This window comes from Humulus lupulus, chromosome 8 (assembly GCF_963169125.1).
Source record: "Humulus lupulus chromosome 8, drHumLupu1.1, whole genome shotgun sequence".
Taxonomy (NCBI): Eukaryota; Viridiplantae; Streptophyta; class Magnoliopsida; order Rosales; family Cannabaceae; genus Humulus; species Humulus lupulus.
In genome coordinates, this window is record NC_084800.1 from 78,685,457 (window position 1) to 78,757,545 (window position 72,089).

Consider the following 72,089-nt stretch of genomic DNA (forward strand, 5'->3'; position numbering starts at 1 on the left):
TTTGTAACGATTTGCACAATGACGGTCAATGACATCATACATGGCTCTTTCATTCCCATGTTCAATGATGAATTTATCCTACATAAACACACTAAAAAAATTTATATATTATAGATAGAGAGATGTTATATAGTAGAAGAAATAATATATGAATAAAATAAGTAACCTTAATACGAGTGTGAATCATTGCCTTGTCCTCTTTTGAAACTTTGCTCCACCCTTTCACTCTAAGAGGTGCATGATTTCATACTATGAAACTAACTTCAGATGCGAATCGTGAAGCATTAGCTCCAGTAGGGTGAAGTTCTCCGTCTCTAGCTGATATTGGTAATTTTTTTTTGTGTCAACAACAATTTTGCTCGTGCCTTTACTCCTATTAGGTCCATGAGTTCTTTTATTGGGTTGGGCTATTAAAAAAGAAAAAAAATCTCATAAAAACATTAGATAAATATACTAATGCAAACTATATAAATTTAAATATTAAAAAAAACATACCAACAGATTCTAAATCTTGTTGCTCATTTTCAGTACTTCATCTTGGTTGTGTTGTAGTAGAAGTATTAACTCTTGAAATAGGTAGAGGCAGAGTAGTAGCGGGGATCTCCGATAGTTGTTTATAAGTACCTTGGATTGACAGAGTAGTATTGGGGGTTTCTAATGGAAACCGTTTTGGTGCCATTTTCCTATAAAAATTTAAATAACTAAATTTTAAGTGTTGCTAAAAATTTAAAGTATAAAAAGTTATAAAATAACATAAAATAAATTACTTATGAGCTTTCATCAGTTTCATCTGTATTTGAACATTTTCCATGTTGTAATTCCTCATCAATATCCACTACATCAGTCTCATAATCCCCTACATCATCGTTGTCACTGTTGACGGTGAGAACTCGTCAACGAAGTTAAGTTGGAAAAATTATCGAATTGAAATTGCTAATTCGAAAGCTATGAAAACTTGAACGATGACTCAAGAATAATGGAGTAACAACAATGGAGAATTCAGTATCTCATTCACACTAATGTCTCTGTTACAGTAAAATTTCCAACCCCTTCTCAGGTGGCCTTGGAATTCCATTTATAGTAGGCTCTAACGGCCTTAGGTACATAGTGGTCCAGGGGACCAAGAGGTACAAACGTACTGTACCAGGGAAGTGGCTTCAGAGGTTGTGGCTGTACATCCCGTACAGGAGCAGGTGTCAGGAGGATGTCTCCACTACTTGTCTGTACCCCTTCCTGAGGCGTGGTAGCAGGCGTGTTGGCGCAGGAGGTAGTGGTGTCGGCTCTGACCTATGGCCGTAGACGTACGGACCACGATCCTCACTGGTACTGGCATCCGTACCTGGTACCTGGTCGTACAAACATGTCTCCTTTGACTCACACTAAGCATAGGGACTTTGAAGTGTGAAAAAGGGGATCTTCGGTGTCCGTATTGGCCGTGGCGTTGAATAGGGGTCTTGGGCCCATACACGTTAAGTTATGGGGCGTCGGCCTCCTGAGAAGATTATGGGCTGATGGACCTCCCGGGGCGTGCGCGCGCGGGACCTTGCACGGCCTCGCGCATGGGGCGCCGTAGACGGCCCCGTGGCCCCTATTGGCCTTGCGCATGGGGCGCCTTAGACGGCCTCGCGACCCCCTCTTGGCCTCGCGCATGGGGCGCCGTAGACGGCCTCGCGGCCCCTCATGGCCTCGCGCATGGGACGCCTTAGACGGCCTCGCGACCCCCCTATGGCCTCGCGCATGGGACGCCTTAGACGGCCTCGCGATCCCCTCATGGCCTCGCGCATGGGGCGCCTTAGACGGCCTCGCGACCCCCCCTTGGCCTCGCGCATGGGGCGCCATAGACGGCCTCGCGGCCCCTCATGGCCCCGCACATGGGACACCTTAGACGGCCTCGCGACCCCCTCATGGCCTCGCGCATGGGGCGCCTTAGACGGCCTCGCGACCCCCTCTTGGCCTCGCGCATGGGGCGCCGTAGACGGCCTCGCGGCCCCTCATGGCCTCGCGCATGGGACACCTTAGACAGCCTCGCGACCCCCTCATGGCCTCGCGCATGGGGCGCCTTAGACGGCCTCGCGACCCCCTCTTGGCCTCGCGCATGGGGCGCCGTAGACGGCCTCGCAGCCCCTCATGGCCTCGCGCATGGGGCGCCGTAGACGGCCTCGCGGCCCCTCATGGCCTCGCGCATGGGACACCTTAGACAGCCTCGCGACCCCCTCATGGCCTCGCGCATGGGACACCTTAGACAGCCTCGCGACCCCCTCATGGCCTCGCGCATGGGACACCTTAGACAGCCTCGCGACCCCCTCATGGCCTTGCGCATGGGGCGCCTTAGACGGCCTCGCGACCCCCTCTTGGCCTCGCGCATGGGGCGCCGTAGACGGCCTTATATTTTCTCTTGATGAGATTATGAGCATCAACAGTCACTTTCCATCACATTATTTTCATTCAAAATTTGATCACTATTATTTATTTCGAGATTAATATGTGATGAGTTAATCTTTATCATCTCCGCGTTTTCATGGTGAAGAGGAATTTCAACATTTGTATCATCAAATGTTATTTCAATATCATTTGATCTCTCTTCGTGGTAAGCTTCAGTACAAGTATTAGAATTCTCTTATTGTGCACCTACACTTTCAAGTATTATTTCTGGAATATCCCATAAGGGGCGATGGTTTACCTTATCCACCACCCTCCATTTTCTACCAAATTTATAATCTTGCAAATATAATACTCGATTTGCTTGGTCTGCGAGGATGAAAGGTTCATCCTTATACCATTTCGAGCTCACATTTATGCTTGTGATATAGTATTGTTGGTGTTTTCTTTTCTTTTTGGTATTAGTGTCATACCATTCACACTTAAAAAGTACCACTTTGTGGTCTAATATGTACGATACTTCTAAAATTTGTGTTATGACACCATAAAAATCACATGTACTGCCACCATGTTCACCCTCAACCCAAGCACCATAGTTTTGAGTGATTCATCTAATGTCCCAAATTTCTGTGTGATACCGCACCCCATTAACTATACATCCATTATATGAGAAGATTCGTCGATCTGGCATATTTGCAAGAGCAAACATTGACTCACTAATTTCACGAGGAGATGATTTATATTCTGCAACTATCTGTAAAATTATTTAAGCTATTAGCTTTTAGTAATTTTTATACTTAATTTAACTATGTCTAAAAAATTAAAATAATAAAAAAATACTCACTTTTTCTTTGAACCAAGATGGAAACTCTAATTCTTAAGCTTGAATGATGTCTACTATGCCTTTAGATTGCAATAATTGTCTTTGCTCACTATTAAACAATGACCTAATATAATTATTTATGAAAAATTTCAAAAAAATATATATGTGATGAAAAGAAACCATACTCAATATAAGGTTGCAACTCGACATAATTATTTAAAATGTACCAATGTGCCTTGTTATACTCCATAGGTTGTAACTTGAGTAATTTTTTTTCTACCAAATAGTCTCGTAGGTTGATAAAAAATCGATAATGTTGATTTATTTCGTACTTCATCAAGATCCTAATTACGTTCTAGATGATTAAATCATGTTTCAATCCCATGAAGATGCATTGCACAAAATGTTAAAGCCTCATTAGCAACATATCCTTCGGCAATTGAACCTTCTGGCCGTGTTTTATTCTTGGCTAATTTTTTCAAAAAACCTAAGAACCTGATTATGAAAATTCATTACTTGGAAAATAAATATTAAAATTTAAAATAAGATGCACACTTCAAAATATACTATTTTACCTTTCAATTGGATACATCCAACGTGTATGTACAAGACCGCCCAACTTTGCCTCGGAAGGTAAGTGAACTACTAAGTGGATCATGACATCAAAAAATGTTGGGGGAAAATGGATTCAAGCTTACATAAGCATTTTACAATTCCTTGTTCTAGTGAATCCAAGTCTTAAACATGTAATGTTTTTGCACACAACTTTCGAAAAAATAATGAGAGCTCAGAAATGGCAAGTAGCACATTTTTTTTCACATATGGTCGCAACCCAATTGGAAATAGCCTTTGCAACAAAACATGGAAATCATGACTTCACTTATGTTGACATTCCTTGAAATATTTGCGGCATACCCATCTGGAAATTTGACTGACACTAACCACTTACAGAAGTTTCTTCGGTCAACTAATGGTAACGTGTAACATGCTTGTGGTTTAAACCATTTATCTCCTTGTTTCTTTAAGTGCAATTCTTTGCGTATGTTCATCCTTTGTAAGTCAAGTTGTGCTTTTTCGGTATCTTTTGACTTATTGTCTATGCATGACATTGTCCCATAAACACTTTCACAAATATTCTTCTCGATGAGCATCACAATTAAATTGTGTCTTAACTTTAACTTTGACCAGTACTCTAACTCCCACAAAATGCATTTTCGATTCAAATAGGCTTATTATTTTGTTTTTTTTTTTCCATCATTCACATCACACTTTAATTTTTTTCTCTTGTGCACAACTTCTTCGGATAATTTTCCATTATCTTCTTTTGGTATTTTTCCTGGTATAAATTCATCAACAGTATCTAATTGTTTTAAGATATCATCTTCTAATAATAATTTAGGAGGAGGACGATTCTCAATTTTACCATCATAGTGTTTATCTTTGCACCATGGATGATCCAAAGGCAAAAAACGACAATGCTCCAAATAACTAATCTTACCTAATATTGGAAACGAAGAAGCATCCACATTACAAACAGGACACACCTTGTAGCCTTTTGTGCTCCACCCAGATATTGTACCATAAGCTGGAAAGTCATTTATCATCCATAATATTGCAACACGCATCATAAATTCTTTTTTACTTGATACATCATATGTTTTTACACCTTCTTTCCATAATTATTTTAGCTCATCAATTAAAGGTCGTAAGTAAACATCGATGTCCTTGCCTGGGGATTTGGGACCAGGAATTAATAATGCCATTATAAAATTATTTTCTTTCATACATTTCCATGGTGGCATGTTGTATGGTACTAACACAACAGGCCATATACTATAGCTAGTACTCATATTTCCAAATGGATTGAATCCGTCAGTTGCAAGCCCCAATCTGACATTTCTTGGGTCTATTGCAAACTCTAGATATTGTTTGTCAAAATCTTTCCAAGCTTCTCCATCTGCGGGATGTCTAAGCACACCTTCAGTATTTAGACGTTTTTCTTTGTGCCACCTCATTTCTTCTGAAGTATGTCGTGACATAAAGAATCTTTGTAGACGTGGAGTAATTGGAAAGTAATGCATTTTTTTTACTGGTACATTTTTTCTCCTTTTTCCCTTGAGTTTGTATCTTGAAAATCATCAAATAGGGCATTCAGTAGCATCCTTATGTTCTTTCCAAAATAGAGTGCAATCATTTTCACATACATGAATTGTCTCATAGCCCAATCCAAGTTTGCGTAACATTCGTTTAGCTTCGTAATGAGACCTTGGTATTTTATGGTCAGTTGGAAGAACTTCACAAAATATATTAATTATTATGTCAAAAGCTTTGTTACTTAATTTATTTAGCACCTTGATATGCATCATTTTCACCAAAAATATTAGAGAAATAAACTTCGAACACCCAAGATATAACTCTTTCATTACTTCTTCAAATAGTTCTTTAAATTTTGTCGGTTCATAATGAAATTCTTCCTCTACAATTTCGTCATCTTGATAAGTTTCAAAATTTATTCCACCAGCAAAACCTTGAATTTCCTCTATCATGTCATCATCATCCTCAGAATCTACGCTATCTTCATTTATGTCGGACTCTAATTCATCAACATTGAAGCTAGAACTAGTCTTGTGCTCACCGTGGAATACCCAATTTGTATATGACTTAGAAAATCCATTGACCCATAGGTGTTGTTCTACTGTTTCTAATTTGTAATAATAGAAGTTCACACATTGGGTGCATGGACAACGCGTTTTATTCTCGTCATTCAAGTGACCATGTGAAAGTGTAATAAAATTACTAACCCCATTGGTGTATTCCATGGACAATTTATCATTGGACCATATCCAATTTTTATCCATTGTTATTCCTATACACTACAAAAAAAAAAAAACCCACTATTAAGTGGTCACAAATTGTAATTACCCCTACTAAATATATAATACAAAATGACAATTTCAAGCTAATTGATATAGGATTTTGAGTTTTTTTGTCTTCACATAATAAAATGGGATGTGTTGACCCTTGATTTGGTCAACTGACACGGAGTCAAATACTTGATGTGACAGAAGGTATTGAAACAGATCTAATGGAAAGAACAGTAAACGACATAAAGATATTATAGTGGTTCGGCCCCAAGAATTGGTAATGACCTACGTCCACTTAAGCTATTATTGATATTGAATCTCAAAGGAGTGATCAAAGAACTAGGGTTCTCCGAGTTTCACAGACCTTAGAGAGATGAATAATACAATCGTAAGATAATAGCTCTAATTCTCTTGTAAAGTATATACTCAAATTAGCCTAAAAGAAAGAAGATCCTCTTCTTGAGCTATTTCTCTTTATTTATAGGCTCAAGGAAGATTACATAAATTTGTTACAGGTATTCTTCCCTAATTAATCGGATACTTAGGAATCATGGGAGATAATCTCGGATATGATCATAATTGCACAAGATCTTCTCCAAATATACAGAGTATACGACCAGGCTGGTCGTATATAAAATCCAAATGTTATGCCATGGGAATCCCCCTGGTCGATAGTCGAACAGAACCTCTGCCAGGTGTCAGCCACGTGTTAAAAATGTCTGCCACGTCATCCACGCCTGTTCTTTCGATAACATTCCCCCCAAGTTTACTTATTGCGACCAGCAATAAGTAAACTTAGGAAAAAACCTTTCATATGCCCCACGAAATCTGTCAGAGCCCTCGTGCGTTTTTGGAAATCGTGACCTAATCATGTCTAATCAAGCCTTTTCAGTTTTCAAGAAACCACTCTGACGGCTGATACACTCCCCCATGCTTCGAAAAAGGGAATTCATGATTACTACTTTTTGCCACACCTCGACTTCTATAAGTAACCCTCTCATTTACCTTTTAACCTTTTATTCACCATTTTCTGCCAAGAACTTTCAAGAGCCATATTCCAGAGCCCAGAACTTCAAAATTTTCAGATGCCCTGTCGAGGATCTTTCAAACTCAAAGCTTCCATTTTCTGAATCTCCAACCTTCATCCAGGTAATTTCTTAGTCTTTTAAACTCTTCGAGATACCATGCATATTACTACTGTGCTCTAAATTTTTTTGCGTTTGTAAGTAGAAATTTGTGAGGATTTTGTATAAACCGTTTGATGCTTGATAGGGTAGTGTATTTTTGCTCTACGTAAGTTAGGAATCAGTCCAATAGTCAGGATCATAGGTTTAGGGTGTAAAATCGACGTAAAAATTCAATTTTTAGGCTAGTTGAAAAACTGGGTTTTTCCCGCCCTTTAGGAGTTGAAAAAGCTTCTTTTCAGAAAACTTTTTACTTTCCTTTTTGATCCGTTTTTCAAACTGTTAGCATAAAACTTAGTGTTCAGTTCGAATGCTGCTGGTCGATAGACGCGAGCAACGTTATCCCAACTTTCCACATAAATTCCCAGGCTATGTGTCTTATCTCCTCCTTTGTCTGTTTGCAGTTCATATGCAAGACCCGTGGGGAGGAGAAAAACCCATTGACGATGACCTCCTAGCTCAGCTGCTTGAAGACGAAGAACATCCTTCTACTTTGATACCAGATATTCCTTTCTCTCGAATTAACCTAAACACCTCCTCAATCTCGTCCCATCATATGGCTCGCACCAAAACCAAAGCCAAGAAAAGAAAAACTTCCACCACTTCTCATCAGCCTACTACTGATGCTCCCTCGACCAGTGGTCGAGACAAAAATATTCCTGACCCAAATGGTCAAGGTCATGCCCGCCCTCGACAGGCTATTTAGTCGGACGTTGAGTGGCATGTTGTCTCCGCAAGTAAGGTGACGGTCAGAATGATCGCCAACTACTTGAAAAAATATAATCTGACAGGGGTGACCCTAGTCAAACCTGACCCCGACCAAAGGGCCAACCTGCCTGGAGGTGCTTACAGCGCCTGGTCGCAGTTTCATGTTGAGGCAGGAGCCATTTTTCCTCTTCATGCATTCTTTCAGGGGGTAGCTAACTACTTCGGAGTTGCCCCCTTCCAAATTACCCCAAACAGATATAGAATGTTGGTCGTACTCTATGTCCTGTATAGCCAAAAAAATGGCCTGCGCCATCGCCACACGAGGTCAACTGCCTGTTCGACCTCAAATCTAACCCCAAGCAAGAAGGGACAGGGTTCTTCCATCTCTGTCATCAGGAAACCGGGCGCACTTTCTTGACCGACACCACCCATATCTCCAACGTGGGGAGTGCCTATCAGGAGTACTTCCTTATGCCTGACCTGGTCGCAGACAACTTGGCTTTCACACGAGGAGGTAAAACTTTCACATCGCTGGCTTCTTCACTTAGTGTTTTTTCCACCACAATGTCTTGAACTTTCAATGTGTTTCAGGCCCATGGCTGCAACCGAAACCCAACTCCAGGAATGGAATCAAGGGCGGCACTCTTAGCTAGCATGCCAGATGCTGAGAAGAGTGTCAAAAACTTAGGTACAGAGTCCAACCTTAGGCTAGCTGGTCTCTGGGACCCTCAGCCAACTCCGAGTGGGCCTTCGGCGGAAAATTCTCACGTCGAAGCAAAACCTGAGCAGCAACCCCAAGCGTCTCCTCCGCGGAGGAGACCAACTCGGGTTACGATCAGGGAACTAGCCGACACTCATAGAGCGGAGAGGCCCTTGGCTCCCAAGGGAAAAGGAAAGCAAAAGGCCGACGAGCCTACCGAACTCTCTGACGACCCGTCGGATGATAACGGTAGAGTAATTTCGCTTTTAAACCATTTGCCAATTCCCTGTCATCTATTCAACGGGGATGCAACTTTAAGAATGCTCCCTCCTTAAATTCAGATTTCTTCTAGGCAGTAGGTAGTTCAGTAAATAATGTAGCGACCAATAGTTGTAGCGTGGGTACTTTACTTGTAATCTTTTCACTTTCATTTTTTGGCCCTATGTGATCATCTTGTCTTAATGCCCGTGTTGTTTCCTTTTGTGCAGATATGGACTCTGAGGATGTCTTCGAGCATTACCAGGTTGCTGTTGCCTCTTCTGGCCAAAAGAAGGACGATAAGAGGGCTCGAGGGGAGAGCAGTAAGACTGCCTCGAAGAAGGCCTGAACTGACGATCTTCCAGCCACATCCCCCTCGAAGGAGAACTCACCACCTCCACCGCCCTCCGAGAAGCCAGCCTCAACTCCCACTGACCAGTAGCCTTCTCCTAAGGCTCCTAGCAGCCACACATTGCACACGCTGCCCGAAGGCTCCCTGTCCAGCCTCGTGGTCAGCTCTGCCAGGGAGAAGATCTACAAGCTCTCCAAGCACAAACATAGCCAGGCAGTTATTACTGATCCTGCTTCTATGGAGGCTAATCAAGTCCTCAACAGAGGGCTGAACGAGATAGTTAGCATAAGTCAACTTCTACTGATGTAAAAATTATTTTTGATTCCTTGCCTTTACTTTATCTTTTTCTATCTAATTTTAGGGACTGCTGACCATAACTGCTGGCTGGCACCGTGCTGGGGCGTTAGTGTCTCAGGGCAGGAACTTCGACACCAGGCTTGCTAAAGCTAAGCAAGCACTCGAGGATAAAAACAACGAGCTCGCTAAACATAATGATGAGTTGCTCGGGGAGAAGGTTGCACTGCCCAAGCAGAAGGATGAGCTGCTCGAGGACAAGGCTAACCTGACCAAGGAGCTGCTGGAAACCCAGGATGCCCTGAAGAAAGCCAATGAATCCAGGGAAAAGTTCAGGGAAAGCGCCAAGCTCAACTATCAACAAGCTGTACAGCTCGAGCTTGATCTGATTGCCAGCAGGCAGGAGGCGGAGGAACTCAGCAAACGAGTCCAGCAGCTTAAGGAGGCTGGTGCCAAGAACTTGGAGAGGTACAAGGAAGCCACTCACCTTTGTTTCTACGAGTTCTGGAAGCACAACCGGGAGGCTAACTTTAGCTATCTATCCGAACGCTTGAGGACAACTTTAATGGCGCAGTGTGCCATTCGCCTAGAAGAAGAAGGGAAGGCTGAAGTGCCTGCTTCTCCAGAGATCTCCCTGGTAGCGGGGATAAATGAAGCAGACGCTGAAGCTGGCCCAGCCGTCGACCAAGGCGCTCCTCAAGACCCTCAGGACCCTCCAGCTCCTCCTTAGTTCTTCTTCTTTTTTTTATCTTTCTTTTATCTCAACTACACGACCCACAGGTCGTGTTGTAAAGACAATTTATCTTTTATTGCTGCAAGGGCAGCAATTTTACTTTTATTTGAACAGTTACATCCGAGCAGTACTGCTCGTGGTGTAAAAGAATTCCTTGGATATCATAATATTTTTGCTTTATTATAATATCTTGTTCGCATGACCGAACCTAGCATAGTACTTTGGCTTGATTTTTCAAAATATAAATTTTGAAAAATACTCTAAGTATCGTAGTATGCTTTCACTTATTTTGTTCGTGTGTTTACATACCTCTTGGTATGCTTTGCTATCGATGTACCTTATATACCCCCCAAGTGACTGAGGAGCTTTAGGTCCTTGGTCACTTGCCTTGAGCAAGACCTATACGAACATTACTGCTCGGTATAAAATGTAGAACTTATAATACAGCAAAACAACACACGTAATGAACAAATACTTGTAAAAAATTACAAAGTTTGGCAAGAATGACTGGTTGCGCACAGTCCCTTATAATTCTCGTATTTAAATGGACTAAACATGTCTTTACGAGTGATCTTTGAAAGATCTTACACTTATAAGCGATTAGCCATATAACATGGCTAACCCTTTTTCAGAACTTGTAAAAAGTAAAAATTAATACCAGCCAGTCCTTTAAGAAGGTCTGTTTATTGATAGTACTTGCGCAGGTGTTCTCCATTCCAATAGCGCGGAACGAGATCTCCATTCAAGCGTGCAAGTTTGTAGGTGCCTGGATGAAGGACTTCTTCAATTTGGTAAGGTCCTTCCCAGTTTGGTCCGAGTACTCCAGCAGCTGGGTCACGAGTGTTTAAGAAAACTCGTCGAAGCACTAAGTCTCCAACGTTGAATTTTCTTTCTTTTACTCTAGAGTTAAAGTATCGAGCGACTTTTTACTGGTACGCAGCTACTCGGAGTTGGGCTTTTTCTCATTTCTCCTCGATCAGGTCTCGGGACTCCATCAACAATTGGCTATTTTGGTTTTGGTCATATGTGATTCTTCGATGTGAGGGTGGATCTAACTCGATAGGCAACATAGCTTCATATGCATATGCTAAGGAAAATGGGGTATGACCTGTTGTTGTTCGATGAGAAGTTCTATACGACCAGAGTACTTCAGGCAGTTGTTCTGGCCATGCTCCCTTAGCTTCTTCGAGCCTTTTCTTCAGAGTATCCTTCAATGTCTTATTTACTGCTTCGACTTGCTCGTTTTCTTGCGGATGAGCAACTGAAGAAAAACTCTTGATGATGCCATGCCTCTCGCAGAAGTCTATGAACAGGTCACTATCAAAATGGGTACCATTGTCTGAGACAATCTTTCTTGGCAATCCATATCGACAAACAATGTTCTTGATGACATAATCAAGAAATTTCTTTGTCGTTATGGTTGCGAGTGGTTCAGCCTCGACCCATTTGGTGAAGTAGTCGACCGCCACCACTGCATATTTTACCCCACCTTTTCCTGTAGGCAAGGACCCGATTAAATCGATCCCGTATACTGCGAATGGCCATGGGCTTTGCATTTGCTTTAACTCATTAGGATGTGCCCGTGGGATCTTGGAAAATCTTTGACACTTATCACATTTTCACACAAACTCCATTGAGTCTTCGTTCATTGTTGGCCAGAAATAACCTTGTCTTAGAATCTCCTTTGATAAGCTCTGCCCCCCAGCGTGATCTCCACAGAAGCCTTCATGTACCTCCTTCATCAATTCTTTAGCCTTTTCTGGTGTAACACACCTGAGCAGTGGCATTGAGTATCCCCTTCGGTACAGAATACCATCGACCATTATATACCTAGCAGCCCGTCTTTTAAGGGTCCTGGCTTTGCTTATATCTGCTGGTAGTGTATCGCTCGTGAGATACTCCAGGTACGGTGCCATCCATGTATCTGCTAACCGAACCTCCATATTGGTCTCGTCTGCTCGTACGCTTGGCATGTGTAGCCGCTCGACTGGCACTATATTTAAAGTTTCAGCATCTTTTGCACTCGCGAGCTTGGCTAAGGCATCTGCATTTTAATTCTGATCTCGGGGTATTTGCTGGAGGGTATATTTCTCAAATTGTGCCAACAGATCTTTGGTTTTGTTTAGATAAGCCACCGTTTTCAGACCCCGTGCTTGATACTCCCCTAAGACTTGATTCACTACCAGTTGTGAATCACTGTAGATATCCAGCACTTTTATGCCCATGTCTTTGGCTAACCTTAACCCAGCGAGTAAGGCTTCATACTCAGCTTCGTTGTTTGAAGTGGTGAAATCGAATCTAATTGCGCAGTGAAATCGATGCCCTTCCAGCGTTATCAATATCACTTCTATTCCTGGATGAGATTCGTTGGATGATCCATCTGTGAATAGCTTCCACGAAGGAGCTTCAACTTGAGGCTTAGGCGCACTAGACTGCTCGCTCTGTTCGTTGTCTGGGAGTTCAGTAAATTCAACAATGAAATCAACCAAGACTTGTCCTTTTATTGCTGCTCGTGGTGCGTATGTTATATCAAACTGCCCGAGTTCGACTGCCCATTTCCATAAACGTCCAGCAGCTTCTGGCTTTTGCAAAACTTGCCGAAGGGGCTGATCAGTCAAGACTGTGATTGGATGGGCTTTGAAATAAGGACGTAACTTTCGTGAGGTCAAAATTAGGCAATAGGCTAATCTTTCAATGGGAGGATATCTCAATTCGGCCCTGATTAACCTCTTGCTCACATAATACACTGCCTTTTGTACGCCGTCTTCTTCGCTCACCAGCACCGCACTAGCAACATACTCTGTGATCGCCAGGTAAATGAACAAAGTTTCCCCATCTATAGGCTTTGATAAGACAGGAGGCTGTCCCATGTGGGCTTTTAAGGCTTGAAAAGCCTGTTCGCAGTCTTCAGTCCACTCGAACTTCTTGTTGCCCCTAAGTAGATTAAAGAAAGGGCGCATTTATCCATCGATTTTGAAATAAATCTACTTAGCGCGGCAATTCTTCCAGTCAAACTTTGCACATCTTTGATTTTTGCCGGCGATTTCATATTGATCAGGGCTTTGATCTTTTCGGGGTTGGCTTCAATTCCCTTCGAATTGACAATGAACCCCAAAAATTTCCCTGATCCTACTCCGAAGGAACACTTGAGAGGATTTAGCTTCATTTGATACTTATTCAAAACATTGAAACACTCTTGTAAATCCTTCACATGTCCTTCTGCCTTCTTTGACTTAACCAGCATGTCATCAACATACACCTCCATGTTTATTCCGATCAACTCCTAAACATGTGGTTAACTAGTCGCTGGTAAGTCGCACCAGCATTTTTCAATCCGAAGGGCATTACTTTATAACAATATAACCCTGTATCGGTCTGAAAGCTAGTGTGATCCTCGTCAGGGGGATGCATACTGATCTGATTGTATCCTGAGTATGCATCCATGACAGAGAGGATCTCATGTCCTGCAGTTGCATCGACCAGCTGGTCGATCCTTGGGAGTGGGAAGCAATCTTTAGGGCAGGCTTTATTAAGGTCTGTGAAATCCACACAGGTTCGCCATTTACCATTAGGCTTGGGAACCAGTACTGGATTAGAGACCCACGATGGATAAAATGCCACCCTGATGAACCCATTCTCCTTTAGTTTTTCAACTTCTTCTTTTAAGGCTTTTGATCTGTCTTTATCGAGCAGCCTTCTTTTCTGTTGCACAGGTGGAAAACTTTTGTCGATGTTCAGGACATGGCTGATTACTGCAGGGTCTATCCCAGCCATGTCTTTATGTGACCAGGCGAAAACTTCCTGGTTCTTCCTCAAAAACTACACCAGTGTGTGTTTGGTTGTTGCTTCTAAATTTTTGCCGACCTTTAGAATTCTGGTCAGAAACTCTTTGTCAAGTTGGACCTCCTCAAGGTCCTCGACAGGTCCTACATCTTCCTCAAAATCCCCAAAGCGAGGATCTAAGTCCCTATCCTCCCTTTGGGCAACACCCTATTTGGTGACTTCATCACCTGATTGGGCTTGTATATCAATGGCCATCTGCAACCTTTCTGGGGGAGCGCTCCTCGACAACCCTTTCTTGGCCTTAGTAATTGTGGCATTATAGCACTCCCTTGCTTCCCTCTGATTTCCCAACATGCGTCCTACCCCTGCATCTGTTGGGAATTTCATGGCCAGGTGCCATATTGAGGTGACGGCTCAAAGGTCAACCAATATGGGTCTTCCAATTACAGCATTGTAAGCCGAAGAACAATCGACCACTATGAAAGTAGTGAGTAATGTCCTGGTAGCGGGTGCGGTACCTGCTGTTACTGGAAGCCTGATTGACCCTGTTGGAGCGAGTCCCTCACCGGAGAAACCATAAATTGTTTGGTTGCAGGGCTCCAAGTCCTTAACGGACAACTTCATTCGTTCCAGTGAAGATTTATATAGGATGTTAACTGAACTTCCTGTATCGACCAGCACTCTCTTCACCATCATGTTGGCAATTTGAACATCCACGACTAGTGGATCGGAATGTGGGAACCGGACATGCTGGGCGTCGCTATCAGAGAAGGTTATTGCACCTTCCTTTGTCCGAGCCTTCTTTGATGACTGATCCTCCACAATCATCATCTCGATGTCCTAGTCGTGGGGTAGGGTCCGAGCATATCGTTCCCTTGCCTTTCCACCGTTTCCCGCGAGATGCGGGCCTCCGCATATGGTGAGTAAGGTGCCAGCCACGGGGTCAGGCTATAACAGTGGCGAGCGTTGGTGTGCAGGGCCTTGCTCATTGCCACCTGGAGCCTCTCGTTGGGAAACTCCTAGACCCGTACGTATCTCTTCAAGTGTCCTTGTCTAATAAGGAACTCGATTTCATCCTTCAGCTGATTACACTCGTTCGTATCGTGTCCGTAGTCGTTGTAAAAACGACAGATATTGGTCGTGTCTCTTTTTGACATATCCTTTCGAATGGGAGCGGGTCTTTTGTAAGGCACACTGGAACTTGTGGCCTGATACACCTCTGCTCGAGACTCGACGAGGGCAATGTAGTTAGTGAACCTTGGTTCATAACGGTTGCCCTTAGCGCACTTACTCTCAGAGGTAGAAGGTTCAGTATGGGGCCTCTTTCCCCCGTTCTTGCCATTGTCGTTCCCATTGCCCTTGCCGTTGCCGTTGGGTTTTGACCCGTTGGCGGCTTTGGCAGGATCTTCTTTGGGCCTCTTGTCCTTTGCTGGCAACTTGCCTTCATTGGCAATAGCGTCTTCGAGCTTGATGTAACGATCAGCTCGATCCAAAAATTCTTGGGTAGTTTTAACCCCATGCTTCCTAAGGCTATTCCAGAGAGGCGTATGGTGCCTAACTCCTACAATTAGGGCCATCATTTTTCCTTCATCGCCCACAGTCTTGGCTCTTGCTGCGGCACGCATGAAGCGCTGAACATACTCCTTCAAAGGCTCCCCCTCCTTCTGGCGTATCTTGACCAGTTGGTTTGCCTCAGTTGGGTGCACACGACCCACATAGAATTGTCCTTAAAATTCCTTTACGAACATCTCCCAAGATACAATACTTGCAGGAGGGAACTTAAAGAACCACTCCTGTGCGGCATCAGAAAGTGTTGTAGGGAAGATCCTGCACCGAGCGTCTTCGGACACCTTTTGAATATCCATCTGTATCTCAAACTTGTTGACATGAGATACCAGGTCACCATACCCGTCAAAGTTTGGAAGTGTGGGCATCTTAAACTTACTGGGAGTCTCTGCCACAGCTATTCTCTGAACAAAAGGAGTGCCCCTTCTCTTGTCGTACTCGATGTGAGACGTTCTTCCCCCGACCAGCTGTTGCACTGCTTGGTTCAGGGCATCTATCTGGGCTTGCACGGCTTCAGGAATCGCCGGGGCCTCTGCTGCCGGGGGAATGTACTCGTCGTGCCGTTCCCGACGGTCGTTGATTACATCCCTTAAGTCTTCGTCTCCTCACCGTTGCTCGCTTGCTCCGAGTCGGTTAAAGACATTGTTTTGCCTGGGCTGCCCCCCAACATTACGTCTCGCTTGTTGGTCTTCTCTAGGTGGTGGGCTTCTGCCTCCACCTCTCTCTTCATTTCTCCGACCGGCATTCCCTCTGCCTGAGTCGGCCTCGTTGTAGCCATGGCCATCTCTGAACCTCGATTGGCTATGGTGGGACTGACTGTTCCCTCGGTTGCTTCCTCAGGCTAGAACTTTCCGAGCGTTAGGGGGAGGCTTGCGCTGGTTGGTAGGTCCCTGTGCATTATCATGCCGTGGGGGGCCCCTGACCGCAGAGCTTATCTCTGAGTTCCTTCTGTTGCCAGAAGGACGCTGTCCCCTGCTCGGTGGGTTCGGCTCTTCACCCCCTTAGCGTCTAGGACTGCGGGGCTGCTGCCCGACCCTATTCTTCCTTGGCTGTGGGGGATTGCCTCGACCAGCCTGGGATGGAGGTTGCATCTCAGGATCCCTTGGTAAGACATCATCCTGAGGCATTGGTGGCTGCTCCGGCCTTTGAGGGCTCATTGGCTGGAGGGCTAGGATTAGGACCCCTTTGAGGTGGCCCATTTGAGGGTTGATCAGGCTGTGAAGCAGGTGCAGCCTGATTCCTAGCCAATTGCAGGGCTGCTTCAAGGGCTGCCATGGCCTCCCTTTGACGATGGTCCATCTCCGCCTGTCTTTTACTCAGCTCTTGGCGCTGGTGCTCTATTTATTGCTGCTGTCGCACCATAATCTTCGCAACACTTTCTTGACTGGCCCTCAGGTTGGCCAATTCATCTTGCAATACCCCTAGGGTATTTCTCAGCGTTTCGGAGTCCAGTTCCTCCTCATCAAATTGCAAGTGTGGCTCATTTTCAGCCATGTTCGGAGGAGGAGGTTAAGATGGTGCAGCGCCAGCCGCCTGCCCAGTCTTCTTTGTTGTTTTTTCCATTAGTACTTCAACAACCTTGTCTCAAGCTCTCAATGAAAGCACCAGAATGTTGACCCTCGATTTGGTCAACTGACACGGAGTCAAATACTTTATGTGACAGAAGGTATTGAAACAGATCTAATGGAAAGAACAGTAAACGACATAAAGATATTATAGTGATTCGGCCCCAAGAATTGGTAATGACCTACGTCCACTTAAGCTATTATTGATATTGAATCCCAAAGGAGTGATCAAAGAACTAGGGTTCTCCGAGTTTCACAGACCTTAGAGAGATGAATAATACAATCATAAGATAATTGCTCTAATTCTCTTGTAAAGTATATACTCAAATTAGCCAAAAAGAAAGAAGATCCTCTTCTTGAGCTATTTCTCTTTATTTATAGGCTCAAGGAAGATTACATAAATTTGTTATAGATATTCTTCCCTAATTAATTGGATACTCAGGAATCATGGGAGATAATCTCGGATATGATTATAATTTCACAAGATCTTCTCCAAATATATGGAGTATACGACCAGGCTGGTCGTATATAAAATCCAAATGTTACGCCATGGGAATCCCCCTAGTCGATAGTCGAACAGAACCTCTGCCAGGTGTCAGCCACGTGTTAAAAATGTCTGCCACGTCATCCACGCCTGTTCTTTGGATAACATGATGGTTTGTTATTGTAAGTTAAGCACTTAAAAATCTAAATCTTAGCTAATAAGTATAAGTCATTAAGTTATTAAAAAAATATTACATAAAACAATTAATTAACATTAAAATAATCAAACAAATAATTAAATTATATTTAATAATGACATAAATTATTTCCTGCTAAAACAAAAATTAATTATAAAAAAATACATACCTTAATTTGCTTTCCACTTCAATAATTTGATATATTCAGCAAACTATAAAAAAAAATAACAATATAGCAATATACGGATTGCTAAGTTATATAATTTTACACATATTTTTAAAGATGATAACATGTGAATTTAAATATTAGTCATCTAACCCTTTTTTAATAAAAAATACAACTAAAATAAAATATTACATATATGTTTGGACAAACAAAATATATGAAGTGACAAAATAAATAATAAACAAAAGAAAGAAAAAATAAATTTAAACACATAAATATTTTTTTGTTATAGTTTTTAAAACATAATTAATTTAAATACTTTAATATGAAATTTTAAAATATGTGATGAAAATTAATTATGGCTAATTTATTATTTACTTTATTTAGATAATTTTATTATTATTTTTATTTTTTTAATGTATTGACCTTATTTAGATGATTTCAAAACTAACATTGTTAGAAAACAATAAAAAAAATGTTAAATCTAACGGAAACCAACAATTTTTGCTAAACTCACATTTATAATATATAAATATAGGACAATTCTTCTATAGGGGCTTCACTTTAAGCCCTATCGGTAGAGCTCTCAGTGTTTCTCGACCTGTGAATAGTTTTCGGCGCGACTTTTTTTTATGACTGTGTATATTGTAGCTATTTAGAGCATCTTGCAAATTTTCAGAAAATTTCGAATAGTTTACAATACCGAAAACTAGGTTCAAACATGTTGTTTTCCACTCACATAAAAAAAATTAGTCATGCGTGCAACAACAAGTTTGAACCTAGTTTTCGGTACTGTAAGCTATTCAGAATTTTCTGAAAATTTGCAGGATGCTCTAAATAGCTACAATATACACAGTCATAAAAAAATCGCACCCAAAACTATTCACGGGTTATAAACACTGAGAGCCTTACCAGTAGGGCTTAAAGTGAAACCCCTATAGAAGAATTCCCCTATAAATATATATAATAAAGTAATTATAAATTCATTATGAAAAACACAATTAACTGAAATTAATTATAATAATATGAGACATAATAGATTATACATGTTTTAAATAAAAATAATCTCTCATTAGTTATTAAATCCACAAATCACTCACTATAAAACATAATTTTTTAAAATATCTAACACTAATCAAATAACAATTATTAATTGTAAGAACAATATATATGACTTAATATTTTTTAAGTATATAAAACTTCAATCATTCAATGTATACGCTCAAACGAGTTAAAAAAAATAATAATATAGATTCAAGCACAATAAGATAACGAATCATTCTAAAAACAAATGAGACACTAGTCACTACTACCACAAACATCAATTTTGACCACTAACAAATTTTCAATTTCAAATAGACTTAGGATACCAAATGGTCTCCAATACCAAAATATAAATACATTTATTTAAAGATCTATTTGGAAACAAAAAACAAATGATCAAAAAACCTTTTAGTAATCTAGTAATTTTTTTTTGTATGCACGTTGTTACCCATAAATAGTTTACATATACAGAGAGAAAGAATATACTATCTTGAAGCTTGATATCTAAATTTCAAACTTTTTGACAAATTAATGGAAAGATATTTTGATTTGAAATTAAAAAAAAAGGTGTTATGCTTCCGTATATAGATAATTTAATGATATAATAAATATAAAAGATATACACATGAATACAAATATAGTATTTGGTTATATTAAATTTTAAATAAAAAAACTATATATATAATTGATTGAAAACGTATCAACATATAAATTTGTCAAAATAATAGGTCATTTATACATTTACTTCACTCAAAACAAAAATCAAAATATATAAGGAATATAATCGTATCTTGAAATCGAAATCATTTTATAATTGTATCAAACATTTTGTTTAACAATATAAACATGATATACATATCAAACATAACTAAGTTAGTTTCCAATAAGTTTCCTACTTGAGAAGTTTTCAATCTAAATATTTTCTAACTCATTTAATTCATTTTTTTCTCTGAATATTTAATTCAAATTTACTAGTTACGAATACAAACAAAATAAAAATTAAAAATTGTGTATTTGTATGTTAAGCACTAAAAGACCTAAGAAATGATTGACATCTATGAGCATCAAATTATTAAAAAATTAGTAAACAATGAAATAATCAAACTAATAAATTAATATTAATTTTGCAACAATATTATACAATAAAAAATTATAAAAAGTAACTGTTGATGCCATTTTTCGTCAACTTAAATTGTAGAGTAATTAAACAAATAAACAATGGAGCGAATGAATGATGAAGAGAAACAAGAAGATTTTTACGTGGTTCAGCAGTTAATTCTGCCTAGTCCATGAGTCTATGTTATTAAGACTTGGAGATTTCTGGAAATTCGTCAGAGATGAAATACCCAGAGCTTTCTCTCAAGAAATCAGAAATCGATCATTTACAAGTGGTGTTTCCTTCTCTATTTATAGGGAATGTTACATAGTTCATTCCCACATATTTCGGGAAGATATTTTGTATATCAATTGAAATAATGACTTTAAATGCAGTATCTCCTATATACATGGAAACGTCCCATAAAAATCGAGAGCAGATAACAGACTAAATGGTATCCCTTAAATATTGGGATTACACAACAATAACTATGTTCACACATAATGGGCTATCCCAGGTGACTCATCAGGTCTTTAAGATCAGCAACCAGCATTGTGACTGTCGAGACTTATGGAACTATTACGAACTTGCCACCCAACTTCAGGCCACGCTCGGGATAGGTAAGTACTGTCGAAGCTGTTACGTCCGAGCTTGCACTCCCCAATCTCGGACTGTCTTATCTGAAGACAATCGGTAGAAGATATATCCCAGTTTCGTGCCATTTCGAACTCAAAAAATATCCCAAGGTTACACATCTTCAAGGTCGTTGTTTTACTTCAAAGATTTTACGGCCGGACCATACAATGTTTTCATACATTTCAAGCTCACACTTGACGAGCCCAGCTTTTGGGATCATAACCTCTTATCTCGAAATCTGGGTGTAACATTTTGCCCCATCAAAAGTATCAGTTCGAATCCTATGAGAAGGAAACTTTTGAACTGCTCTTCTTAGGAATTGTACCCTCAAGTACATTCGAGTGTGGACACGCGTCAGCTGGGCATTGACCAAAAGTACTTGAGTGCCTTGGAACCCTACCCACGTTCGTTCATCTGCCAACTTTATGGTACTATCATTTCATTGGTCCCTGACCGTCAAATCTGATACAGAATCTGGCCAATGGCCCAGATTAGTTTGACTTTTAACATTCCCAGGAGTCTATAAATATATCCCCATTCGTCTTCCTCACTTTACTTTCACGTTCAAGCTTTTAGAGAGAGAAAAGAAGAAAAAACCAGAAATTTCTTTGCCCAACTCTTGCATGTTCTCCAAGCCAAGAAGACAAAGCAACGTTGGCCTCTTTGACTTCGTGGAATCGTCTTTGCAACCGCTCATTCGATCATCGATCTATCTATTTTCTCCGCCTACATTGTGTAAGTTTCTGTTCATGGCTTCGTATGCCCATGTATATACATTGTTTTCATGCACGTTTATATTGTTGCACTGTTGATTCACTTACTAGTTTTGCACACTAGAGTGTTTCAGCTGATAAATATTAGTCTTAAGTTCTAATATCATGGGTTCCAAACCCAGATTTTGTGTAAAAGACCCAAATACGGTTCTTTTACTGAGTTTTTGAATTTCGGATGACATATCTTGTACACCAAGATATTGGGTACAAAATTAGGGTTTTTAAATTGCACGTTTCCCAAAAATATCATTTTTTGAGTGACCGCCAACTTTTTTCCCTGAAATATCGGGATCTTAAAAAATAAATCCACCTTCTTTTCTTGCCGTGGAATACACGCTCCGAAACTGGCCTCATCCTTTGGATCGAGTTTGCCCCGTAGCCTCGATCATTCGAGCTTAAGTCATCCTAATATTCATTCTTGATTTCTTGTCTGCCTGGCCCTCACCCTTTTGCTCTTTTGCTAGATGTTGCAGAACTTGGAGAAGCGGTGGGGGTCAAGGCTCGCAATTCCTTACTCACCGAAAACTTCGAGCCTGGAGTCACCTTTCACCCAGAATCAACGCTTCATTCGGGAGCACCAACTAAGGCGTGAGCAAGAAGATACCCGAGATCACTTTCGACGTCAAATCGACGAGGTCGAGGAGAGGAAAAGGAAGAGACTTAGGGTTTCCATCTACCCAGATCCAGACCTCAAGCCTAGACCAATCCCCATCGATCCCACTCTTAGAGTAACAATCGCCTTCAAGCCGGGGGACCTTCAATTTTCTCTGATGGGAGAACCATCAAACCTCCAATCTACCTCGCAATCAACCTCCATTCCCACCTCGAGGGAAGAATTCTTCAAGGCTGAGCACTACTGGAGCTCGGTTTCTTCACTAGGGCAGATCTCGGGGATTTTGTCCCTCCACGGGATTGGATTGTCAGGCTCGCTGAAGTGTCGAGCCCCGACCTCCCACAAGCGAAGTTGTTGCGCTCTGGGAGATGGGAACCCCGACAACAAGCTGAAATACGCGGCCTGGAGCTAGGAGCACATGAAGGCAGGTGCTTTATTTCCCCTAAAATCCTTTTTCAAGGACTTTTTAGACTTTGTTGGGCTCGCCCCTTTCCAGCTCAACACCAATTTGTACAGGGTTTTGTTTGCCCTGAGGTCATTTTACCACAAGCTAAAGTGGGAAGGACCTTCACCAAAGGAGATCATGTATCACTTTTGCTTGAAAAGCAATCCCTCCCGAGCTTGGGGAGGGGACGACTTCTACTACCTTTTGAGCTATCCCAAGGAGAAGAAAATATTTGAGGATCTACCCAACCATCCCCCAGATTTCAAGAAGGCTTTCTTTTGGACGGATGGCCTAGCTCCTTCCAGACACTACTCGTTCAGGCGAATCCGTAAGTACATAAAAGATTTCTTCTTTTGGGCTCGAGTTTTTGTTTAGGCTCGCACTAGTCATAATATGTTCATTTTTCCAGCCAACTACTGTCGACCCACTCCCACCAAGGAGATGAAAGAGCATAAGGAGGCTTTGCTCCAACTTCCTACGGCAGGCACTCCCTTTCCTATCTTCTTCATGAAGATATGCTTCAAGCCTGCGACCTCCTGGAGAAGGATCAGTCCACGTTCGACTGGTCCATCAAAAATTATACCAAGTGGGAGTTCGTGCCTCTCCCAACTGGCAGCCTTCCTCCGAGGCGAAATGCTAAGCCACAATCCCCAGCTCGACGTCGCAGGAGTCCGCAATCGGGGAACGAGGCCAATGACGAGGCCTCGAGCTCGAGCGACAGAGGTATGGTAATTCTTAGCTCGGACTTATGGTCTCCCTTGCTACTTAAGCATTAGCCCGACATATTATTCTTGTGTAGGGATGATAGGGACCATTTTTATGTATGGTCCTGGGTAGATGAGATGGTTCATAGGTTCGATAGTTGGCTCAGGAATTATGACACTATGTATAGTCTGAACGAGGTATGGAACGGAATAGCCGTTCAATACGAGACAAATGACTATAGAGAACTTTCGAAGTTGACCTCCACGTATAGGGAAGGTACTCCCCCCGCTTCCTCTGAAGATGGGGGAATTACGTGGTCCCCGAGTACGAGCTCGGGGGAGAGTTCCAGTTAGGTTTCTCTCTACTTGTCCTTTTGTTCCTTGCCTGTCTACATCATGCTAACTTTTTGTCTTGGAATATCTTATAATGCGGTGTAATTGTGCAGGTACTATGGACTCCGACCTTGACACCGTGCTCGCCAGTGGCGAGGGGGCCCAGAGGAGTAAGCTCCTAAGGGGCTCGCGAAAATCAGACCGACCCGCCAAGGTCCTTAAGAGGACTGAGAAGACTCCTCCTCCACCAGCTCCCACTGTTATGAGCCCAGCTGTGGATCCAACTCCTCAGGTCGAAGCGTCCACTATGGTCGTTCCTCCCTTGCCCCCTCTGATCATGGTTCACTCAATGCTCGGCCCACCTCCGAAAAAGCCCTTGGCCTCCAAAACACGCATGTTGTCGATTTCTACTCACGTCGATGAGTATGTAATTGACAATGCTGCCGGGCCCCATGGGGGCTACACTTGGCTCCGACATTCTGTCCTGAGTAGGCCAGAGCTTTGGTGGCTTCGACGCCCCTCGGTGGCAGTTTTTGAACAATGCTCGGGATTGCAATACACTTTACGATAAGAGTATCGAGCTCACTGCTGCGGTACCTTCTCTCATATATTTTTTTTAGTTGTACTTGTGCTTAGTGTATGCCTTAACTCAATTTTTTTGTGTTAGGCTCTTGCTGTCTCTGCTCAACTTAATTATAAGTTGAACAATGAGGTCCATTCGAGCATGTCCTATGCCCAGGAGTCGAAGGATCTCCAACATAAGCTTACTGACGAGCTCAGGGCCGCAAAGGCAAAGATGGAGGCTAAAGCTGAACAAATGAAGGCCAAGACAGGCGACCTCGAGAAGGTGAATGCCCGGCTCGCTGAGCTTGAGAGGATCAATGCCAAGCTTGAGGAGGAGAAAGCGGCCACTTTCGAGATAATGGAGGGTGAAAAGGCTCGTCTCCTTGCAGATTTTAAGGAGAAGAAGGATCGGGCAGTCCACCTGGCCATGTATAGGATCTGGCTAGTAATGCCGATCTCGATACCAGCTTCCTAGGCTCTTTCGAGACAGAACTCATGGCCAAATGGCAGGCTTGGCTCGACGCAGAGGACGCTGCTCGAGACGAGGCAGAGCGAGCCAAGGAGGATGCTGAGAAGGCTAAGGAGGATGCTCCTCCCTCCTAAATCTCGACCCAGGGCTGCGTCCCTTTGACTCTTTTGTAATAGCTTTTATCCTCTGTTTTTTATGCCTCTAGGGTCGAAACTATTTATGGCTTGTGTAAGAGCTATTTTTTCTTTTATTCACGATATTTATGCCACCGTTTCTGACTTTACTTTAATATTGCTTTACATTTCCTAAGATGAAACATTTCAAGAAATTTATATTAAAGAGTCCTTATGTCTGTTTATTCATACAAACATGTGGTGGATTTTAAGTTCGAGCGTCAATGCATTCATGCACAGTTTGTTCGATTTATTCGTATTCGATCTCGTTATTTGTCAAGGTCAAAATTTACTTTTACCATGCACCCGAAAGTGCTTATATGGCATGTAACGTAGGTGGTTTAGTTATATCTTGATTTTTTAGTTACTTTTCCTCATCCTCAGGTAGCTCCCCAAGGTTATGAGGTCAAAACTATATTTTTGCAAGATATTCCAGCCTCGATCTCGACTCAATTTGCAGTAGGTTTATTTATGTTCTAACTTACTATCAATTAGTTTTAGTTGGTTTGTTCCAAACCTATTCAGGTCATGTTTTTGGTTTGTAGTCCATACACTTTCATTTTTGATCTAGTTATGTCTTAGATTACACATTTGGTTTTATCCAAATTACTTTGCCTCGCGCATTTGCTTATATCCAAATACTTTTATTTTTAATAATTTGGTTATGTCCAAACTATCTTAGCGCGCGCATCTGGTTATATCCAAATACTTTTATGTTTAATAATTTGGTTATGTCCAAACTATCTTAGCTCGCGCATCTGGTTATATCCAAACACTTCTATTTTTTCGTATATGCTATTTTATTTTTTCAAGCTGATGGTATATATACCACTAATGCCCCCTTAATATCCTATGAGTTTGACCATAGGTTATTACATCAAGAGAGTTTGCAAAAAATACAGCATATTGAAATGAAAACGAAGTTTATTCAAAATTGAATGATTTATTAATAGGAACATAGCAAAGATAAACAAGTATGGTTACAGGTGTCATTGTTCATACATTATTGATAGTAAGGTCGCAGATGTTCGCCATTCCATGCTCGTGGTACCAAATTTCCATTCAATCTTGCCAATTTGTAGACGCCAAGTCAGATAACTAATTCAATCTGATAAGGTCCTTCCCAATTAGGACTGAGCATGTCAGCAGCTGGGTCCCGTGTAGCCAAGAACACATGCCTCAGCACCAAATCGCCCACACCGAATTTTCTATGTCGAAACCTCTTATTGAAATACCGGGTAGCTCACTGTTGGTATACAACATTTTTTAGCTGAGCCTCATCCCTTCTTTCTTCAATCAGGTCCAGACTTACTTTGAGCTGGTATTGGTTCGAGGCTTGGTCATAAGCATTGGTTCGGATGGTGGGTATTTCGACCTCGATTGGCAGCATAGCCTCGTATCCATATGCCAGAGAGAAAGGGGTATGTCCTGTTGAAGTACGGGCTGTGGTTCGATATGCCCACAAAATTTGGGGAAACTCTTTGGGCCATTTCCCTTTAACTTCTTCCAACTTCTTCTTCAGAGAACTCTTCAGCGTTTTATTCACAGCCTCGACTCAGCCATTCACTTGGGGATGGGCCACGGAGGAGAAGCTTTTTATCATCCCATTTTTCTCACAAAAGATGGTAAACAAGTCGCTATCAAATTGAGTACCGTTATCGGACACTATCTTCCTTGGCATCCCATATCGGTAGATGATGTTCTTTACCACGAAGTCCAAGACTTTTTTCGAGGTAATTGTCGCCAGAGGTTCGACCTTGGTCCACTTCATAAAGTAGTCTACTGCGTACTTGACTTCGCCTTTTCCAGTTGGCAACGAGCCTATGAGGTCGATTCCCCAGACGGAAAATGGCTATGGGGAGGTCATCATAGTCAGCTCGGCAGGTGGAGCTTGAGGGATTGTGGCGAACCGTTGACACTTATCGCATTTCTTGACGTAATCAAATGAATTTACTTTGATGGTAGGCCAGAAGTACCCTTGGCGTATGATTTTCTTGGATAGGCTATGCCCCCCAGTGTGGTCTCCACAGAATCCTTCATGAATCTCTTCTATGATCTTCTTAGCCTCGGGTGGAGTCACACATTAGAGTAATGGCATAGAGTATCCTCTCTATATAGCCTTCCATCCACAATGGTGTACCTGGGAATTTGATACATCAATGTCGAGCCTTGGTCCGTTCTTCTGGGAGAATGTCGGTTTCAAGGTACTCAATTATCGGGGTCATCCAGGTTGACTCGGAGTTAATCATGCAGACATCTTCCTGTTCAGGCTCGCTTATACTAGGTGTCAATAGATGTTCGATTGGTATGACATTCAGCTCATCGACCTCGGTGGATGTGGCGAGCCTGGCTAAGGTGTCTGCATTCGAATTTTGCTCTCGGGGAACCTGTTCTATCGTCTAAAATTCGAAATGCTCGAGTGCTGCCTTTGCTTTTTCTAAATATGCAGCCATTCTCATCCCACGAGCCTGGTATTCCCCTAAGATTTGGTTGACCACCAACTGGGATTCACTGTAGCAATATATCGCCTTAGCCTTGAGTTCCTTGGCTATTTGAAGTTCTGCCAGTAGAGCTTTGTATTCAGCCTCGTTATTTGATGCTTCGAAGTCAAATCTCAAAGCGGAGTGCAACCGACTTCCTATTAGGGTGATCAGTATTATTCCTGCCCCTGACCCATTTTCATTGGAAGACCCATCAACAGAAAGTTTCCACAGCTCACGGGCTGGGATTATAACTTCATCGTTAGTCATTCCAGTGCATTCCATTATGAAGTCGGCCAGGGCCTGTCCCCTTATGGTTGTTCTCGGATGGTAGGTGATCTTGAATTGTTCGAGTTCAACGGCCCATTTTAGTAATCGACCTGAGGCTTCTGGCTTGGATAAGACTTGTCGTAGTGGTTGATCGGTCAGCACATGGATGGAGTGCGCCTGGAAGCAAGGTCGGAGATTTCGAGATGACTGGATTAGGCTGAGAGCCAACTTCTCCATTAGGGGGTATCTCGATTCTTCCCCCATTAACCTTTTGCTGACATAGTATACTAGCTTTTGCACCTTCTGTTCTTCTCGGATGAGCACGGTGCTAATGGTGTGCTTGGTCGTAGCGAGATATACGTACAAAATCTTGGGGACTGTCGAGATCAGGTCTTCGAGATCAGCAATCGGCATTGTGACTGTCGAGACTTATGGAACTGTTACGAACTTGCCACCCATCTTCAAGCCGCGCTTGGGATAGGTAAGTATTGTCAAAGTTGTTACATCCGAGCTTGCACTCCCCAATCTCGGATTGTCTGATCTGAAGACAATCGGTAGAAGATATATCCCAGTGTCGTGCCATTTCGAACCCAGAAAATATCCCGAGGTTACACATCTTCGAGGTCGTTGTTTTACTTTAAAGATTTTATGGCCGGACCATACAATGTTTTCATATATTTCGAGCTCACACTTGACGAGCCCAGCTTTCGGGGTCATAACCTCTTATCTCGAAATCTGGGTGTAACAGTAACCTTTGATAATAATAAATAAATAATTATATTAAGAACAACATACCTTCACCTCCTCTTTAACTGATATATACGATCTGTAATGTTTTTTTTATTAAAGATTAGTTGGATTTTTGACATATTTTTCTATAATCCATATAGAACAATTGTTTTTTCTTTTGAAAAACAACATACTATTGCAACAAAAGAGTGTGAAAATAATTAAATTACTTACGTGAATCAGTCATCAAATTACTAAGGTTTGAATGAGCAAAGAAACTTCAAGATATGAAAAGCATCAATTGATAAAAAAGAGAAACTTTGAAATGTGAGAAGAAGATATAGAAAAATAAATTTTAATGAGATATCAAAAATGCTATATAGGAAAACATTAAGTAGTATTTTTAAATTTTAATTTAAAATATACTTTTTATAAGATAATATACATTTGAATTCAAATTACTTATTTTTTATAATTAATTTTCTAATTGGTTTGAATGTTGTTATCTTTAATTTATGTATTTAATTATTTATTTTTGAAAGATATGCCATCTGGTATAATTGTGTTTGCTTCCTCTTGATGCTTACATTATTATTAATCTAATATTTAGCTTGGAAAAAATTACAATTTGTGGCAATGAATTCAGAATTTTTTTTTTTATATTAAATCTTAGCTTTTTTTAGTGACTAAATAACTAGTTGGTGAATGTGAACTATCTATAATTATAAATTCTTAACGTTTTCTCCCACTAAATTATTAGTTGGTAAAAATTATTTAACTTTTGGTGACTAGTTGTTAGTCGTACATACACATTCTTTGCTAAGTAATTTTAGTCACCAAAACAAATGATTACCGCCAAAACAACAATTTGGCACCAAAGTTTCATTGACTAACATAAAATTTAGTCACTAAACAAATTAAACAATGACTAAAAATTTAGTCGCTAGTTGTTTTGGTACAATTAAACCCTTATCTTACAACTAAATCTTTCCACGACTAAATATTAGTCGCAAAAACTAACTTTTAGTGACTAACTCAATTTAGTTGTTGAAAACTTGGTCACTGAAAGTGAAGTTTTTTTGTAGTTGGACTTTTTTTTATTTGGTCTTTTTTTTCTAATGTGTCCATTAACTGACACTTCAATGGCGAACTGACGCTAATAATTTTTTTGGGTCTTTTTAAAAAAAAATATATAATAACTACTGTTATCCCCAAAAATTGGAGATTGATGACGTGGCAATAGAGGTGACAAGTGGCAGTAAAAGACACATTAATAGTCAATAAATACATTGACTCCTCAAAGTTGTGATAAAGTGACCCGGTAGACTGACGAAGAGTTTTGACTGCTTGAGAGGTGTCATGTCCAAGCAAGTGCCCAAGTGCACCCGAGGAGACCCCAAGGGTGTGGTCCGAGGAGACCCCAAGAATTTGGTCCGAGGAGACCCCAAGGGTGTGGTCCGAGGAGACTCCAAGAATTTGGTCCGAGGAGAGTCCAAAAGGTCTGGTCCTTATGCATATGTCCAGCAAGTGCATGGTTGTCCAAAGAGAGAAATGGCATGCTAGAGGAGAGTGCCATGTTAGAGGAGAGACATGGCATGCTAGAGGAGAGTGCCATGTTAGACGAGAGGAGTGCATGTCCTACCACCATGCACATATCCGACCAGCAAATGCATGTCCTACTAGCAAGTGCATGTCCTACCAGCAAGTGCATGTCCTACCAGCAAGTGCATGTCCTACCAGCACTTGCATATGTCCAGCATGCATGTGTCCGACCAGTACTTGCATGAATGGTCAGTAGGAGATATGGGTCGACCAGATAGAGGAGGACTAAGTCAAGATTCCCAGAAACGGCTTCAACAAGAACCGGTCTTGGCACACGCGAGAATCTCTCATTCTTCCCACAAATTGGGGGGTTTTGTTACATTTTGAATGTTTTTTGTAATTTAAATATAATAAATATAATGAAATATCCCGATTCTAGGGGATATCAGATGTATGATCCTAAGCCTATAAATATATGGCTTATGGGATCAGAAAGGGGCTTCTTCTTTGGAGACTTTTGGGAAATTTTGGGTCTGAGTTTTCTAGAGAGAGAAAGTGCTGGTATCATAAAGAATTCTTGTATTTTTGCAATCTATACTGAAGAAACTCAGTTGGCTGAGTCCATCTGATCTTAAGTACAGATCTATAATCACAACTCTAAGTGGATTAGGCTATTACCAACATATTGGGGCTGAACCACTATAAAAATTGCTGTGTTATTTACTTTCTGTTCAAAAATCGTCTGTGTCATTTTATTTCTCTTGAAGGTTTGTCATTTTTTACGTTCTCACGTCGTTGGCCAAAAACGCGGTCAACAACTACATTAGCGTCACTTCATAGCCAACGCTATTGATATCAAAATCATTGTGATTGATATCAACAACGTTAGTTTAGAACTGCCGCAATTGATATCAGAAGCGTCGGTTCTAAACCGACACTAATGGTCTTTACTAACAGTGGCGGCTAGTGTACTGACGCAATTAACAAAAATTAGTGTCAGTTTAAAACCAACGCTATTGAGCTAATTTGATCAATTGCGACAGTAAGTGCAAAGCCAACGCAAAAAAAAATGACACTAAAAGACATTTTGTTGTAGTGAATGTAAATCACAAAAGTCGGTGAATACGAACAATCAAACACTCATAGTAATTAAAAAGAGCAGTTTGTATTGCTAATTAAGTTAATTAGTTTACAAATACTAAGCACCATTCAGTAATTCATCACTTTTATTTAAAAAAAAATAACAAAGATTAATGTGACAACATACACTCCCAATCTATCCATATATATAGCCTACCTTTAGAAATGGATTTGTTTTAAGTTTCTTTAAAAAAAAAAGAAACGACAATCGGGTCGGATCATGATGGTAAGAAGTGAACCTACACTTTTATTGTCTATTCAAGGATCGATTCTTACATGTGTTGTTGTGAGATTAAAATTCGGGGTGTGCACGGTGTGGTTTGGGCGGTTTGAACACTTTTTAATACATCACGCCACAAGTGCGATGTAGTAGCTAGAACACACCGTGTGATGTGATTTCGTTGCACCAAACCGACCAAACCAAACCATTTTTTGCGATGTGGTGTGTTAAAAATTGTGTGAGATAGAGATGGTGATAGGGAGGAGGCGCAAATGAGATGAGAGAGAAAGAAGTTGTTGTTGTGTATGATGTGTTAGATAATAAGGTTATACCTTAATTTAAGTGGGCTCTTAGTTTCATATTGGGTTACTAAAAAATGGTATACATGTAAAGTTTAATTTTTTTTAACATATTTGTAAGTATACGGTGCGGTGTGGTGCAAACCAAAATTTTACACCGCCAAACCGCGCACCGCACCGCGCGGTTTAGCTAAAATACAAACCATACCGAACCATTTCACTTTTGACACTGCGATTTGCGGTGTAGTGTGGTGCAGTGCGGTGCGGTGCAGTCGGTCGCTGCGGTTTGCCGGTTTAGATGCTCATCCCTAATTAAAATATTACATCTTCAGGTGGGCCTTATGTTTTGAAGTTGATGAACTTCTGGTGTTAGTATACTCCTTCAATAGTCATAAAAAAAACGTTCATAGATAATGTTTTTATCACCATTAATCTCCTTTTTTATCACCACATCCACGTATCTAAAACTTTTGAAGACATGCACTTACGTACAGAATCACCCCATCTCATACATGCATCTCATACAAATAATAATAACCATTATTATTTGTTCCAATGGTAACCATAAGTATTTGCCATTAATTCTTTGACTAGTTGACTGCAAAGCACGTTGTCTGCAAGAACATCAAATCTAATTAATATTCAAATCATCAAATTCTAACCACAAGGAAAAAAACATAAAAAAATTAAATCCTCATTCTACACCAATTTTATTGAAATACGTGATTAATTTTTGTATTTTGTCAAATGATATTTTAGATTTTGTATTTTTTAAAACACATCAAAATAATATTGTCATAACCCAATTTTTTTTCTTTTTATTTATATTATTTATATGAATAAATTTGTTGTAAATGTATTAAAATAATATCAATAATATTAATATTATTTTAATAAATATTAGACATGGTGATCGTTTAGAATTAGAAATAGTATTAATAATTAAATAAAGATTATTTAATTAATTAGAATAAAGTTATAGGTTATTTAAAATAGCTTTAGAACATGGCCTATAGATTTTTTATCACGTTATTAGTAATTATATGTGACTATATTTAACTATTATTTTGAGATATAATAAAATCCAATAAGACCGTGAACATAGTTGGCCACATAAGTAAGAGTTGTGGTAAATGATTTGATTATTTATTCTTATTGTTGATGAAAAAATAACTAAAGAAGTGAGGTCGCACTTAGAGATTGGTCAAGGATTATTAGATGATAGAGTTATTAGAATTTAAGCATTAGCACGTCTTTTAATGATGATAAAGGATATGTGGGGGATAGATATTTGTTAAGATAGAGCCTATATATATAAAAAAGAGACCACTAGATAAATATCTATTTGTAAATCTATATAAGGAATTTACTCATTTGGTACCCTATGTTTTTGCAAAGTATCATTTTAGTACCATCTGTTTTCAATAATATTCATATGGTATCCTGTATTTTAAAATCGTACATATTTGGTACCCTAAACTCAGATTTGATAGATAAAATTTTGTCAATATGATCAAACTATCATCAATTATATGTAATTAAGTAATTAAATTTAAATTTGGAACTTACATAATTGATAGCAGTTTAATTAAATTGGTAGAATTTTATTAATTAAATTTGAATTTGGGGTAAATATGTACGATTTTAAAATACAGGGTACCATATGAGCATTATTGAAAACAGAGGGTACCAAAATGATACTTTGCAAAAACACAAGGTACCAAATGGTTACCTACCCATCTATATATATTCTAAACATTCTCTATTATTTTTATATTTTTCTCTAGTCTAATTTTGTTTTCTCTTCTTCTCTCTAAATTCTTTCAATTTCAATTTTCAATGAATTCCAATTCATATCTCAAAATTTGATTGATTTACATGTTAATGATAAAACAATCATCTCAGATATTTATTCAATTATTAATGTTTGTTAATCTTTAAAGTTTGTGTAATTATTCAATTATTAATATTTGTTAATTTTTAAAGTTTTTATTTTAAATTATTGATCTTGATATTCTAACATCTTCATCTTATTTTTCTATCATGTTTTAGATGTTATCGGATGTTTATGTTGTGTGGGTGATATTGAGTTTATTTATTTTTATTATCAATAAAATAATATAAATCATTTTTTGACTTAGTCAATCACTTTGCTTACATGTTTTATTTTCATGATTATTTGTTTAACATAAACTTTTATTAAATCCCGAGCATATAACTAATCATATTTATAGTGACGTAATCACAGTGGAATAGAAATATGATTATATGTTCAAAATAAGTTAGTCCTAAGATTAGTCAGAGGCACATGATTTACACTGACTTGCTAATCTACGATATGATCTACATACACATTGTAGTGTTATGTTCTTTCCAGAATATTAGCAAAGTTGATAAGATTTGATGTAGTTGTTATATCGGACTGGACCGATATTGACAGTAAATAGAATAAGTAAACATATTGTTATTATCTATTCTAGTCATCTCATATAGTTGACCACAGATCAATTCAATCTCAAGTTTGAGTGGTTAGTATTCTAACTGATTGTATTATTTGAGTTTTTTGACTTGTTCGTTACCAGCTTACCTTGTAGACTAGCCCATATTTACATCTTGGGAACTCGATAATATAATTGAGTGGGAGTGTTAATCATAGATATGAACATCTATAACTTCTAATGAAGAAGTGAAACGATGGTTTCCTTTTAATTTGGTTCAAGGTGCTAAATGATGGAGATCTCATTTCAATAATTAACATTAGTTTACTGAAATATTATTTACAAGGAACTAAGTGTTTTAAGGATAAAATACAATGAGGGGTAAAATTGTATTTTAGTCTCATCTCATTGTAGACCATTTATAGAGGATTGAGTGACAATTATGGTTGTAACAATGAATAATTAATAATGTATCTATATTTGTTATAGAGCGTTCTATGAATTTAAGAGTGCAATTCTGAGTATTTAGTGGAGTCACGATGAATTAATAAGTTAGTAAATTTATTTGTTAAATTTATGATAATTTATTTGAGCTTTATTTCATAGGTCCATGGTCTCCACTGCACCTTTGGATAAAATCATCTAGATAGACTCAATTAATTTATTTAATTATCAATTAGAATTATCAAAGTTGACCAAGTCAATTTTGGATAGTTTCACAGAGATATACAATTTAGAAAAAAAAAAGAAATGAGGGCAAATTTATTAATTAAGATTAATTTGTTTCTAAATTAATAAATAAGTTTAAATCAAGGTTCAAATTATAAATAATTAATTTGATAAAGAATTTAAATAATTATTTAATTAATTAAATCAATAGAAAATAATACAAGCCTTGATTTTAAGTCCAATGGGCTTATAATTAAATGAGAAATTTCACGGGCCTAAAGCCCATGATAATTTCGACCTAGGTCTGATTTTATCTATTATTTTATTTATTTTTTTAATTAAATTAAATGTCCTAATTGAGTCTATAAAAGGAATGCTTAGTAAGAGTTGAAAACACTTGACAAACTTATTTATGAGAAGATCAGAAGATCTAGTAGGTTTTAGATTCTTTCTACTGCATAAGTCCTTTTCTAAGCCTCAATTTTTCTCTTTTATTCTTATTCTCTCTATATCTATCTCATGTATTGAGAATTGCTCATCTGAGTCTAGGTAATTCTAAGGATACTTTGGAAGGTTGTGAAAAAAATTGAAGAACAGTTCAGTTTCTTGGTAATACTCTGCGACAGAAAGGATACAAGGGTTAGAGAAGCTGAAAGAAGGACTTTATCATTCCGCTGCGTATAATGTAAGTGTTCCTATCATTATTTCTATTTGAATTCAATTTTAGAAACATTTTGTAGGTTTTCTTATATTAATTTGTTTAATATAAGATCTACATGAAAATAAACAAAATTATGTGTAAGTTTTCCCAACAGATTTCTAGTTCTTAAAAGATAGTTGTATCTCCATTGCTTTCACAATGAGATGCTAGCTGTTTATTATAGTCTGAAAATATTTCAAGAATGTCAAAAAACTTAACTAAATCAAATATCCTTTTTAACTGCTCGTAGCTATTATATCGGCTTTTGTGGTGAAACATATAAATTTGAAATGTCTAACACATTTCTAGATTAATGTGTTTCCTCCACAGTTATGGAATCTAATTCTGATATCAATCTTGAAGATTTAATATTAGATCATTCATTGAGATTTTAGGTCTCTACCTAGATGCATGTACTTATAAACTCTATTATATTTAAGATACTAAAAAACTAAGTCCTTATAATTATTCAATGACTCAATCCATAATGGATTGATAACTGCTGACTATTACCATCGTTTAACAAATGTCAATTTGAAAATATAACATTCGATACATTAAACATTCTATCACTGAGTTGTAGGAATGATTGTCTCATGTCCTCTTTTCTAGTAAAAGAATAAATAGATATTATTTATTTAGATAATACATCCTCCTTACCTGGAAGGCAAAAAGACTTTCTTGGATTTTGTAAAATAAAGTATTTAAGCTTCTTATCTATATAAGTTACTTGAGACAAAGCCTAAGGATTGTTCTTTCAATCTCTATAGATTTGAATGTACAAAACATTCTAGGCTTTTCGAAATCCAATATTTAGAAATGTTCAGCAAACCATTTCTTTTCTACTGATGATTTCTCTACATCATTCCTAATGATTAGAACATTGTCAATATCAAGAATAAAAATCACAACAGAATCTTTCTGGTTGAGATCTTCAAATGATTTTGTCATGTCAGCCATTCCAGTAAAGACTAGTTAGACATTCATTTAAATTAATCTCATAATCCATGCATAAAGTAGTGGACAAGAGTATGTAAACAAATTCAGTTTTGGTTACAGTAGAAGACATTTATTCAAGTAATAAATTATTCTTTCTGTTCATAGCCATTAGCTATTAACCTAACTTTGAAAAGTTTGTACTTTCCTCTGTGCTCTCTTCATCTTGAATATCCTGTTTCAAACTGAACTTCAATGAACTTTAGTTGGATGTTCAAGAGTCTAAATGCCATAGAATTAAAAATTCTATTTCTTGATTCATGGTGTTTTAACCATTGTTATCTATAAAAACAATCGGCTTCAAATATTTCTTAGTTTTTATTGATTCCTATTAAAAGGGATTAATTTGAGTAAACATTTCATTTTCATTTCATATACTAGTATGTTGAAAATGAAGTATAGTGTGTTATACACAATTTAACTATCTTTACATTTGTAATGGAGTAGTTACTAACTAACGCTCCCACTACAACTATGCTTTACATAATTTTTTTATATTATTTGGTTTTATCATTGTTAATTATCAGTAACTCACTTACTTGACTTGTAGTCATTATTTCTAGTACAACTTAACTATAAAATATAGTGATTATAATAATCATGCTTCATTAAAGTAACATTTAAAAAGATACAAACTCTTTTGTAATCTTTTATGATTATTAAACTGCTTCACTAAATGACTTCATGGAAAATATGAGATTGAACTCTTGATAATTATAGACATATATTTATTGAGTACTTTATTAAGAATAAAGTATCCATTGATATTGTTGCCGCCGTTTTTTGTCAACTTAAATATGAAGAGCACTAACACAGAATTAAGAAAATAAAGAAGAACAATCAAAATTTTACGTGGTTCAGTAGTTAAAATCTGCCTAGTCCACGAGTCAGTGTTATTGATCGGTGATCTTCTCTTAGATCTTTTACAAAGCAATTTAGTAGAGTATTCTCAGTACCAAATTGTGCGTATCCACAAATGAAATTCTTCAGTCTATTTACAGACTAGTTAACAAAATATCTTCCCTTTTATTTCGGGAAGTTAACATTTAAATTTGAAATAAATACAAATAAATGCATTTATTACATAATATCCCATGACAATCGGGATTTATTATCAGATTACAACAAATCCCCGAGGAATATGGATTTTAAAACAGCACCCGCGTTTAAACTGGATTACCGACCTCGAACATACAACATACATCTGTTTGTGAGAATATCTTCACTGGTTTTTACCGTTTTTTTAAGGCCTTATTGTTGCACTAAGCAAGTTTTCTGATTTGAGTAATTTTGGCATGTTTTGAACCAAGGTTTAGAAAGAAAAATTTAGGGTAGAAATGTGTTAAAATGGAGATTTTTCTGGTAATGGGGGTTTCGTGTATCTTAAGAAATAGGGGTTTTTGGTTTAGGGTTTTAAACGCACGAATCCCAAAAATACCACCTTTTTGGGTAAATTCTAACTTTTTCCCTGAAAATCTGGGATTCTTTTAAACTGGTATTAACCTCCCCACTCTCACATGGGTGCATCCTCGATGCCCGAACTTTACAATAGTTTGGGAATGACATCTGAGTTAATCTCTCCCTTTCGAGCCTTCAGTCTCGATTGAGGCAATCTTGTTATCTCGAGCTCGAGTTATCAAAATTATAATTTCCTTATGATTTCCTATATGATGGGCCCTCACCTTGTTCTTCCTTGTTCGATTTCGCAGTACTCTGAGAATCGGTGGGGGCCCGAGTTCGCTATCCCTTACCGCCCATCAACATCCAATCCTGAGTCACCTTTTACCTAAAATCAACAACTGATCCGTGAGTACAAAGAAAGGTGTGAGCAAGAAGATATAAAAGACCACTTTCGACGTCAAATAGACGAGGTCGAAGAGAAAAAGAGGAAGTGACTCCAAGTGGCGGCTTATCCTGATCCAGACCCTGAGATCAGGCCTATCCCCTTAGATCCCAAACTCAAAGTCATCGTCCCCTTTGCACCTGGAGCACTTTCGTTCTCCCTAATGGAATACTCTTCAACACGTCCTTCCACTTCCCAAGCTCTCTCAGTTCCCACCTCAAAGGATGAGTTTTTCGAGGTTGAGTGTAACGCCTTAAACTCTAGGGACCGTTACGGTGTGCCTTTTAAAAAGTGCTAAACTCGCTAATCGAGTCATTTGGCCATAATCGTGTAACTAGGTATGATTAGCAGTTTAGGAATTAAAAATTTTGGTTAAGATATAATGTTTCACTACAACATTTACTGTATACATTGGGATCCCAAAAATATAATTTAAAGATTTATTACAACAAAAGATTTACAACCAGCCATCCTAAGCGGAAAAATAGTTTTTAACCCTAGTTCCTCTTTAAACCCTCGGCCATGGCGGTCGAACAACTGCATATGTACACATCATCACCTAAGCTCTCCAACTCAAGGATGGTCCAAATTTCTTTTGCCTTTACCTGCACCACATAGCACCCGTGAGCCGAAGCCTAGCAAAAAAACTCAATATGCTCATGAACAAGTAATAACGTGTTACTATGTCATAAGAGGCATGCCTAGAAGTAATAACCCTACTCATGCATGCAAGCAGGTACAAATTATTAATTGCGAAGTCCTGCGCTCTGAGTAAATGACTAATAAGTAATTCTTTGAACAGTTGACTAATAAGTCACTCTCTAAATAGATGACTGATAAGTCTATCTTGGTCAGATGACTGGGAAGTCTGTCTCGGTCAGATGACTGATAAGTCTATCTCGGTCATATGACTGATAAGTCTATCTCAGTCATATGACTTATAAGTCCATCTCAGTCAGATGACTGATAAGTCTATCTTAGTTAGATGACTGATAAGTCTATCTAAGTCAGATGACTGATAAGTCTATCTCGGTCAGATGACTGATAAGTCTATCTCGGTCAGATGACTAGTAAGTCTATCTCGGTCAAATGACTAATGAGTCTATCTCAGTCAAATGACTAATAAGTCTATCTTAGTTAGATGACTGATAAGTCTATCTCGATTAGATGACTAATAAGTCTATCTCGATTAGATGACTGATAAGTCCATCTCGGTCAGATGACTGATAAGTCTATCTCGGAGGTCCCATACCCTTCTAGCCATGTGATGTGTAGGTCACCTTAGCCTTTTTAGCTCTGGCTCTAAATAACTAGCCTTTAGACTATCAAGTGCTTTTAGTTTTCATCGAACTCGAGGTCGTTTCGGCATTAATGCTCATGATGAGTCATTCAATGTTGATGTCGATTAGATCTAATCTTTATCGGCTTGTTTTAAACATGCCAAAACCATCCTTGACTCTTAAGTCAATGCCATACGACCAGTGCTCGGTACCACTGCCAAACTTGACTAGTAAGTCACAGCTTCACAGTTAATACCGACACCATTGTCGATTCTGACTAATAAGTTAGTGCCATTCACAAGTGAGCAAGATTTGCTTAGCATTTGATATGCAATCAATGCCCACATTTAAACACTCACATGCCTCAATAATAACCATGCATGTCACATATGGGGTGTAGTTTTCTTACCTCTGATTCGAGCGAGAAATACGTTACGAACGACCCTTGAGAATGATCAATCCTTTGATTCTTTAACGGTCACCTAGTCATAACCAAATACAATCTCCGATTAATGAAAATCAACAATAAAAAGGTATTGACCTAAACCTCACTCCTGGGACCCCGAATTGTACCCAAACGGTGAGTAGATTTGATCCCGAGCCTTAGGAATTGAAACCCCGTGCCAAGAACCCTCAAAAGTACCCCAAATATGCATCAGAGAAAATAGGGTAACGCTACAACGTTGGCCCCCTAGCACCCTAGCGCTACAACCATGGGAATTTTTCCATGGCTAGTGCTGTAGCGCCACCCTTTGGGAGTTGTAGTGCTAGGACCAAGCAGATTCACCCTGGTTTTAGCCTCCTTCGAATCCTCCATTTCAAACCTAAAAAACAAGCTTCCAAACCCCCAAATGAACCCAAAAATCATCTACACATGACCTAGGCATCACAACCCAAGTAACCCTAGCCAAAAAATCCATTGAATTCTCAACTTTCCAACTCAAGAACCAAACTGAAAACCAAATGAAAACAGAGCAAGAACTAAGGTTTTAATGGCCAGAAACTCACATCAATCTCAGTTTAGCACCCTCTTCAATGGTGGAACACAACCCTAGCTTATCAAAGATTCCCTAGCATGGCTCCTCAAAAGAAGCTTCAAAATTCAAGAAGAAAAGAAGAAGAAATGATGAACGGGAGAAGGTGAAGGAGTGCTCTATTTTCTACAGTCTTATAAGCTTTAATGGCTAATATATCCTTAGGTAAAATGAAAATATTGCCTCTTGGTCATTTAAAATCCCCTTAAGGCTACCGAGGATAAAATCGTCATTTCCTACCTATTTCGTTAGTCATAATTAACGCCCTCCAATTCCCGTTATTCTCAAATGCTAATAATTCACATCCCATTACCCTTTAATTCCTGGTAATGAACTAATCCTCAAATCACCCTGAGATTCACCCCGAGCCCCGAAATTAATCCCGTTATGACCAGACCGATAACTTGCATTCAAAGATTGCCTCATGCCAAATGGCTGGAAAAAATCCACATTATAATGTGGTCTTATTCAAAATTCACCAACATGCATGAAAATACACAATTGTGCCCTAAACGGGCCAAATTACCAAAATGCTCTTATAATAAAATGTGGACCCATATGCATGCATTTATCATCATATAATAATATAATTCACATAAACATGCATATAATCATTTAATAACACAATAAATTAACTATGGCCCCCCCGGCCTCCTAATCAAGGTCCTAAACCTTATTAGGGATTTTGGGGCATTACATTGAGCACTACTGGAGCTCAGTCACTTCCACCGGCCATATATCCGAGTTGTTGGCTTATCATGGCCTTAAGCTTTTCGGTACACTAATGTGTCGATCGACAACTTCGAATGAAAGAAGCTGCTACGCCCCGGGAGATGGCAATCCCGACTGTAAGATCAAGCTCGATGCATTGAGCCGCGAGCATATGAGGATTAGGGCTCTGCTACCCCTAGAGACATACTTCAAGGATTTCTGGGACTTTTTCGGGCTCGCCCCCTTCCAGCTCTAGACCAACTCCTACAGGGTCTTGTCAGCCCTCACGTCGTTGTACCACGAGATGAAGTGGGAAGGGCCTTTAGCACAAGAGATATTATATCTCTTCTGTCTTAAAAGCAACCTTTCTCGAACGCGTGGAGGAGACGACTTCTATTATTTATCGAGCTATCCGAAGGAGAAATTACTTTTCGAAGATATGCCAAACCATCCCCTGAACTTCAAGACCGCATTCTTTTGGATTGATGGTCTTGCTCCTTCTAGATTTTATTCCTTCCAATGCATCTGTAAGTATTTCAACGCACTTATCCATTTTTCATTAAATAGTTAGGCTCAAAATTCACATTTGTTCTTGCCTGCAGCCAACTACCACCGCCCCACTCCATCAGAAGCGATGATGGAACACAGGGCAGCCCTTTTCCGGCTCCCTTATGGTCGAAGGTCCCTGACCTACCTTCTCCATGAAGACAAGCTTCGAGCTTGTGGCTTTTTAGGCAAAGGAGAATCCACCGATGACTCGAGGATTTGAAAATACCAGAGTTGGGAAGATGTGCCACTCCCCACAGCCAAACTTACCCCCAGAAGGAGACTTTCTGGCTCACGATTCATGCCACTGCCTCCCGCCTACACAAGCGATCAGTCTCGGGCAACGAACCCATGATGAGGCCTCACTGAGCTCGGCTGATGGAGGTAAAGTTGTGTTAGACCACTCCATGTGGTCTCCGTCAATGCTTAAACACAAGTCTGACATGATAGTCGTGTGTGAAGACCCTAAAAATAACTTCTTAGCATGGTCAAGGGTGGACCTTAGAGTCTGTAGGTTCGATAGCTGGTGAGGGCAGTACCAGACCATGTATAGTTTAAATGAAGTATAGGATTGGGTAGCCATTCAATACAGGACCAATGATTTCAGAGACCTTTAGAGGCTATCTCCCACTTATAGAGAGGGGACTCCCCTAGAGTCGTCTGAAGATAGGGGAATTTCTTTGTCTCCAAGCTCAAGCTCGGTCGAGAGTACCAGTTAGGTTTACATTATCCTTGAGTCTTGTTTCTTTTAATAACTCTTGTCCGATTACTAAAATACAACCTTTATACTTTTCAGGTGAAATGGACTCAGATTTGGACAACGTGCTCAACAAACCTATGGCCTTGAAGGTGAGTAAGCATCGAAGGGCCTCATAAAAAGGAGGTCGCCCCTCCAAGATGCCCAAAAAGACTGAGGTGGCCCCTCTGGCCTCAGTTCCCCTAGATTCGAGTCAAGCTGTCGAATCCACCTCTGAGGTCGAATCAAGGACAATTAACAAGCTTGCGGCACCTCCAACCATTATGCCTCTTGCTACTACCCAACCAATCCAGAAGGTTCCTGCAGGCCTAGCGAGAAAAGGCTAGACTCCTGTGTGGGAGCACTTCCTGTCGATCTCGACTCATGTACCTGAGTTTGTGGTCAATAGTCCAGCTGGATCTCACGAAGTCAACCTAGGCTCTGACTCCTTGACTCGCGTTGGTCAAAGTCTCAGCCACCTCGGGGCCCCTTAGTGTGAGTTTTTAACCTCCTGCCAAGATGCCAACACTATCTTTGACAAGGATGGCAAGCTTCTCTCCTCGGTTAGTTACTTTTGCCTTGACCTTTTTATTCTGTAGTAACTTAGGTTGTGCTTTGCTAACTTGTATTTTTTTTTTGTAGGCACTTGCATCCTTCGTTCAGCATAACTTCATGCTGAATAACAAGGTGACCGCGAGCAGGGTGCTTGCATAGGAGGCTAAAGACGCCTAGTAAAGACTTGAGGATGAACTAAAAGCAGCGAAGCTGGAGGTGGCAGCAAGGGATGCGGCCATTTAGAAGGTTTCTGAGTTCGATTTGTAGAGTCCAAGAACTTTACTTAGCTAGTTAGATTGTAGTATTATAGTAATTATAGTATTATCTTTATGACTGTGGATTTTTGGTTCAAACCAGGATTTATTTGGACACTCATAGTAGTACTTGTAGATTTTCTAAGTTTAACCTACAGTTTAAGAATATTAATTTTAACCTAAGGTTTGATTAATATGACTGATATTGAGGATAATATTTGTTATACTATAAGGTTTAGATAAGAACCAATAGGATTTTAGCACATGTTATGTATGGGTTATTAATGATTAAGTATTTTGAGGATTAAATTTATTAAGGGTAAAATTTGAATGCTCTAAGGTCAGTCAGCAGCTTTGAAAACGTTTAAGGGCTTAGTCAAGGCTGTTTACTCAATTCAAATTAAGCTAAAAATGTGTGATTTCGTGTTTAAATAATCAACGTATGCCGATATATCACAGCTATAGGGGCGATATATCGCAGTACGAGGATACGAAAAACCCGAAACGATGCACGTTTGCCTCGGGTATACTGGCCCAGGCGATATATCGCCTACAGGGGGCGATATATCGCCCCTCTCAGCATATTTTGAAACTTTTTGAAATCATTTCCCATTCAAACCTTCAACCTCTTGATAAGTCCAGCATCTTTTTGAACGAGTCTTCAGCCTCTGCTGAACGTTAATTCAAATTATTTTCACTTAAAAAGCCATTATTTTTATTCAAGTTAAATTAAGATCCTTTCATTCCTAAACTCTATAAATAGGACCTAGTACCCAGCCATTATTCATCTTTTACTCTAAGTTCAGAGGCTGCAAGTTGCTAGGTGAGTGTGAGAGTGTAAACACTTGGGTTGGGAATCATAAGCTTGATCATCATAAGCTTATCAAAACACTTGGGAAGTAAGATTTTATAGCCTTTCAGTTCAAGGTTTAGATTGGTCTTACAAGTCTTCAAGGTATTTCCACACCTTAGTTCATTGGTATTATTTTATTTTAAGTTCTCATAGTCTTCTACTCAGCCTTCTAACCTTAATCTTTATTTTGGTTAGGAAATCTAAGAACTTGCACATAAGTTTTTGGTAAGTATTTTCTCAATGGTTTAGTCCTTCCATTCTCTTTCATCTCTTTATCTTCAATAGACTCACCCTTTCATAAATGGTTTTTAGGAGTGTTCCAAAGTCCCAACTCCGTCCTCATATCCCGGTAACTTTGGTAAGGAAAATATGATAGAATTCATATGTTATATGTTTTATATGTTATCTTATGCTTTTATGTTATGAAATGTGTTATGTTATGTATGTATGTAGGCTTGGGCATATGACCCATATGACTAACAAGCCCCAAATAGATTATGGTCATATGACCTGCTTAGCTAGTAGGACCCCACTAATCTAATGGGCATATGACTTGTTTAGTCTATGGGACCCCAAGTAATAATGGCCATTATAGTATGTGTATGATATAAGTGTTATGTTATGTTTTCTTTATGTTTCTTATGAAATTTATGAATATGAACTATGTGTTAGATTTTCCTTGCTGGGCATTAGGCTCATTCCTTTTTGTTTATATGTGCAGGAAAATAGTCTTAGTGGCGGGAAAGGTTCTTGGAAGCTTGGAGAATGTGTATTGAGGAGGAATGGATTCAAGAGCCGAGCGTTTCGATTCGAGGATGTAGTTTTGTTTTTATGGTTTTACATGTATTTTTCCGCACTTGTTATGTAATCCCTTTTTATTTTAAATTATGTTTTGTTCTGTTTTTAAAACAATGGGATCCCATATCCTAACCTAAATTTTATGGAAGTTTAACTCTTATTTTTACAAGTTTCTTAATAAAGTTATGGTATTTTCACTTGTAAGTTTTGTTAAGGATTAGTATGGATAGTTTTCGTTAATGGTCCAAAAGTCTAGAGTAGTTGGGTCATTACACGATTCAAGGCTGGAGGTTGCTTTGAAAGAGGCCCAGAAGGTCCCCTACCTTGAATTGACACTGGAGGTGACCTTGAAGGAGGTCGAGGCCAAGAATTTTGAGATCAAGGAGATTTGGGAACTCAATGCCAAGCTGGAAGAGGAAAAGAAGATGACCTTCGACATCATCGAAGGTGAGAAGGCTCATCTTCTAGAGAAGTTCAAAACCAAAAAAGATCGCGTCGTAGACATGGCGATGTATCGGATTTGGGTGAACAACCTCGACCTCGACACCAACTTCCTGGCCAACCTGGAGACCAAATTCATCACCAAATGGTAGGCTCGACTTGAGGAGGAGGAGGAGGAAAGGCTCGAGGCTGAGGAGGCAGCATAAGCTTCAGGGGCTGTGGGTGAAGAGCCATCTAAGTCTTGAGGCCAAGGTTATGGGCTGCGACCCATTGTAATAATTTTTGTAATTATTCTTTTTTTATTTTTATGCCCTCGGGGAAATGACAATTCACAGCTCAATTTTAAGCTATTTAATTATCTCATGAATTTATACAAATAGCAACTTTTATGCTCACAATTTCTAGCCCGAAAATCTTTATGCATTTGGTTTAACCTTTAGATTTCTGCCTTAATATTATGCCCTACATTTCTATATCGAAATATTTCGAGCACGCCATTATTAAGTACCTACTTTTATACTTGTTCATTCGTACAAATATATATTCAATTTAGGTTCGAATTTCAATGCATTCATGCATAGTTTATTCAAAATATCCGTTGTTCAACTTTGTTATTGTCAAGGTCAAACTTTACTTTTACCATGTACTTGAAAAGTACTCAATTTGTATGTAACCTTAGTAGTCTAGTTATATTTTTCTTTTCCAGCTACTTTTCCTCATCCTCGAGTATGGCCTTGAGGTTGTGAGGTTGAAACTTGTTTGTAAAAGTTTCCAGCCATAGTGTTGACTTAGTTTACAGTTGGTTTATCTAGAATTCCAACTTTTTACAGTCGGTTAGGTATTGCTGGTTTGTTCCAGGCTTATTTAGCTTACGTGTTTTGTTCGTGATCCATACACTTGATAATTTTTCATGTCAGGTTAATAATCCAGACATTTTTAGTTCGCGTGTTTGGTTAATGATCCATACACTTATTAATTTTTCATGTCGGGTTAATAATCCAGACACTTTTAGTTAAGTTACTTTTTATTTATGTTATATTTTTTCGAACCTATGGTATGATTGTATACCACTTATGCCCCCTTAATATCCTATGATTGCGATCTTAGGTTATTAAACTTTGAGGGTTTGCAAAAAAAAGTATAACAATAAAAAATACAGCTTTTGAACAAAGTTTAGTACTTTAAAAAAAATAAAAATTCAAGTACGTGCTTGCTTAAAATGAAAGCATCAATCCTATATTCCTGATAATAAGGTCATAGATGTCCACCATTCCAAGCTCGCGGAACCAATTCTCCATTTAACCTCGCTAGTTTATACACTCCACTCCAGGTTGAATAATGGACTCAATCTAATAGGGTCCCTCCCAATTAGGCCCAAGTACCCCAGCAAATGGGTCTCGTGTGGCCAAATCACGCGCCTTAGCACCAGTTCTCCCAATCCGAATTTTCTGTCTCAGATCTTCTTGTTAAAATATCTAGTAGCCCGTTCTGGTATGCAACATTTTTCAATTGGGCTTCGTCTCGTCTTTCTTCGATGAAGTCCAGACTTTCTTGAGCTGGGAATGGTTTGAGGCCTGATCGTATGCATCACGCCTTATTGTTGGGATTTCAACCTCGATAGGCAACACAACCTTGCATCCATAAGCCAGGGAGAAGGGGTTATGCCCCGTTGAAGTTCGTGTTGTGGTTCTATAAGCCCATAAGACTCAAGGCAGCTCCTCTTTGCTTCTTCTAACCTTTTCTTCATGGAGCTCTTTAAGGTTTTATTGACTGCTTCGACCTGGTAGTTTGACTAGGGATGGGCAACAGAGGAAAAACTTTTTATTATCCCATTTTTTTCTCAGATGTGTAAATAAATCATTGTTGAATTAGGTCCCATTATCTAATACTATCTTCCTGGGCATCCCATATCTACAGATGATATTTTTTACTACGAAATCTAGGACTTTCTTCGAGGTAATAGTGGCCAAAGGTTCAACTTTGGTCCATTTTGTGAAATAATCTACTGCGACCACATCGTACCTTACTCCACCTTTTCCAGTCGGCAAGGAGCCTATGAGGTCAATTCCTCATATTGAGAATGGCCATGGGGAGCTCATCATGGTGAGCTCGGTGGGTGGAGCTCGTGGTATTGAGGCAAACCGTTGACATTTATCATAGCGTTTTACGTACTCAAACGAGTCTACCTTGACTGTGGGCAGAAGTACCCATGCCTAATCACCTTTTTTGACAAGCTAGTTCACACTTATCCGACCACTCAAACTTTTTGCCCCCTCTTAAAAGATTAAAGAAGGGAAGGCACCAGTCTGTAGATTTCGAGACAAACCTACTTAAGGTCGCCATTCGTCCAGTTAAGCTCTGGACATCTTTATGTTTTCGAGGTGAAGGCATGTCAGGATTAACCTCTATACCTCGAGCATTTACTATGAATCCAAGGAACTTACCCAAAGATACTCTGAATGAGCATTTTTGTGGGTTAAGTTTCATGTTGTATTTTTGAAGTACAGCGAAACACTCAGTGAGATCGTCCACATGGTTGTTGTTATGTTTAGATTTGACTAACATGTCTTCCATATAAAATTCCATGTTATTCCTTATCTGCTCAACAAACTTCCTATTTACCAGCCTTTGGTATGTGGCTCCAGCATTTTTGAGCCCGAGTGGCATGACGTTGTAGCAATACAATCCCTTATCGGTTACAAAGCTCGTATGTTCTTGGTCAAGCGCATGCATGGCAATCTGGTTATATCCAGAATAAGCATCCATGAATGACATGATGTCGTGGCTTGCAGTGGCATCTACAAGCTGTTCTATTCGAGGCAACGAAAAATGGTATTTGGGGCATGCCTTGTTAAGGTTCAGTTTGCCATTTGACATTGGGTTTTGGCACCAGCACCGGATTGGCGATCCAATCGGGATAAAAAGCATCTCGAATAAACCAATTTTCTTTTAACCTTTCGATTTCCTCTTTTAGGGCTTTCTTTCTGTCATCGTCCAGGAGCCTCCACTTTTGCTGCTTTGAGGGGAAGCTTTTATAAATGTTGAGTGCATGGCTTATGACATTTGGACTAATCCCTACCATATCCGAGCATGACCATGCAAATACGTCCTGGTTTTCTTTCAAAAAGCAAGTTAATTGCTATCGTGCATTTTCATAGAGATTTTTTCTTATTTTTACCACCCTCGTGGTATCTTTCTCATCGAGCTCAACCTCTTCGAGCTCCTCCAGTGGTTAAAGATTGGTCATTTCCTCGACTCTAGGGTCGATCTCTTCATCTATCTCGAAGACGGATCCGTCCATCTCCTGAATGATCACAAGTGTCTGAGAACTTGTTTGGTTTTTCCCTCTCATGGAAATGTTGTAACATTCCCTTCCAATGAGTTGGTCTCCCTTCAGCGTCCCGATGCCACTAGACATCGGGAACTTGATGGCCAAGTGCCTAACAGATGACCTTGCCCCCAGCCCAATCAGGGCTGGTCTCCCGAGCACTACGTTGTAGACCGATAATGCATCCACCATCACAAACTCCATCATCTTGGTTACCAAGACTAGATCATGGGGAGTTCAATGGACCCCGTACATGCAATCCCTTCTCCTAAAAATCCATACAACGTAGTTGCACAAGCTTTCAAATCTCGAAGTGTGAGTTTCATCTTTTCTAGAGTGGCCTTGCAAAGGATATTCACAGAGCTTCGTTGTCAATCAAGACCCTGCATACCCTCCTGTTCGCAAGCTAAAGCGTGATGACCAGGGGGTCATTGTGAGGAAACTGAACGTGGGACGCATCCTCTTCTGTAAATGTGATGGGTTGAGTTTCAACCCTCTGCTGCTTCAGAGCTCGTGGTTCAGGTTCGTAGGTATAACCATCCCTAGTATTTAGCTCATTAATGTATCTATTTTGGGCATTTTTACTTGATCCTGCAAGATGTGGTCCCCCAGAGATGGTTACCACACCCTCCCCATCTATTGGGGGAGGTCGATCATCCTCCCGTGCTTGGAAGTTGTTCTGTTGGGCAGGTTGCTCAGTCAATGCCCTATGTCTTGTCGAGGCTTGATTGGGATTCTAATTTTTCACATACTGTCTAAAATATCCCCTCGAGATCAAGCCTTCGATCTCGTCCTTCAGTTGTCGGCACTCATCAGTGGTATGTCTACGTCCCTATGGAATTTGCAGTATTTGTTAGAGTCTCTCTTTGCCTTTTGATAACGCATTGGGTTAGGTCATCTAAATGAGACCTGGTTCTCATTGGCAAGAAATATATTCTCTCGAGTCTCATTAAGCTAGGTATATACTGTGTAAATGGAGAAATACTTGTCTCCCTTCTTCTTTTTCCCCCCGTCAGCCTCGGGGTTATTCCCTTCATTTGTCTTTCTTTTTGAAGAGTTATCCCAAGAGGGTCTTGACGTTGATTGGGCTGCCGAGGTCAAGGCTGAGTTAACGTTGGTCATTGTACTTACAGGCTAAGAGGTTAGATTTAATGCTGACCTCGCCTCTTCTACATTGACAAATCTCTGGGCCCTTCTGTTGAACTCGGTTAATGATCTTATGGGTTTTCTTTGTAAATCCACCCAAAAGGGACTCCCTGGTAATATACCAACTCTTACAACCATCAGGTGGACACTATCATTGACGTTGAGGGCTAGAGCTACTTCTATGTTAAACCTTGTAAGGTAACTCTTCAGCGACTATCCATGTTGTTGTTTGACGTTGGTCAAGGCCGAGGCTTCAGGCTTGATGCCTACCATGGCTTTGAACTACTTCATAAACTCCCTTGCTAGTTGATCCTATGATAAGATTGAATGTATTCTAAACTTCTCGAACCAGTTTCTTGCTAGTCTTGTCAGAGTAGCTGGGAACAACATAGATTGGAGCTCATAACCAACATTGTTGGCTCGCATGATGGTATTGAATGTGCTCAGATGACTGTGTGGGTTTGATTTCCCATCAAATGGTGCTGCATGGCGTATCCTAAACCCATGTGGAAATGGAGTGTTGGATATATGTGGGGAAAAAGGCTCGAGCTCCTCATCGGAGTCCCCATCCTTATTGTTGAAGCTGTTTTTTGTAAACTTAAATCGTAGAGCAATTAAACAACGTTTACTATGAGGCGAATGAATAATGAAGAAAGACAAGAGGGTTTTTATGTGGTTCAGCAGTTAACTCTGCCTAGTCCACGAGTCTGTATTATTAAGGCCTAAATATTTCTGGAAATTCTTCATAGATGAATTACCCTGAGCTTATTCTCCAGCCCAAAGAAATCGATCCTTTACAAGTGATCCTTCCTCCTCTATTTATAGGGGAGGTTACAGAGTTCATTCCCACATATTTCGGGAAGATATTCTATATATCAATTTAAATAATGACATTAAATACAATATCTCCTACATATATGGAAACGTCCCATAAGAATTGGGAACAGATAACAGACTAAATAGTATCCCTTCAATGTTGGGATTATACAACAATAAATATGTTCATACATAACAGGCTATCCCAGATGCCTAATCGCATCTTCGAGATCAGCGATCGACCCTGTGGCTGTTGAGACTTATGGTATTGCTACGAGCCTGCCATCCTACTTCAGGACATGCTCGGAGTAGATTGACACTATCGAAGCCATCATACTCGAGCCTGCACTTCCCAAGCTCGGACTGTTTAATGCGAAGGCAATCGATAACGGATGTGTCCCAATGTCATGTCATTTCAAACTTAGAAAGAATCCCGAGGTTACACATCTTCAAGGTCATTATTTTCCTTCAGAGATCTTACAGCTGGACCATACAATGTTTTCATACATTTCGAGCTCACACCTGATGAGTCCTGTTTTCGAGGTCATAACCTCTGGTCTCGAAATCTGGGTGTAACAGTTTGCCCCCTCAAAAGTATTAGTTTGAATCCTATGAGAAGGAAACTTTTGAACTGCTCCTTTTGGAAACTGTGCCATAAAAAACACTTGAGTGTGGACATGCGTCAACCGGGTATTGATCAATAAAAGTACTTGAGTACCTTGGAAACCTGCCCACGTCCATCCGCCTGCCATTCTTTATGTTACTATCAACTCATAGGTCCCTAGCCGTTAGATCTGATACGGAATCTGACCAATGGCCCAAATTAATTCGGCCTTTTACACTCCTATGGGTTTATAAATATGTCCATTCGTCATCCCCATTTTTATTTTCACGATCAAGCCTTTGTAGAGAGAAAAGAAGAAAAAACCAGAGAATATCACCCAGTTCTTGCATGTTCTCCAAGCCATGAAAACAGAACAACGTGCACCTCTTCGACTCTGTGAGATTGTTTTTGCAACCACTTATTCAATCATCAATCTCTCTGTTTCCGCCGATCGCATTGTGTAAGTTTTCTGTTCATAGCTTCATATGCCCGTATATTTTTCATGCATGTTTATATTGCTGCGCTATTTGTTCCCTTGCTAGTTTTGCACATTAGAATGTTTCAGTACATACTAGTCTTAAGTTCTGATATTCACAGTTCCAAGCCTAGTTCATGCGTAGAAGACCCAGATATGGCTTTTTTACTGAATTTTTTGAAATTTGAATGGCATATCTTATACACCAAGATATCGGGTATAAAAATTAGGGTTTTATAAAATGCACGTTTCCCAAAAATTCCACTCTTTGGGTAACCGCCAAATTTTTCCCTGAAATATCGGGATCTTCAAAATTAAATCCACCTTCCTTTCTTTCGGTAGAATACACGCTCCGAGAGACTGGCCTCATCCTTTGGATCAGTTTGCCTTGTAGCCTCGATCATTCGAGCTTAGGTTTTCATTATTTCTTGTTCGCTTGGCCCTCACCCTTTTGCTCTCTTGCTAGATGCCGCATAACTCGTGATAGTGGGGGGGGGGGGGTCAAAGCTCATGATTCCTTATTCACCAGTAACTCCAAGCCCGAAGTCCACTTTTACTCGGAACCAGCGCTTGATTTGGGAGCACGAACTGAGGTGTGAGAAAAAAGACATCCGAGCTCACTTTCGACGTCAGATAGACGAGGTTGAAGAAGGAAAAAGGAAAAAACTAAGGGTTGCCATTTACCCAGATTCAGACCTCGAGCCTAGACCGATTCCCCTCGACTCTACGCCCAAAGTGACAGTAGCCTATAGGCCAGGTGATATCCAATTCTTACTGATGGGGGAACCTTCGACCTCACAACCAACCTCCGCCCCCACCTTGAAGAGGGAATTTTTCGAGGCCGAGCATTATTGGAGCTCGATCTCTTCATTAGGGCAGATCTCTGACATTCTGGCCCTCCACAATATCAGACTGTTGGGCTCACTGAGGTGTCGAGCTCCAGCCTCCCACGAGCGAAGTTGCCATGCCTCGGGAGATGGGAATCCTGACAGCAAGCTAAGATACGCAGCTTGGAGCCAGGAACATATGAAGGCAGGGGCTGTATTTCCCTTGAAGTCCTTTTTCAAAAACTTCACTATAACACCCTAAGCTCCAAGGACTGTTATGGTGTGCCTTGTAAACAGTGCTAAACTCGCTAATCGAGTCATTTGGCCAAAATCGTGTAACTAAGTATGATTAGCGGTTTAGGGATTAAAATTTTTGGTTAAGATATAACGTCTCATTAGAACATTTACTGTATACATTGGGATCCCAAAAATATAATTTAAATGTCTATTACAAGAAAATATTTACAACCAGCCGATCTAAGCGGCAAAACAAGGTTTAACCCTAGTTCCTCTCTGCTGCATATATACACATCGTCACCTAAGCTCTCCAGCTTAAGAATGGTCCAGCTTTCTTTTGCCTTTACCTGCACCACATAGCACCCATGAGCCAAAACCCAGCAAGAAAACTCAATATGCTCATGAACAATCATATCATGATATCAAATCATATCTGGCATGCCTAGCAAACACAACTCTATTCAAGCATGCAAGTAAATTCAAATAATGCTGGGGAATCTAGGATAAGAAATCCTGCCTTCCTGATTGGATGACTATCAAGTCAATCCTAATCATATGAGTAATTTAACACTTGAGGTTCTGGTAAACCATACTGAGTGACTGACAAGCAAGTCACTACGGGGCTTAGTACCCAAAGCCATGCAAATGATGATCAAAATGATCATACAGAGCTTATAGCCTTGAATAGATGAGTGAATATCACCTTGAGGTTCTGTTAAACCATAATGAGTGACTGACAAGCAGGTCACTATGGGGGCTCGGTGCCTATAGCCGTGTAACTAAACCGTTACCTGGGCTTTCCTGCAATGGCTCTAATCAGATGAATGACTGATAGGAAGCCACTAGCTTAAACAAATGAGTGACTGATGGGTGGTCACTAGCTTATACAAATGAGTGACTGATGGGTAGTCACTAGCTTAAACAGATGAGTGACTGATGGGTAGTCACTAGCTTAAACATATGAGTGACTGATGGGTAGTCACTAGCTTTAACAGATGAGTGACTGATGGGTAGTCACTAGCTTAAACAGATGAGTGACTGATGGGTAAGTCACACAAACACTTTTTGTTTTCATTGAACTTGAGGTCGGTCCGGCATTAATGCTCTTGTTGAGTCATCTAATGCAGATGTCGATTAGATCTAATCTTTATTGGCTTGTGGTGAACACGCTATAAGGCCGTTCCTGACTTATGATTCAGCACTATGTGACCAGTGCCCAGTACCACTGCCGGACTTGACAAATAAGTCACAGCTTCACAATTTATATTGACACCTTTGCCAATTCTGACTAATGAGTCAGTGCCACGCATAAGTAAGCAATGCTACCAAACATGTATCGTATGTCAAATATCCAAATACAGGGCATTCAACATGCTTATTTAACAACTGCTAGCATAACTGAAATCATGCATAAACACAGAGACTTAAGCTCTAAACAGTCTCATATTCAATATTCATGGCATGCCCTAATCACGTGTTTCTCGTGCATCACATGCATCACACTTAAACGTCCAACATGCCTCAATAATAACCATATACAAAGTGAGCAAGACTGCTAAGCATTCAATATGCTATCAATATTCACATTTAAACATCTAACTTGCATCAAGAATAACCATGCATGTCACATATGGGGTGCAGTTTTCTTACCTTTGGTCCAAGCACAGGTTACCAATAAACGAGCCACAACCACGTTCCTAATTCTAAGCCTCTAGTGACAACCTAGTCACAACCATAAACGGTGATCCAATGAGTTCAAGTTCTAAAACCAATCCCGGAACCAAGACCTAGGCTCCAAGACATCAAACCCCACTAATCCAAGTAGTAGAAATTATCATGAGGCCTAAAACCAAGTTCCTGAGATCAAAACACTCAAACGGCCACCAAACCCTGCTTGAGCCACGGCCCTAGCACCTTGAGATGCGGCCCCCATCCACACTAGGAGAAAGGGCCGCGACGCCCACTACCTAGGGTCGCGGCGCCCAGCACGCCCAAAACCACTACATCAGCTTCTTCGAGCTTGGGCCGCGGCACCCAAGAACAGGGCTGCAGCCCCCACCCAGAAACCATCCATAACCTTAATTTTCTTCATTCCAAACCTTCCAAAAACATACCTAAACACTTCCAAATCCAAAAATCAAAGTTCCCAAACATCCCCATGATCCAAAACCCAAGTCTCAAATCTAACAAAAACTCATCAAAACACAAAGTCCAATTCAAGCTTAAAAACTTTAAAAACTTAAAACTTGAATTACCTTCGATTGAGTTGTTTCCAACTAAATCCTTTAGATAATAAGCTTCTAATCTTTCCTAGGATCGCTATGCCTCGATCCTCGCTTGAATCTGAGTCCTAGAACTCAAGTTACGTTCGAAAATGCGATCGGGAGACGAAAATGGAACTTTGAGGGAGAGAGAACGTACAGAACGTTCTTTTTATTTCTTAAAAGGTTACTTCAAGCTTAAGTAGCCTCAAACAAATCCTAACGCTTGGGGTCCCGAAAACACTCCCCGGGGGAAAAATAGTCAAAACCTCCAAAGTTTCCCTCTAGTCTTACTAACTCCCAATTTATCACCAAATATTAATTCCCATTACCCAATAACCTGGTAATGCTCTAAATACCCCTTGACTCACTCCGAGTCAAGAACAAATCCCGTTGTGACTTTCCCACTAGCTTTCCTCCTAGGATCATATTGTGCTGAGTAACCCTAGCATAACAAAATAATAATAAAGCACCACACACATATCACATATATGCCAAATATGCCCAAAATGGCCAAAATATGAAAATCACCCAATTACTCAGAAATGGGTTCACATGCATATTTAATACACCTAAACATGCATATTATCATTTAATAGCATAATAAATCAATTATGGCACTCTTGGCCTCCTAATCAATGTCCTAAACTTTATTAGGAAATTTGGGGCATTACATTCACGGACTTCGTTGGGCTTGCCCCTTTCCAGCTCAACACCAACTCGTACAAGGTTTTGTCCGCCCTGAGGTCGCTTTACCACGAGTTGAAGTGGGAAGGACCTTCGCCAAAAGAGATCCTGTATCTCTTTTTTCTGAAAAGCAATCCCTCCCGAGCTCGGGGAGGGGACGGCTTCTATTACCTCTCAAGCTATCCCAAGGAGAAGAAGATCTTCGAGGATCTTCCCAACCATCCTCCAGATTTCAAGAAGGCTTTCTTCTGGACAGATGGCCTAGCTCCCTCCAGATACTATTCGTTCAGACGAATTCGTAAGTCCCCAACTAATTCCTTCTTTTTGTGCTCGAGTTTTGTTTGAGCTCGCGCTTAATCACAATATGTTCAATTTTTCAACTAACTACTGTCGTCCCACTCCCACCAAGGAGATGAAAGAGCACAAGGAGGCTCTACTCCAACTCCCCTACAACAAGGTGTCCCTCTCCTATCTCCTGCATGAAGATAACCTCTGAGCTTGCGGCCTCCTGGAGAAGGATCAGTCCACATTTGACTAGTCCAACAAAAAATATACCCAGTGGGAGCTTGTGCCTCTCCCATCTGGAAACCTTCCTCCGAGGCGAAAGGCTAGGCCACCATCCCCAGCTCGACATCGCTGGAGCCCACAATCGGGGAACGAGGCCAATGATGAAGCCTCGAGCTCGAGCTCAAGTGACAGAGGTACAGTCATCCTTAGCTCGGATTTGTGGTCTCCCTCACTTCTTAAGCATAAGCTCAACAGATTAGTGTTTTGTAAGGATGATAGGGACCATTTTTATTTTTGGTCATAGGTAGATGAGAGAGTACATAGGTTTGATAGCTAGCTCGGGAAGTATAACACCATGTATATTCTGAACGAGGGATGGAACGGAATAGCCGTTCAATATGGGAAAAACGACTATAGAGACCTTTCGAGGTTGACTTCCACTTATAGGGAAGGCACTCCCCCCGCTTCCTCTAAAGATGAGGGAATCACGTGGTTGCCGAGCACGAGCTTGGGGGAGAGTTTCAGTTAGGTTTCTTTCTACTTGTCTTTTTATTCTTTTCCTGTCTGCATCATGCTAACTTGTTTTGTCTTGGACTATCTCATGATGCGATGTAAATGTGCAGGTGATATCAATTCCGACCTCGACATTGTGTTCGCTAGTGGCGAGGGAGCCCAAAGGAGCAAGCGCCCGAGGGGGTCGCAAAAATCAGACTGACCAGCTAAGGTCCTTAAGAGGACCGAGAAGACACCTCCTCCACCAACTCCAGCTGTTACGAGCCCAGCCATGGATTTGGCTTCTCAAGTCGAAGTGTCCTCTTTGGTCGTTCGTCTCGTGCCTTCTTCAATCCCAGCCCACTCCACGCTTGGTCTCCAAAACATATCTGCTGTTGATTTCTACTCACGTCGATGAGTATGTAATCGACAATGCTGCTGGGTCCCATGGGGCTACGCTTGGCTCAGACATTCTATCTCGAGTGGGCCAGAGCTTTGGTGGCTTTGATGCCTCTCATTGGTAGTTCTTGAACAATGCTCGAGACTGCAACACACTTTACGAGAAGAGTATCGAGCTCAATGTTGTGGTAACTTCCCTCATCTTATTATTAGTTGTTCTTGTACAATGAGGTAACTTCCCTCATGTTCTAACTTGATTTCTTTATGTGTCAGACTCTTGCTATCTCTGCTCAACTTAATTATAAGTTAAACAATGAGGTCCATTTGAGCATGTCTTATACTCAGGAGTCAAAGGATCTCCAACTTAATATTAGTGATGAGCTCAAGGCCACAAAGGCAAAGATGGAGGCTGAAGTTGAATAACTAAAGGCCAAGACAGCCAAGCTTGAGAAGGTGAATGCCTGGCTCGCGGAGCTTGAGAAGGTGAACACCCGAGTCGCGGAGCTTGAGAAGATCAATGCCAAGCTTAAGGAGGAGAAGGCTGCCACTTTCGAGATTATGGAGGGAGAAAAGGCTTGCCTCCTTGCAGAGTTTAAGGAAAAGAAGGATCAGCCAGTCGACCTGGCCATGTATAGGATCTGGGCCAGTAATTCCGACCTCGATACCAGCTTCTTAGGCTCTTTCGAGGCAAAACTAGTGGCCAACTGGCAAGCTCGGCTCGATGAGGAGGCAGAGAGAGCTAAGGAGGATGCCGAGAAGGCTAAGGAGGATGCTCCTCCCTCCTAAGTCTCTACCTGGGGCTGCGTCCCTTCAACTTTTTTGTAATAGATTTTTATTTTCTGCTTTTTTTACGCCCCTGGAGCTAAGACAATTCATAGCTCGTGAAAGAGAAATTTTCTTATGATATTTATGTTACCATATTTGACTTTACTTTAATATATTTGCTTTATATTTCTTAGGTCGAAATATTTCACGCAATTTATATTAAAGTGTCCTTATGTCTGTTTATTCATACAAACATGCGGTGGATTTTTAGGTTCGAGCTTCAATGAATTCATGCATAGTTTGCACAATATATCCGTATCCGATCTCGTTATTTCTCAAGGCCGAAAAATACTTTTACCATGCACTCAAAAGTACTTCTATGGCATGTAACGTAAGTGGTTTAGTTATATCTTGGTTTTTTTAGTTACTTTTCCTCATCCTTGGGTAGCTCCCCCAGGTTATGAGGTTGAAACTACCCTTTCGCAGGATATTCCAGCCTCGATCTCAACTTAGTTTGAAGTCGGTTGTGTTCCCACTTACTGTCGATTATTTTTAGCTGGTTCATTCCAAACCTATTCAGGTCATGTTTGGTTTGTAATCCATACACTTATATTCCCGTATTTGGTTACATCCAAACACTTTTATTCTTCCATAATTTGGTTATATCCAAGCGTTTTATTTTTAATAGTTTGGTTGTATCCAAAACATCTTAGCTCGCTTTTTTGGTTGTATCCAAAACATCTTAGCTCGCGTGTTTGGTTATATCCAAACACTTTATTTTTAATAATTTAGTTGTCTCCAAACTATCTTATCTCGCGTATTTGGTTATATCCAAATGCTTTATTTTTAATAATTTGGTTCTCTCCAAACTATCTTAGCTCGTGTATTTGATTATATCAAAATACTTTATTTTTAATAATTTGGTATATGCTATTTCATTTTTTCAAGCTGATGGTATATGTACAACTAATGCCCCCTTAATATCCTATGAGTGTGACCATAGGTTATTAAATTAAGAGAGTTTGCAAAAAATACAGCATATTGAAACGAAATCGAACTTTATTTGAATAATTTATTTATAGGAACACAGTACAGATAAACAAGTATGGTTACATGTGACATCATTCCTACACTACTGATAGTAAGGTCGTAGATGTTCGCCATTCCATGCTCGTGATACCAAACTCCCATTCAATCTAGCCAACTTGTAGCGCCAGGTCGGATGACTGATTCGATCTGATAAGGTCCTTCCCAATTTGGCCCGAGCACGCCAGCAGCTGGATCCCGTGTTGCCAAGAACACACACCTCAGCACCAAATCTCCCACACCGAATTTTTTTATCTCAAACTCTTTTATTGAAATACTGGGTAGCTCGCTGTTGGTATGCAACATTTTTTAGCTATGCCTCGTCTCTTCTTTCTTCAATCAGGTCCAGGCTTACTTCGAGCTGGGATTGGTTCGAGGCTTGGTCATAAGAGTGGGCACGAATTGTGGGTATTTCGAATTCAATTGGGAGCATAGCCTTGCATCCATATGCCAGAGAAAATGGGGTATGCCCTGTTGAAGTACGAGTTGTGGTTTGATATGCCCACAAAACTTGGGGCAATTCTTCGGGCCTTTTCCCTTTTTCTTCTTCCAACTTTTTCTTCAGAGAACTCTTTAGGGTTTTGTTTATAGCTTCGACTTGGCCATTCACTTGGGGATGGGCCACGGAGGAGAAGCTCTTTATTATCCCATTTTTCTCGCAAAAGTTGGTAAACAAATCACTATCGAATTGAGTACCATTATTGGACACAATCTTCCTTGGCATCCCGTATCAGCATATAATGTTCTTTACCACGAAGTCCAAGACTTTTTTCGAGGTAATTGTCGCTAGAGGCTTGACCTCGGTCCACTTCGTAAAGTAATCTACTGCGACTACTGCGTATTTGACTCCGCCTTTGCTAGTTGGCAGCAAGCCTATGAGGTCGATTCCCCAGACTGCAAATGGCCATGGGGAGGTCATCATAGTTAGCTCAAAAGGTGGAGCTCGAGGAATTGTGGTGAATCGTTGACACATGTCACATTTTTTGACGTAATTAAACGAATCTGCTTTAATAGTAGGCTAGAGGTATCCTTGGCGTATGATTTTCTTGGATAGGCTATGCCCCCCAGTGTGGTCTCCACAGAATCCTTCATGAATTTCTTCCATGATATTCTTAGCCTCGGGTGGATTCACACATCGGAGTAATGGCATAGAGTATCCTCTTCTATATAGCCTTCCCTCCACAACGGTGTACCTGGGGATCTGATACATTTTTTGAGCCTTGGTCCGTTCTTCTGGGAGAATGTCAGTGTCAAGGTACCTAATTATCGGGGTCATCCAGGTCGGCTTGGAGTTTATCATGCACACATCTTCCTGTTCAGGCTCAGTTATACTGGGTGTCGATAGATGTTCGATTGGTACGACATTCAGTTCATCGACCTCGGTGGACGTGGCGAGCCTGGCTAAGGCGTCTGCATTCAAATTTTGCTCTCGAGGAACCTGTTCTATCGTGTAAAATTTGAATTGCTCAAGGGTTGCCTTCGCTTTTTCTAAATATGCAGCCATTCTTGTCCCGCGAGCCTGGTATTCCCTAAGATTTTGGTTGACCACCAACTGGGAGTCACTGTAGCAATGTACCGCCTTAGCCTTGAGTTCCTTGGCTATTCGAAGTCCTGCTAGTAGAGCTTCATATTCTGCCTCGTTGTTTGACGCTTTGAAGTAAAATCTCAAAGCAGAGTGAAATCGACTTCCTGCTGGGGTGATCAGTATTATTCCTGCCCCGACTCGTTTTCGTTGGAAGACCCATCAACATAAAGTTTCCACAATTCGTGGACTGGGGTTTTAACTTCATCGTTGGTCACTCCAGTGCATTCCACTATGAAGTCTGCCAGGGCCTGTCCTCTTATGGTTGTCCTCGAATGATAGGTGATCTCGAATTGTCTAAGTTCAACGGCCCATTTCAGTAATCGGCCTGAGGCTTCTGGCTTGGACAAGACTTGTCTTAGTGGTTGATTGGTCAGCACATGAATGGGATGCGCCTGGAAATAGGGTCGGTGATTTCGAGATGAGTGAATTAGGCTGAGAGCCAGCTTCTCCATTAAGGGGTATCTCGATTCTTCCCCTAGTAACCTTTTGCTGACATAGTGGACAGGCTTCTGCACCTTCTATTCTTCTCGGACGAGCACAACGCTAATGGTGTGCTCGGTCGTAGCTAGATATAGGTACAAAATTTCCCCCATTATGGGTTTCGACGAGATGGGAGGCTTCGTGAGATGCTTCTTGAGCTCCTGAAATACTAACTCGCATTCTTCTGTCCACTCGAATTTTTTGCCTCCCCTCAAAAGGTTGAAAAATGGAAGAAAACGGTCTGTAGATTTCGAGATAAACCTATTTAGTACCGCCATCCGCCCAGTCAAACTTAGGACATTCTTATGTTTTCGAGGTAAGGGCATATCAATTAAATCCTGGATCTTGTCCAGATTAGCTTCTGCTCCCCGTGCGTTTACAATGAAGCCTAGGAACTTTCTTGACGACACTCCGAAAGAGCACTTCTGGGGGTTGAGTTTCATGTCATACTTCCGTAACACGGCAAAGCACTCTTCAAGGTCGTCCACATGGTTACTATTATGTTTAGATTTGACCAACATATCATCAACATAAACTTCCATGTTATTTCCTATCTGCTCGGAGAACATCATGTTTACGAGCGGTTGGTAAGTGGCTCCAACATTCTTTAGTCTGAACAACATGACATTGTAGCAATATAGTCCTTTGTCTGTCACAAAACTCATATGCTCTTGGTCTGGGGCATGCATGGTAATCTGGTTATGTCCAGAATAAGCGTCCATAAATGACATAAGTCCATGCCTAGCTGTGGCATCTACGAGCTGGTCGATTCGAGGTAGGGGAAGTAGTCCTTTGGACAAGCCTTATTGAGGTTTGAGTAATCAATACAGGTCCGCCATGTCCCGTTAGGTTTCAGGAGCAGCACCGGGTTAGCGACCCAATTAGGGTAGAAGGCATCTCGAATGAATCGGTTTGCCTTCAACCTGTCGACCTCTTCTTTTAGGGCCTTCTTCCTGTCGTCATCCAGGAGTTTTCGCTTTTGCTGCTTCGGGGGAAAGCTTTTGTCAATATTTAGAGTGTGGCTTACTACATTCGGATTTATCCCTTCCATATCTGAATGTGACCATGCAAAAACATCCTGGTTCTTTTTCAAAAAGCCAATTAATTGCTATTTTGTTTCTTCTGGAAGGTTTTTCCCTACCTTCACTAATTTCGGGGGGTCTACTTCTTCGAGCCTGACCTCTTCGAGCTCTTCTAATGGCTCGAGGTCTGCTCTTTCCTCTATTCTTAGATCAATTTCTTCGTCTATCTCGAAGACTATTCCGTCCTTATTCTGAATTATGACAAGTGTCTGTGCGCTTGTCTGTTTCTTTCCTTTAATGGAAATGCTATAGCATTCCCTTCCCGTGAGCTGGTCTCCTTTCAATGTCCCGATGCCACTAGAATTGGGGAACTTGATGGCCAAATGCCTTACAGACGAAACTTCCCCCAGCCCTACTAGGGCAGGTCTCTCGAGCATTACATTGTAGGTCGATGGTAGATCTACTACAACGAATTCCATCATCTTGGTTACCGAGAACGAGTAGTCTCCCAAGGTTATAGGGAGTTCAATAGATCCCATGCAGGCAATCCCTTCTCCTAAAATGCCATACAATGTCGTTGCATAGGCCTTTAGGTCACGAAGCGTGAGTCCCATCTTTTCTAAGGTGGCCTTATAGAGCATATTCACTAAGCTCCCGTTATCAACCAGGACTGAGTGAACCCTCTTATTTGCGAGCTGAAGGGTGATGACTAGTAGGTCATTATGATGAAACTACACATGAGATGCGTTGTCCTCAGTAAAAGTTATAGGATGAGATTCAACCCTCTGGTGTTTCGGAGCCATGGGTTCGGGTTCGTAAGGGGACCCGTCACTAGTTTTCAACTAATTCACATATCTTTTTTGGGCGTTCCTGCTCGATCCTGCGAGATGAGGTCCCCCCGAGATGGTTACAACATCTTCTCCATCAATCGGAGGGAGTCTCTCGTCTTCCCTTGCTCGGGAGTTATTGTTTTGGGCCGGCGGTGGTGCAACTGCCCTCTGACTGGTAGGAGCTTGATTGGGATTTTTGTTTCTTACATATTGCCTGAAATATCCTCTCGAGATCAGGCCTTCCATTTCATCTTTTAGCTACCTGCATTTATCGGTTGTATGTCTGATATCTCTATGGAGTCTGCAGTATTTACTAGAATCTCTCTTTGCTTTCTGGTTCCTCATGGGGTCTGGACGCCTGAAAGGAACCTGGTTTTCATTAGCCAGGTAGATATTCTCTCGAGACTCATTCAACTTGGTATACACTTTGTACACGGAGAGATATATTTCCCCTTTATTCTTTTTTCCCCTTTCTACCTCAGGGTTACTCCCTTCAGTCTTCTTTCTTTTGGATGGGTTGTTCGTAGAGGGCTTCGAGGCCGATGGGTCCGCCGAGGTCAAGGCAAAGTTTATGTTTGTCGTTGTAGTTATGGGTTGAGAAGCCATATTCAGTGCTGACCTTGCCTCCTCTACATTGACAAACCTCTGAGCTCGTCGATTAAACTCGGTTAAGGACCTCACAGGCTTTCTCTGCATATCTTCCAAGAGAGGGCTTCCAGGCATTACCCTAGCTCAGACAGACATCAGATAACCACTGTCATCTACGTCACAAGCTCGGGCAACTTCCAAATTGAACCTTGTAAGGTAACTTTTTAATGTTTCATTCGGTTGCTGTCGGACATTGGTCAAGGCAGACACCTCGGGCCTTATTCCAATCATGGCTCTGAATTGCTTCTTGAAATCTCTAGATAATTGATCCCAAGAAGCAATTGAATGCCTCTTATATTTTTCAACCCATTTTTTTGCTGGTCTTGTGAATGAGGTTGGAAACAGCATGCATCTGAGCTCATAGCCCACGTTACTCGCTCTCATAATGGTATTGAATGTACTTAAGTGACTGTATGGATCATAATTCCCATCAAATGGTGGGACATGAGGAATTCAGAATCCTTGAGGAAATGGGGTGCTAGAAATATGAGGGGCGAAGGGTTCGAGTTCCTCGTCGAACTCTTCGTCCTGATCCTGACCTCGTTCGTTTTGTAAGAGCCTGAATGCTCTTTCCAGTTTTTCGATCCTTTCCTGGACTGGATCCATGGGAGGCCTGACTCGAAACTAGTTATCGTTGATTGAAATTCCAACTTCGTGCCTCCGCACAGGATTCTTGTGTCAATTGAGGTGATCCCTCAAGTCTGGGTTTGAAGGGTTACCATTGCCCTGATTCTAGTTCAGGTGTTCCCGTAAATCTGGGCAATCCCTTCGATTCCCAGTTTTTCTGCGTCCCTGGTCATACATACTGACTGATATAGTATCTTCTGAGCCTTCACTGATATGGCTCGTCATGTGGTTGTTTCGAGATGGGTTCCTTTCTGATTGTCTTGTTTCGATAGTGTGAGACCGAGACATTTGGCTTCTCGTGGGTTGGGTACCTCTATGCTCCCTAGCGGTCTCCCCATTCCCATGTTTTCGCCCCGCTCGCCTTTCCCTATCACCCTGAGTCGGTTGCATGTTTCTCAGAGTTGGTGAGGAGTATCTTATCAGCGATGGTGGGTGCTTATGGGTGATGGTGGCTGCCATCCATTATGGGGCCTAAAAGGTCCCGAGTTAGCCTGTGCTGGTTCAGGAACATTCTGCGTGTTACCAGGATTTTGGGTCCAAGCCACCGCGGGGGCTTGGTTATTCCTAGTCTCGGCTGGTACCTCAACCGTTGAGTTGGCAGGAGCTCCAGCCCGGGTACTTCTCCGGGGCCTTAAGGGAGCAGGTTATTCTGCAGGTGGCGGAGGTTGCTATGTTCTTCGTGTGGCAGTATTTTTGCGAGGTCCCCACAAGGCATGCGTGGTGGAACATGAACATCTCGCGGAGGTGGAGCTTGGGCCTCAGGCAGAGGTGGAGGCTGAGCCGCTTGTGCCTCAGCAGCCAATCTGGCCAGCTACTCGTTACGTTTCTTGGCCTCTGCCAACTATTTTCGTAGTTGACGATTTTCAAGCTCTACAATAGGGACATATCGTTTAGGGTTGTAGTACATGTCCTCGTCGTCCCTAGGGGCCGGTGGTGCTGGTGGTCCTCGAGAGTCAGAGGACCCACTCCTCTCATCTGGGTCCGAATTCATCATCGACTGCTTCCCAGGGCACCAAGGGTAGTCAACTTCCTCTAAGATTTCCTCCTCAGGAATGTTGGGATCATTCGCGGCCATAGTTGATTCAGGGAGGCTTCTTTGAATGAATAGACTCACGTACGCACTGCTTAATGCTCTCAATGAAAGCACCAAATTGTTGACAATGTTTTTCGTCAATTTAAATCGTAGAGCAATTAAACAACGTTTACTATGAGGCGAATGAATAATGAAGAAAGACAAGAGGGTTTTTATGTGGTTCAGCAGTTAACTCTGCCTAGTCCATGAGTCTGTATTATTAAGGCCTAAATATTTTTGGAAATTCTTCATAGATGAATTACCCAGAGCTTATTCTCCCACCCAAAGAAATCGATCCTTTACAAGTGATCCTTCCTCCTCTATTTATAAGGGAGGTTACAGAGTTCATTCCCACATATTTCGGGAAGATATTCTGTATATCAATTTAAATAATGACATTAAATACAATATCTCCTACATATATGAAAATGTCCCATAAGAATTGGGAATGGATAATAGACTAAATAATATCCCTTAAATATTGGGATTATACAACGATAAATATGTTCATACATAACGGGCTATCCCAGATGACTCATCGGGTCTTCGAGATCAGTAATCGACTCTGTGGCTGTTGAGACTTATGGTATTGCTACGAGCTTGCCATCATACTTCAGGACATGCTCGGAGTAGATTGACACTATCGAAGCCACCATACTCAAGCCTGCACTTCCCAAGATCGGACTGTTTAATCTGAAGGCAATCGATAACGGATGTATCCCAATGTCATGTCATTTCAAACTCAGAAAGCATCTCGAGGTTACACATCTTCAAGGTCGTTATTTTACTTCAAAGATCTTACAGCTGGACCATACAATGTTTTCATACATTTCGAGCTCACACCTGACGAGTCCAGTTTTCGAGGTCATAACCTCTGGTTTCGAAATCTGGGTGCAACACTTATCATGTTCCTTTCATCCTGTAGAAGCCTAAACGCCCTTTCGAGCTGGTCAATTCTCTCCTGGACCAGGTCCACTGGAAGCTGAGCTTGAACTTGGAGGAGTTGGTTATTGTTCATAAAAACTCCAGCCCCTTGTCCCGATATAGGGTTATTCTGGTTTCCATATGCCAGCTGCTTTCGACTGTTCAAATGGTCACGTAAATCAAGTTTTGTGGGATTGGCCTGCCCCCAGTTATGGTTCAAGTGATCCCAAAGGTCAGGATGATTGCCTTGTTTTCCGTTATTCCTGGTCTCGGTATTATATTCGCTCACACACCGAGTGTAGTCTGAGCTCTCACTTAAGAAGCTAACATTTCTCTCCAGCTGAAGGGCTCGGTGGTTACAAGGTGGATCATCCATTGTCCTTCTTTCCCTAGCCATTTGTGATATTGACATATGGCTTCCTGACGATTGGGGATCTCTGTGTTCTCGGGTAGTGTCCCTTTCGCTCCTATGTCAGGGTCTGGCCTGAGAGTTCCCATCTCGACTGCCACTGCGAGATTGCCTTTGTGGTGCGGGCTCTCTTGCTTGATTCCTTTAAGGAGATGTCTGTGGTGCCTCTCAGATCGGTGAGGGGTGTCTTATTGGAGAGAGGGATTTCTTATAGGTGATGGTGACAACCTCCCATGTCTGGATGGTCCAAAACTGGCCCGGACAGGTTCCGGGTTGTTCCTGACTGCTTCAGGGTTAGGGTTCCGAGCTGCGGGAGGAGCTCGGTTATTCCCTATTCCTGTAGACAACTCCGCAGTTGGATTTTCAGTTGCCTCAGCTCAAGTGTTTTTCCCGGGGCGTTCATCACTAGTATTTGTTCTCGGCCTTGACTGAGCCTGTTGGTCCCCTTGCTCAACTCTCCTGGAAGCCGTGCTCCCTTGGAGACGTCCTCTTGGCCTCCGGGGTGGTGCCTGGACCTCAGCAGCCTGTCTAGCCAACTCTTCATTGTGCCTTGTAGCTTTTGCCAATTGTTGGCATAGTTGGCGATTCTCCAGTTCAACAATAGGAATGTATCTTTCAGGATTATAGTAGAGATCCTCGTCGGGCATGGGAGTAGGCGATCCCTTGGAATCAGAGGAAGCACTTCTTTCCTCTAGGCCTTGGTCAACCATGGGTTGCTTCCCAGATCATCGCGAGTAATCTTTAGTGCGCGGAGTCTGTTCCTCCGGTATTTGGGGCAATGGTCGCCCACCAGTGTTGGGGTTGTTCGTGGCGGCCATGGGTAATTCAAGAGGTTTCTGATTAAACAATCTAATGACTTACTTAATGCTCTCAATGAAAGCACCAAACTGTTGATGTAATTTTTTCATCAACTTGAATACGAAGAGCAATAAACACAGAGTTAAGAAAATAAACAAGAATAATCAAAATTTTACGTGGTTCAGCAGTTAAAATCTGCCTAGTCCACGAGTCAGTTATTGACTGGTGATCTTCTCTTAGAGGTTTTACAAAGCAATTTAGCAGAGTATTCTCAGTGCTAAATTGTGCATATCCACAAATGAAAATCTTCAGTTTATTTATAGACTGGTTAACAAAATATCTTCCCTTTTATTTCGGGAAGTTAAAATTCAAATTTGAAATAAATATAAATAAATGCATTTATTACATAATATCCCATGACAATCGGGATTTATTATCAAATTACAACAAATCCCTAAGGAATAGGGATTTTAAAACAGCAGCCGCATTCAAACTGGATTACCGACCTCGAACATACAACTTACACACTTTTGAGATCGACCCACATCATGAATTTGTCATTCTGATTAACCTCATCCTTAGCCAGTGACTTTACCAAGCTCAACCATCGGAGATTAACCTCCTCAAGCTTTCCATGAAGGTTCGAATTGCACTCAGACTTCGGAGAAGATTCATCCTTTCGAGCTTGATGCCTAAGTTCAAGCCCTCTTAACTGGTGCTCGGTCATCAATGAGAACAAATAAGGAAACATGATAATTTATACAAGTGTTGAACCCTGACTTGCTATTTTCAAGCTTACACTTTACGAGTTTACATTTTGAGGTCATAAATTATATTCTCAAATTTGGGTATCACATATATAATCATTACATACAACGTTAATCCTCGATTAATGGTTCATAATTAAAAAGGAATAAAATTATCGTTTTACCCTTTTAGCTACATCTTGTTCCTAGAGTACCATTGACTTTACTAGTGAAGGTTGTGTCACAAAAAGTTTGCGATGTGAGCGCTCATAACCTTTTCAGTTCCAAAAGTCAACCCAGTAGGGTACCATTATTCAATCTATAAGACAGTAAATATTCCATATCTATTAAACTACGTCCCCAGCCATATACATCATTGAGTCCCCAAAACAATTGTTCTTAGCCTAATCATTATGAAAAACCTTAACGCATGAATCAAAGGATCAGATGACATATGTAGGAGTTCATAGTAACCTCAGGATTAAGATCATCATGTTTATGATCATCATTTGATGTGTTTGATAAATACTATGAAACGATGTTTAAACAACTATTAAAAAAATCACATTTGGTCCAGTTCTACATACTCTCAGCATGCAAAGTACCTCCACTAAAGTGTCCTACTACACTAGTAACCCAGATCTAGGTCACATGTATTCGTAATACTAGTGGACCGTACTAGCAGTAATTAATCTAAAGATTCCATAACTTTATTTTTGCGAACTATTTAAGTTTATGTTGACTGCGTTTTTAGCCAATGACGTGAGAACGTCAAATACGACAAGCCTTCAAGAGAAATAAAACGACACAGACAGTTTTAATAAAGAAAATAAAGAACACACAAGATTTTTATAGTGGTTCAGCCCCGATTGTCGATAATAGCCTAATCCACTTAGAGTTGTGATTTATAGATCCGTACTCAAGATCAGATGGACTGAGCCAACTGAGTTTCTTCAGTATAGATTGCAAAAATACAAGAATTCTCTCAAATATCAGCACTTTCTCTCTCTAGAATACTCAGACCCAAATTTCTCTCTCTAGAATACTCAGACCCAAATTTTCTCTCTCTAGAAAGAAGAAGCAGAAGAAGCCCCTCTCTCATCCCATAAGCCTTCTATTTATAGGCTTAGGGTCATACATACGGTATCCCCTAGAACCGGGATATTTTATTATATTTATTACATTTAAATTACAAAGAAACATTCAAAATTCAAAATGTAACAAACCCCCCATTTGTGGGAAGAATGAGAGATTCCCGCATATATCTTGTTGAAGTTGTTTATGGGAATCTTGACTTAGTCTCCTCTAGCTAGTTGATCCACCTCCTACTGACCACCCATGCAAGTGCTGGTTGAACATGTGCATGGTGGTAGGACAAACATTTGTTGGTCGGACGTGCATGGTGGTGGGACATGCATGGTGGTAGGACATGCACTTCTCTCCTCTAACATGGCACTCTCCTCTAGCATGCCATGTTTCTCCTCGGACCAAATCCTTGGGGTCTCCTAGGACCACCCTCTTGGGGTCTCCTAGTTACACTCTCTTGAGTTCTCCTCAGATGCATTCTCCTTAGCCTCCTAGGATGCATTATCCTTAGCCTCCTAGGAGGCACTCTCCTTAGCTCTCCTAGGATGCATTCTCCTTAGCCTCCTAGGATGCACTCTCCTTAGCCTCCTAGGATGCACTCTCCTTAGCTTTCCTCGGACCAAGGTGCACTTGGCTTGGTTATGACATCTTTCAAGCAGTCCAAATTCTTCGTCAGTCTACCGGGTCACTTTATCACAACTCTGAGGAGTCAATGTATTTATTGACTATTTAATGTGTCTTTTACGGACCATGTACTGCCATTTGTCACCTCTATTGCCACGTCATTGATCTCCAATTTTTGGGTATAACAGTTTATTATCTTAATCTCGATCCTCCCATACCAATATAAGATTAAGACCACATAGATAAACTTTGGAATTTTTTTATATTCACTTAATATTATCATATAATATCGAACATAGTCTATATATATAATAATTCAATTCTTTATTTCATTTAAAACATTTGTCAACTACAATTGCTTTAAGGGCATTATTCCTGTAATGCCCCAAATTTCCTAATAAGGTTTAGGACCTTGATTAGGAGGCCGGGAGGGCCATAATTGGTTTATCATGTTATTAAATGATTATATGCATGTTTATGTGAATTATATTATAATATGACGATAAATGCATGCGTATGGGTTATTTTTAATTATAAGGGAATTTTTGTAATTTGGCCCGTTGAGGGCGTAATTGTGTATTTTCGTGCATGTGGGTGAGTTATGAATGGTACCACATTATATGTGGATTTTTTCGAGCCTTTCGGCATGAGACGATCATGAAATGCAAGTGTTCGGTCTAGTCATAACGGGATTAAGTTCGGAGCTCGGGTGAGTCTCGGGGTGATTTTAATGATTAGAACATTATCGGGAATTAAAAGGATAATGAGATATGAATTATTGGAATTTGAGAATAACGGGAATTGGAGGGTGTTAATTATGATTAACAAAATAAGTGCGAAAGGACGATTTTGCCCAGGTTAATTGGTCAGCGTGAGTTGGATTGGGTCATTATGGACCAGTTTTCCGAGTTCATTTTTATCAGTAAGAGTAAGTAACGCAGCTGCGCAGTATTCAGATCTCTTTGTAAAAGAGATAGTTTGTCTTCATGGAAATTCAAGATCTATCTTATTAGATGAAGACTCTATTGTTACTTCCAGGTCTTGGAAGGGTTAAGGAAGGTGATAAATATATAAATGGAATTCTATACAGTTCATTCTTCTCAGACTGATGGTAAATCAGAGAGAGAGAGAGAAAGAGAGTTATCCAGTATTGGAAAGGTACCTTATGAGATGAGGTATGTTGAGAATGCTTAGCACCAACTCATTGGAATGAGATGGGTGAGGTGTTGATTTTGGATCCTGAGGTGGTTCAAGGGATCATTGAGATTATTAAAGGTTAGAGCGTGAATGCTCACTTCTTAGAGTAAATGGAAAAGTTTTACTGAATTGAAAAGTAGGAACATGGAGTTCCAAGTAAAAGATTGTATCTTCCTTAAAGTATCACCATGGAAAGGGGTGAGGAGTTAAGGGCAAGCTGAACCCTAGATTATCTTGGCAGTTGAGTTCTGGATAGGACTGATTAGGTTGGCTTTGGATCAGCCTTATCTTTGGCACTGTTAGTTGTATAAAGTGTGTTATGTATTCCCATGCAGTGGACATGGGTTAAAAGGAACTCATGAGTTGAGTCGTAAGAATCTGAAGGTTGAGATTAGGTATTCCGGTAAGGATTATCCAGTTCAGATTGTAATAGAGGAAATAAGGTTCTAAGGAACAAAGTGTACCTTGGGTTAAGGTATGTTGCAGAAACAGTGAGGTCGGGGGAGCAACCTGGGAAACTGGAATCAATTGTGCAGAATTCTTATTCCGGGCTATTTAGGTAAATTTCGAGGACAGAATTTCTATAAGGAGGGGATAGTTGTAATGCCCCAAATTTCCTAATAAGGTTTAGGACCTTTATTAGGAGACCAGGAGGGCCATAATTGATTTATCATGTTATTAAATGATTATATGCATGTTTATGTGAATTATATTATAATATGACGATAAATGCATGCGTATGGGTTATTTTTAATTATAAGGGAATTTTTGTAATTTGGCCCGTTGAGGGCGTAATTGTGTATTTTCGTGCATGTGGGTGAGTTATGAATGGTACCACATTATATGTGGATTTTTTCGAGCCTTTCGGCATGAGACGATCATGAAATGCAAGTGTTCGGTCTAGTCATAACGGGATTAAGTTCGGAGCTCGGGGTGAGTCTAAGGGTGATTTTAATGATTAGAACATTACCG

The 72,089-nt window shown here is 40.5% G+C and overlaps 1 protein-coding gene across 1 annotated transcript; it reads left to right on the forward strand.

Moving 5' to 3' along the window:
• Positions 1–8,582: 8,582 nt before the first annotated feature.
• Positions 8,583–57,641, forward strand: LOC133795681 (uncharacterized). Its single transcript, XM_062233139.1, has 4 exons — positions 8,583–8,646; positions 9,147–9,259; positions 9,630–10,199; positions 57,492–57,641. Exons 1-4 carry the CDS (start codon positions 8,583–8,585, stop codon positions 57,639–57,641), a joined length of 897 nt encoding a protein of 298 aa, XP_062089123.1.
• The last annotated feature ends 14,448 nt before the right edge of the window (positions 57,642–72,089 follow it).

Excerpts from the sequence above, each read along its gene's own strand:
- LOC133795681 (XM_062233139.1), top strand. The coding sequence starts at position 8,583 with ATGGAATCAAGGGCGGCACTCTTAGCTAGCATGCCAGATGCTGAGAAG. Across the intron at positions 8,647-9,146 it reads GAAGAGTGTCAAAAACTTAG|ATATGGACTCTGAGGATGTC; the intron begins GTACAGAGTCCA and ends CCTTTTGTGCAG. Across the intron at positions 9,260-9,629 it reads GTAAGACTGCCTCGAAGAAG|GGACTGCTGACCATAACTGC; the intron begins GCCTGAACTGAC and ends ATCTAATTTTAG.